The sequence below is a fragment of the Chenopodium quinoa genome, unplaced genomic scaffold (genome assembly GCF_001683475.1).
Source record: "Chenopodium quinoa cultivar QQ74 unplaced genomic scaffold, ASM168347v1, whole genome shotgun sequence".
Classification (NCBI taxonomy): Eukaryota; Viridiplantae; Streptophyta; class Magnoliopsida; order Caryophyllales; family Amaranthaceae; genus Chenopodium; species Chenopodium quinoa.
The window spans coordinates 2,774,840-2,835,787 of NW_018743946.1; the positions used below are offsets into that span (position 1 = coordinate 2,774,840).

The window sequence follows — 60,948 nt, forward strand, 5'->3', positions numbered from 1 at the left end:
TTGTGTACTAACAACTTTATTATTTTGAACAACTCTGAGTTTCAGCGTTCGGAGGTGATTGAATAATAGAATCAAACTCATACAAAAAACTCAAACGCAAATCAATCACTAAAGATGGGCACGGGCCGTGCCAACATGACTCCGGCACGACTCTGGCACGGCCAGCGGCACGGCGGACCACTTGTGGGCCGTGGGCCTTGCCATGAACACAAATGTTGAAAATTGGTACGGCACGACATGGGCACGATCGTCCACACGCCAGCACGTTATTTTTAATATATATATATATATATATGTATATATATATATATATGTATATATATATATATGTATATATATGTATATATATGTATATATATATATACATACATATATATATATATATACATACATATATATATACATACATATATATATATATACATATATATATATATATACATATATATATATATATACATATATATATATATATACATATATATATATATATATATATATATATATATTAAAAAATCGTGGTGGCCCGCAGCCGACACGGCCCACTAGGCAAGTGGGTCGTGTCGTGGGCTGGGGTGTGCCAAAACTTGGCATGGCACGGCACGACCCGCCGCCAAGCTGGCACGGCAAGAGCCCCACCCTGGCACGGCACGGCGTGATGCCCATCTTTATCAATCACATAGTGTACCTGATCGCTGAATAATAAGTCGTGTCTACTATCCTAAATCAAATTAACAATTTATATTCCTAACCTTACTCTATCAAGTTCACAGTAGATAGTGGCAAGCTAGGGTTGAACCACAAGGAAACGGGGAAATGCACACTCAAAATGGAATTAAGAATCTATGCAAGTAACAAGGGGTATTTTGAATTTTTTCTATGTGTTTTCAAAGAGCAAATTAAACTACTACAACTGATAAAAGCAAGTAAATGAAGTAATATCAAACCAAGGGATCTAAAATTAAGAAGATGAAATACTAGATTTCAGAAATAAGATCAAAACACTAGAGAGAGGGGGTTCCAATCATGATCAATAAAGGCAACAATGATGATTAACATGGATTCATGCCAAGGAATACAAATTCTACTCAAATAATTCATTCCCATGCAATTACTCAAGCAAATTGATGAAATAAAGCAAAAGTAAACTAGATCATTCCCATGCATTCAATTTAGTACTCAAGTATGGAAATTAAAGGTGCACATTAATAATTCCAAGCAATCTAAGAACAAAATCATCAACTCAAGGCAATATCCAATCAATCATCAATATAATACTTGCCAATCATGATCTTCACCCCCTTCCTTAGCTAGAAATCTACGCTAGAGAAGGGAAACTAGCCATCAAAACTAAACTAAGCATGAATTCAATCTTAAGAAAGCTAAACATAATTCAAAATCAAGGAAACTTAATCAAAACAAGTAGAATCAAGTCCAATGCTTAGAGGTTAGCTAAGCCCGACCTAATACTTGAGTAATTATATGTGTTTAAAGGTTTTCTTAGTGGAGATGCCTTTTCTAACACCTTACTCAAGTGATTTTTCCCATACCCCAACTTGGGTATTTATAGGGGAAACCATGAGTGAGAATTTCTCTTCCATCAATGTGAAAGAATTGATTATTCCTTTTATTTTTAAATCAAAAATAAAATTAATTATCAAACAACTAATAAATCAACAAGTGGCACATTTGGGAGAGGAGTTAGGTGAGGACCACAAGGAGGGGAGGGGACCAAACTTGATCCCCAAGGAGCTCCAACTAGCCGGCCACCTATACCCTTCAAGCACCAATAGCCGGCTACCACATGGCACCCCAAATAGAGCACCAAGGCAGCTGGTTGGGCTGTTGCCGAGGCTCAGCTGCTGAGGCCATGGCGCGGCTTGCGGTTGCTGCCCTTGGCCGGCTGCCGTGGCTAGCACCATGCTAGCCATGGTGCGCTAGCACGCACCAGCTAGCCCAGGCTCAGCTTGGTGCGTTTGCTAGCCACCTCGGATTTACCAAATGCCCCTAGGCATCGGTTTGCTCGGGGTATTTCGGTAAATTGTTGATTAATTAGTAATTTTACCGTCTCCTCCTTTATTATTTTGACTTGACTTTCGACGCTCCAAGCTCGAATTTCCGACGTCTAAATATTAATTACTCGAGTGACTCATTAATTCCTTTCGAATTAATTCGTTGTGTCGGTTCGTTAGTTGCTTGGGTGTGACCCGAAGGGTTCGGTCAAGATTAAGCTGTAACATTAATTATTCATTAATATTACTGATCGGAAGCGGCCTCCACCTAGGCATTCCGATCACTTGACCTCATTGAATAATAAGCTTTCTAAGAATTCCGAACCCTCTATCGGAATAATACACTTGCTCGAAGGACACCATTCCTATCATTAAGAGCTTGCTCAACCTCTTCAATTTGCTTACCCAAGCCATCAAATTTATCCTTGCTCCACACCAACAACCTACTGCCAGTCACACCAATCTTCCCAAACATGCCCGGCTCATGAGCAGACTGCCACGCCCTCCTCACAACGGCTTCACAATAATCATCGAACAACCAATAAGTTATGAACTTGAAACTCTTGGTTCTTGTGAGCCTCTTCGTAGCTTCCGGGGTTAATCTCAACACACTAGGCACATGATCACTACATAATTTTAATGCTCAACCAAAGCTCTAGGGAATATACACAGCCAAGAAGAAGAGGCTACGAACCGATTTCTCTAACCCTGGTTCTCACCGATCTTCCTCGTTCCCATGTCCACCATTGCCCTTTAAACCTAAGATCTTGTAGATCACAAGCATCCATTACGTACTTAAAAACCCCCAAATTCTCTTCTTTCCCTATTATCACCTCCTTCAATTTCATTATATGATAAGATTTCATAGAAGTCACCCTAAAAACAATAGGTTCACTAGTCTCATCACATAGGTGCTGAATTATTTTCCAAGTTTGGTGCTTGTTCCCCAAATCCGGCCAACTATAAATGCCCATAAACATCCATCTCTCAATGCCCTTAGCTACATCACCACATATGTGGTTTTGAGAAAATGAGATTAGAGTAAAGTCAACATCTCTTCATTCAAAAACAAATATAAACCCCCTTCCTTGCCTTTGCTAGCCACCCCATAAGCATTTGAAAAACCAACTCTCCCTTTAATGCTTTCAATTGCTTGCTTACTAGTTTTAGTCTCTGATAATAAACCTAAATTTGGGCTAACTGCTCTACTCCATTTATGAAGCCTTCAAACTGTCCAAGGGTTGCCCACAACCCGATAGTTCTAGCATAGAAGACTCATTTCAAGAGACGGGGTTGGAACTCGCTAACCTCCGTCAATAAAAAGATGGCACAGGTGTTTGGGAACTACTTTCATTCATTTCCTCACTCCTTCACTTCCCTCCATGGTATTCTTTGAGTCAACACTACTACTTCTCTTCTAAGCCACGGGAATTAAATTCCTACCTCCCTCATCCACCTTCATTGCCCCCTCTCCCCCCCCCCCATACCTCTTTTCCAGCTCTTCCCTCCACCTTTCTTTCCAATCGCACCAAGAAGGAGGCAATATGACCCTTTTCTCAACTCTCACCTCTTCCTCCAGTCCTTCTTTCACAAACCCTAGTTGCCCCTCCTATAGCTCTTTCTTATTAGCGGGCAGAGCAAGCTGCAACTCCATGCCCTATCTCTATTTCACAATCCATCACAGTACATTAATATTTTGCTCTCTTCAATTAGTCCTGTCTTCCACCTAGTCATCAATTGCTCCAAAAGGATAAGTCAAGGTCTGATCAGTAGCATCCAAGTCTTTCTCCTTAGTTATAAAGAGTTGTTTTTTGCTGCTAACAATGTGGTTGAGCTCATCAATATGATTTTTCACACTTTTCGGTGGGGAAGCACGAAGGAAAAGTCCTCACCCAAGTCTTCTAGTCCTCTCCTCTTCCGTCATCGTAGTGCAATCTTTCTCAAAGCGTCCTATGATACCATAAGCGAAGCAAAAATATGACTGTCGTTCATATTTGAACTCAATTCGCACCTCCTCCCCCTTTTATCTTTTACCCATTGATACCTACGCAAAGGTTTTTCAATGTCCAACTGCAATCTAATTTCCCTAAAACAACTAAGTCCTAAGGTGCATGTCCTCCTCCAACTCCATGAATTCACCAAAAATGGATGGTAAGGCTTTGACATAAGCATCAAACCTGCAATTGAATGGGAGGTTCATAACTCGAATCCAGAAAGGGGATCGAGATAATTTGACACGATCAGGCTGTTCATTGCCCTCTATTTCATTCAAAACAAGTAGATTATTCTCCTAAAATCACGGTCTTCCCTTCATAATTTTCTCTTTATCCTTCCAATGAAAAAATTGGTGTAATCCCCCATATTTTCAACTTAACTATAATATATTTATTTGTTATTTATACAAATATTTTAATTTTAATTTTATAGTATGAATTATTTTGATGTAAAAGTACTAAGATTTTCATTATTTGTAAGCTAAAACTATTAAGTTTTTAGTTTAAGTCATAATCCTCTTTTAGTTAGAAGCCCAATGCCTAAGTTTTACTAAAGCCCAACCCACACAATCCTTATTCCTAATAAAATTAGGAAACTATAGTCCAAATAAAACCCCCCAAAAACCCTCTCACCCTTTTCCCCTCTCATGTATGTATGTATGTATATATATATATAACCTCATTCACTTCTCTTCCTCCTCCTTCTCTGTTTCTCACGTACTCACAACACAAAAAAAAAAGTCGAACACTTACCTGCTGCCGCTGCCCAGCTAGTCGTCGACGCACCCACCTCTGGTGCCTCCACCAGATCGTCGCCGCTGCCGCTGCTCCACCGCAACCCACTAGTTCACCCTCTTCTCCTCCTTTCTTTCATTTGCTCTCTTTGGTTAATTTAATTAAAGATTTAATCTTTGTTTAAATTTTGCTCTAAATTATTATTACTATGATTTGATTATGCATATAATTTGCAAAATATTATGAAATTATAAATTTTGATATGTTTAATTTATAATACAAAATTTAAAATTTTATATTATGTATAATTTAGGGTTTAAATGTTGATTTTTCATGTTTTAGGGCTTGAAAACGTGTTAAGCAAGTTAATTATCAATGCTATGATTTCATAATGACAAAACCCACAATTTTATACTTAAAATTATTTTTCATATTTTATATTTTGTGAAATTGGGGTTTTATGTTGTTTATTTGAAGGATTTTAAGGTTTTAATGTGTAATATACAATTACAACAATTGAATTATGAATGTAGATCATTAAAAGTTTGAAATTTACAATTTAATTTATTTTTCAGATTTTATATAATCTGATTTTAATTATTTTTGATCCAAAAATAAAGGTTTAGAATGATTCTATATGTTTTAAACAACTATTTATGCAATATGATAAGTATAGATTATTTGAATTGCAAAACTATTAATAAAACAAATTTTCAGCATATGTTAGTAAGCTAAACTTGCTGGAATTTTATAATTACGCTATATTTTCATGATTTTAGCATATAAACTTATACTTGAAATATTATAATATTAACTTTGACTAATGGGAACAATTTAAAGGCATTATTTTGATGGTTTAAGAGGTTTTAAAATAGTTTGGTATTGCTGTAAATTTAATTGCTTGGGTGTTGATTTAGTTCTTGTTGTTTGGTTTAGGAGAGGACTTTGTAGAAGGCGACTTCTAGTTCCTAAAGTGGCCAAGCGACTCGTTTATACAAGGTACGTACGAGTTACGAAACCTTGCCTTTAGATGCATGTTTAGGGATGTATTGAGAACCTAGTATCATGTATAGAGAAGACTAGACTAAATTGTTTTGTTATACATTGTGATTTTCGTGTGTTGTGTACTATTCAACATTGCAAGTATTATTTATGCATTAACTTTGCGAGATACGCTTAAGTATTATTTATGCATTAATTTTGCGAGATACGCTTAAAGGCAAAAGTATGTGATTTGGTGAAATGATTTATTTATTACTCGTTCATGATTATTGAAATGAAATGTGTAAAGGAAGAATTTAAGTCTTATAAGACGAGGTTAAGATTGTGGGGTGCTTTATGCACTCAAGGTGTTCATACACCGAGCTAGTTAAAGGAATCAATAATAAATATTGCTTGTCACTAATAAATCAAGAATTGAAATTGGATGGAAACTTGCTTTACTTGATTGAATTGATATTAGATTGTTTGTACTGTTTTGTATATGAGTCATCACCAAGTCTAAACTTGTAAATCACGTAAAGTGCAAGATGAATGAGCAATAAATAAAACTCTGGATTTGTGTACATCTGGAGTAATGACAATCAGGGGTTGGGGTACACGGTGTAGGGAACTATAGGTACTACGCAGCGGAAAAACATGAATCATATTCACTCAGTACCTAATCCCAAGATCTAATGCATAACACATAAAGAACATATAATCGTACCTTTGAAGAATGATTCCACATGCGATCGAGCAAGAACAATGGGAGATAAAGAACCCCAAGCGTGATTCCTCTACTTGGTCCACGGGCACAGATTAAGACCTCCACTAATGCTAGTTAGTTGCAATTGAACCCTTCAATTGACCTTCTATGGAGAAGTGCCAGCAACGAACCACCATGAACCACCATGAACCCCCACACGCGCCACCAAGGTGGCCGGCCGTACGGACGAGGGGAGGAGAGAGAAAGTCGTGAGTTAGAGAGAGGAATTAGGGTCTTTTGGGATTGGTTGCCTTGATGTCAAAATTCACTGTGTGTGGATTATGACTCTTAAATGCAACCTTAGGAATGGATCTTATTTATAGATCTCATCTCTAAATAAGAGCCCATGTCAAAAGCCCAAAACTTATTTCCAATCTCACTATGGTAGCCCAATCCATTTCATGATTAGTTAAATGCTCATGAGGCCCATTAATGGGCCTCTAACTTGCTTAACCCAATACCCTTGTGTGTGACCTCATAGGATCCATTCTAGCGGGCTTTGAACTATTTGACTAGTCCAAAGATCATCTCTCATAGTCTAGCAACAGATGATGACGCCCCAAGAGAACGAACTTATTATCTCCATAATAGTGATCCTTGATATATCTAGTAATTGCACTTATCGAAGACACAACTCCTTCAATCTCCCACTTGTCTGAGACAAGTGCGCAATATTTAAATTCCTTAAGTCAATTTGTGTCGATTTGATAATATGATTGCATCTCATGCCGTAATCATATTAGTCTACAAATCTTTTCTTAAAAACTGAGTGAGATTCACAGAACAAATGATTACTATGTAATGCATTTGAGCACGACCATGCATTTTTCTGAATTCTTCCTCTTCAAGGGGCCAAGAAACATTCCTAATTAAATAGGTAGACTCAATCCAATCTTGTGGCAACCAAAGCTCCCACTCAACTTCTGAAATAACCGGGAAACATCCTTTATAATCTCCAGTTACGGGCAGATGTTTGAATGTACCACAGTCAAATCAGCCATTGAATGGAATCGGTGTTCCACTCATGTCAAAGGAATCCACTAATATATCCGGAAGCTCTATACTTGAACTTCAAAGTAGGTCTATAGTTCGATCATGCATCATTCATGCATATCCATGTGATTGACCGAGCTTCACTACGCTCCTATAGCCCATAAAACTGTGCTATCCAATCAATATTACATGCTAGTCCATTAATTGAAATCATTTATGTCCAGTTTAATGATTCCGAACTAGGAACTTAAATAATGTATGAATTTACTTCACCTGTGGGGTTTCATTCACCAGGTCATCAACCTGATGAGCCCATCAATTCATAATTATTTTGGACATTTTATTTAATCTTGAAACCACAATTAAATAAGATTGAAACTTTGTTTCAATTGATAAACATAATTCTGCAAATGAATGTATTACATATGTAACTTGTTTTTCTCCAAAAACAAATACAACTTCTAATTACATTATTTGCCTCAATCCAGTTTCATTAGCATGTTTCTCATGCTTTGGAAATGAAAGGGGTTTACTAGGTAGAGTTCATGAGACATTCTCATAAACATGAATTTTTCAATTTCTAAATTTTATAATCATTTTCATCTCCATACACTAAGAATTTTCCTTCGTCCTTTCACAAGGAACTTAGAAATTTCTAATTTGTATTCCAACGTTACATTGGATTTCGACTGAAATCTATCATCACTTGTTCTTAAAAACATGTGAATCAAATAGACGAGTATAGTCCATGGCATGCATGATGCATCCTTTGCAAACTGCATAAGGATCATCACTCAAGACCTTAATTTCATCAACCTTTCTCAAAGTATTGAAATCATTAAGCAACGTGTCATGTTACATGGGATTGAAACTCCTTTCAATATAATGTTGAACCTTATAAGAATCTTATCAATATAAGCTTCTTAACCAAACTCAAACATCAATCAAAACCTATCTCTATATATTTTGAATCCCAAATGTACTCATCATTCTCTTCAAGGTTTTTCATACAAAATGCATCAGCCATTACTTGACCCTTCAAGCAATGAATAATTTCTTTTTATACTAGACCAAGAAGATTTCATAGCTCCCACTAAACATCTTGTACACACAAGACCTTTTCTTCATTTTGCGAGAACATCAAACAATTTGATTTACTCACAAAATTAAGAACACTAACTCCATGATGCTATGCATCCCTATGATTATTGGATCTTCAAACTTTTGATTGTATCATATACAAATCTTCTTTCATGAACAATTTCAAGAAAGTGCTTTGAAATCCATATACCAAATCTTATAAAGTAGAAATCACTGAAACATCTTTAATAGATCTTTGCAACGTGACTAATGTAAAGTTTTCATCGTAGTCATAGTCATACTATGAATTAGTTGAATCCTTTAATAAGTCTTTGCTTTAGTTAGAAAAAAATTTTATTTCTTGTCTATTTTTATTATAATGGGTCTCACCCAATTAGGCAAATTATTCAAGTGTCATAACTTGCTACAGATTTAGAATCTATTTCAGATTTCCTGGTTTTAAAACCACTTGGAGTCATAACTTGTCAAATCATATTTCTTACTTGCATAATCATCATGTTCCAAAATGAATATTTTAGAACTCTTAATCAATATGAAATCATATTTCTTTGGCTAAGTTTTACATATGCTAGTTATCATTGTGGGTCTTTATGCAACAATTGAAACTCATACAACAACTTTGTTTAGCTTCAATGAGAAACGACAATTGAGGATGTGCACTTGGAATGTACTACCTTCGACACATGGTTACTATTCCCATTACACTTAATGAGACCATGCGTTGTCACTTGTAACATGAGGTGAATCATGCTCATATTGTTGCTTTGATTCGATTACTTCTCAAATTTCTTCAAGATTTTCGAATTCACTTTTCTTGAACTTTTCAAGGCTCTCGAACTTTTCAAGATTCTTATACTCCCACTTGCCTTTTTGAGGAGGCACTTTTTAGCATAGGGTGAACCAACCATGGTTTGAACCATGTTTGTTTGTTGCTTTTCTCGAACTCTGTCAAGATTTACACTACTCCCACTTGACCTTAAGGGCACCTACTTGAGCAACAAACATTTTGTGCTAAGTATGATTTGTGTAGTAATACCCTGTGCTCTGTATATGAATTGATCGTGCATTAAACGATTTAATACAACTTTTATTCCTTTCTTTGTAGAAAAACTTAATAAGAACTTTTCTTATCCATATCACATATGAAGCCTTTGCTACATTTTGATTTAACCTATGTTTCTTTGTTTAGTTTTGTAGCTTATCTTAAAAGTATATCCCTTGAAAAATGGTTGGAAGATAGGTAATTTTCATCCATTATCAAAATATATCTCATATAGATTGATAGCTCCCTCCATAAACACTTCACAAGGTTTTCTTTCGGAGTTTGTCGTGAAACGATTTCACAACTCTTGGATGTTCATCAAGGTCTTGGCTTAAATTCTCATTATTACGATCATATCGCAATACTTTGAATGTGTTTCCAAGTATATGTTTTGACTTAAATTTTCACAATTACAATCATATTGTAATGTAATCATTATCTTGTCAAGTTGATACTGAACTTCATACTGAACATTTTGAACTTTTCAAAATTTTCACTCTTATGCTTCAACTAAGCACATGTGATCATATCACAAATGAAGTTTCATTGTCTGTCTCTAGCCTTTGAACCTTTGGTTTTCTTACATCGATATGTATTCGACCTTGAGTTCTCATCATCATTTCTCTAAATGGTGACTTTGTCAATACTTTCAAATTAGAATGATATTTACATATATCAATGGATTCATAATCCAATGATATTGAAAGACCATCCCTTTGGATCTTTCGCATGCAATGTTCATTTTTCATTCGAATTAATTGACATTTTAGAGACAATTTATATATAAGAAATGGTTTAATTATTTCTATCATATAGAACTTTGAACCTATTTAGCAATCTCAAAACACATTATGACTCAATGAAGTATAGAATAACACACTACATGAAAAAATGAATTTGGCACCGGTTCAAACCCGGCCTAAGGCACCGGTTTGAACCGGTGCCAATGTGGGGGGTGCCAAAAAGGGGTTTTAAAAGGCACCGGTTCAAACCGGTGCCAAAAATCGAAATTTGCACCGGTTAACCGGTGCCAAAAAGGCCCACTAAAAATTATTTCAAAGTATTTGGCACCGGTTAACCGGTGCCAAAAAACCCCCAAAAATCAATTTATTTATTTTTTTGCTTTTTTTTCTTAAAAATTAAATAAACTAAATTAAATAAAAACACAAAATATAAATCAAACATCACAATCAATATAAACGATTCTGTTTAATATATAATCAATATAATTTTACAGCATAGATCAATAAAAAAAAATTACTTATATAAATAAAAAAAAAAATTACAAAATATAAATAAAAAAAAACTACAATATAAATAAAAAAAAATATTAAAACATCACAATATAAAAATCCCCTTTCTTGATTCTTGATTCTTAAAACATCAAAAATAAATTGATTAAAATGAACAAGCTGCGAAAAAAAACCCAGAAAATAAAAAAAATAAAAAAAATCGAATTAAAATCGATTAAATTAAAAACAAAATCGAAAAAACCCAGAAATCAAAAAATCAAAACAAAATAGAAAAAATAAAAACAAAATCCCAGAAAAAAAATGAAAAAAAACCCAGAAATCATAAAAATAAAAACAAAATAGAACAATTAAAAAACCCAGAAATCAATTAAAATAAAAACAAAAACAAAAAAAAAATTGAAATCGAAAAAACCCAGAAAAAACCAAAAATCAAAATCGAAAAACAAAAATCAAAATCAAAATAAGACAACGAAAGTAAAAATCGAAACACAAAAATCAAAATCGAAAAAAAAGAAAAACCAAAAATCAAAATCGAAAAACAAAATCGAAAAAATAAAAACAAAATCCCAGAAAAAAATGAATAAAACCCAGAAATCATAAAAATAAAAACAAAACCGAAAAATTAAAAAACCCATAAATCAATTTAAATAAAAGCAAAAACAAAAAAAATTGAAATCGAAAAAACCCAGAAAACATCAAAAATCAAAATCGAAAATTAAAAATCAAAATCAAAATAAGACAACGAAAGTAACAATCGAAACACAAAAATCAAAATCGAAAAAAAAGAAAAACAAAAATCAAAATCGAAAAACAAGAATCAAAAATCAAAATCAGACAACAAAAGTAAAAATCGAAACACAAAAATCAAAATCGATAAAAAAGAAAAACAAAAATCAAAATTGAAAAACAAAAATAAAAAATTGAAAAGCCCAGAAATCGAAAAAATGAAAACAAATACGAATAAATAAAAAACCCAGAAATCAATTAAAATAAAACAAAAACGAAAAAAAATATTGAAATCGAAAAACCCAGAAAAAATCGAAAATCAAAATCGAAAAACAAAAATCAAAAATCAAAAATCAAAATCAGAAAACAAAAACCCAGAAATTGAGGGAGGAGGAGACGTGTTCGTGGTGGTCTCCGTGGTGGTGTTGCATGTGCTCGCGGTGGTGTTCGTGGTGGTGTTCGTGGTGGTCTTCGTGGTGAGCTTGAAGGAGAAGGAGAACGAAGAAAGGGAAGGAGGAGATGAGAAAGGGAAGGAGGAGATGAGAAAGGGAAGGAGGTTAAGTAGAGCGAAAGAGGAGGAGAGGAGAAGCGGCGAGTGAAGCTAAGAAATAGGGTTTGGGGGTATAAATATGACCGAGTTTTTTTTTTTTTTTTTTTTTTTTTTTTTTTTTTTTTTTTTAAGTTTAACCGGTTTTTTTAAAATTAAGGAGCGGTTCAATTGGCACTGGTTCAAACCGGTGCCCTTTTAGTTTTTGGCACCGGTTTGGTCTGAACCGGTGCCTTTTATATTTGTGTAAAATGGCGCCCAAATTTGGGTCGGTTTGGCCTGAACCGGTGCCTTTATGGGGGTGCCTTATTGTATTTTTCTACTAGTGACATTTATTCCACGTTTTGAATCTTCGATGCTTAGTCATTACTAACATTGAATGGTGCTTTGATAATGGCAAGAGTGAATAACATTTATTTAATTCTAGCCAATAACAAGGTAAGGTGAAATATAGGCTCTACTTGTAAAGTTGCAACTTTTGCTTCCAGACTCGTAGACTCTACTTGTGAAGTAGCAACATTTGCTTCTAAACTTGTAGATTTATTTCTCCTTTAGCCATATTTCTTCATTTAGTTCAACCTCATTCTCAATGAGAGAACTAAACAAGACATCATATGTCCAAGAAGTATCAATGTGCTAAATCAATTTCTATAATATACTTCTTAAATTTTGGAACATTTCCATTCTTTTACCTTCCAACTATATGAGGTAGTCTGTAATTAATTGGAATTGGTCCATTTAATTGGAAACATTTGTTGTTCATAACAACTTTTAGCATGTAGGTAGTTCTAGATTTGAGAAGTAGCAACTTGTTTGCTTTTCTTGGCCTATAACTTCTTAATGCAATCCTCATATATTCCTAAACCTTTCTCATTTGAGCCACTTAGAACACTTCTCTTTGGTTCAAAATGATGCTTTGCTTAACTACTTTAAGCATATTTCATGATTTTGCTAAGTCTATTCAATCATCATTCATATTAGAGTTTAATCAACTAGTTAACTCTTATATAAAGTGGATGAAGAATAGCGTCATTTGATCAACTTTTGATCATAGAGATTTCCAATCACTTTCTTATATTCAATCATATTGAAGATAAGAGATTTTATTGGAATTCTGTACTTGTCTTTTAGAGGGTTTGTACCTTCCATCTCATTATATCCCTTGAAACACTTTTCAAAATGAAGATCTGTTGGCATTTTACTCAAACATTTTGAATAAAACCAAACTTAGACACGTGACATGGATTTCTAAAACTTGCCTTTTAGAACCATCTTAGCAAAGTTGGAATATAGGTTTATGGATTATCTTTTAACCTTTTGAGAACGTTTCTCAACTTTATTTTCAATCGAGGAGATTATATATAATAATAAAATTAGAATGCCATGTTACTTATAAGTAAACGCAAAATTCAATTATGTTTAATAAAAAATTTAAAGTGCCATAAGCGAATTAAATTGGCAACTTTAAAGCATTTATTCAATTTTAATTGATCCCTATTGAATAAAATGATTCCAAGATCCTTTATTTGTGCAATAATTGACCGGACTGAGGCCCTACCATCAAGTATTGCATTTTCAAGGTGAGTAAACTCTTCACTGATTACAACTCTTTGTAACTCTTGGTTGAATAATTAAACATCACATGTTTAATTATTACCCTTAGCTTCAAGGTTCCAAACTCTTTAGGTAACCTTGTTGAGTATAACCAATTAAAATTGTAAAACGTGATTTACCCCCACTCCCCTAAGATATAATATGACACCCAGCTGAGGCATGACCTATCATAAATATCGAAGGTTTCATCGGGTTTTTAATTGGAAAAGCTACCTCAATATTACTGGAACCTAGATTTATTATGTTTGTGATTAAATAGTGAACTCTAGCGCATCATCACAAAACATCAATAAAATCTAACATGCATAAGAAACTGAATGCATAAACAAGACATAGCATGGCCCCTAATCCTAAGAAACTAATAAAGCAAAAAACTCCCACTTGAACCTTCATGGATCTCATCCATCTTGCTCCTTTGGGCCTTCACTCCATGGATTTTTTGGATTAACTGCAACCTGTAATTTTACTCTATTCTATCTACTACTTAAATAAAATGAAATAAAATTACAAAAATACTTTATCGGTACGTAGACCATACTAAAATTACAAAAATACATCACGATGCGCAGATCGTATTTAGCAATCTACTAGGCCATACTAGTCATTATATAGCAGTAAATAATATCATATATTATAAAGTGCCATATAATAAATCACTCATCATGCTTTCCTAAACTACAACATCGAATGTTCACAATTAAGGAAACATGGCACCAAAATATCTCATATTTTTAATTAATGCAATTAGATAATATCATATATTATTCATGACCATAAATAAAATATCATATATTCTAAATTAGTCATGAGATAGAATCAAATCTTATTTTAATCTTAAAAGATAAATCATATTTATACTCAAAGATTATCCTAACAAAGTTAGGAAATTCTATCCTAGTTACTAGCCAATCACAAAATTTTAAATCAATTATATCCAAAATTAATTATGGGATAATCACATTATTTAAATCAATTATTATCCTTTTGGAATATGCTCAGAATATCCTAACAAATCTTATCCAAAATTAACCACTTTAATTATGGATAATTACCAATTTAACAACTTTAAATATGGATAATATCAAATATAAAAACTTTTAAATATTTGATTTTATCCTAAAATAAAAGATTTTATCCAAATAAAACCAATTTTATCTTTTAAAATAAAAGATCATATTTTCAAAATATTTTATCTTATCCAAAATAAAATTGATTTTATCCCAAAATAATTTATAATTATCTTGAAATAATTTTTCAAAACAGTTTTTTTTTTAAAAGCCGCGTCAGCCACCGTGGTGTGGCCAGCCGAAGCCGACCACGGTGGCCGTACACCTTGCGGTGTACACTACCCCTGCAACGACGCAAGGACAACAGTAGCAGCACACACAACGGGGTGGTGCACTGTTGTGCTGCCCCTTGACCGACCCGAGCCCAGCCCACCCTTCCTCCTGGACCACCACCGGTGCGGCAGTCGCCGTGGCTGCGCCACCCAGCCGCGGCTGCCGCACCTCAATCCCCCTTTAATTTTTTTTTGGTTTTGGTGATTTAATTTAAAATAAAACATTTTTATTAAAATTAAAATTAATGTGGTCCATCTAATTTTAAAATTAAATCATATTCAATTTCAAAATTAGGGTTCTTCATGAATTTAATCCCAATTTAATTCTAACTTTTAAAATTAAATTGATCATCATACATAAAACATTTTTATGCATAAATCAATCCGATTAAAATTATGAATCATAAAATAAACCGAATTAAATCAAAATCAAGCACAAAAATCATATTTTAGAGCTAGGATTTTCAAAAAATTCGAAATTTAGGGTTAGGGGGTTCGAAATTTTCGAACATATTAGGGCTAAAACCGGTCATCTTCATGGCTATTTGAGCATAATTAAATCACATTTAATCGATTCTAAAAGTTTAATCACATTAAAATAATAATTGAACCATAACTAAATTAATCTCCCTCTTAATTGAATTAAAATTGTGGACTATCAAAGAATTATAGTCAATATGCGTAAATGCAATAGGCTAATTGATACCACTGTAGGGAATTATAGGTACTACGCAGCGGAAAAAACATGAATCATATTCACACAGTACCTAATCTCAAGATCTAATGCATAACACATAAAGAACATATAATCGTACCTTTGAAGCGTGATTCCACATGCGATCGAGCAAGAACAATGGGAGATAAAGAACCCCAAGCGTGATTCCTCTACTTGGTCCACGGGCACAGATTAAGACCTCCACTAATGCTAGTTAGTTGCAATTGAACCCTTCAATTGACCTTCTATGGAGAAGTGCCAGCAACGAACCACCATGAACCACCACGAACCACCACACGCGCCACCAAGGTGGCCGGCCGTACGGACGAGGGGAGGAGAGAGAAAGTCGTGAGTTAGAGAGAGGAATTAGGGTCTTTTGGGATTGGTTGCCTTGATGTCAAAATTCACTGTGTGTGAATTATGACTCTTACATGCAACCCTAGGCATGGATCTTATTTATAGATCTCATCTATAAATAAGAGCCCATGTTAAAAGCCCAAAACTTATTTCCAATCTCACTATGCTAGCCCAATCCATTTCATGGTTAGTTAAATGCTCATGAGGCCCATTAATGGGCCTCTAACTTGCTTAACCCAATACCCTTGTGTGTGACCTCATAGGATCCATTCTAGCGGGTTTTGAACTATTTGACTAGTCCAAAGATCATCTCTCATAGTCTAGCAACAGATGATGACGCCCCAAGAGAACGAACTTATTATCTCCATAATAGTGATCCTTGATATATCTAGTAATTGCACTTATCGAAGATACAACTCCTTCACATGGGGTATTAGTCGTGCACTTTTCTAGAGGTCTTCTGATCTACGAGTCTCTTATTTCAAATACTTTTCAAAAACTAGGAGTTAGATGAGATCTCATACTAGCTACAGTCACGGAGTTGCGCCCGTGGTCGTTGGATGTTTTATGATGTTTCCGAAAGGAGGCATGTGGTTTTTCTTTTTATTGATGTTCCAAATGGAACATGCGCGGGATGGACAACCTTGTCTATTGCTTAATCGAATGAATAAAAGGAAATGATTTAACTCTATTAACTAGTGAAGTCTTAGTAAACTGACAATTGAGTCGTGTGTTGAGTCTATAATTTAATGACGCGTGATGATTGATTATTAGTAGCATGATAGGGATTTCTTATTATATTTCGCAGCTTGTATGTACTCAGCTTTGCTGATTGCGTGCTTTGTGTGTCTTTCTTTGGTCATGGCCTTCGCCTTTTAATGACCCTGTGACGATCCAATTTTTACACTTGTAATATTGGGGAGCAGATTTACCACAGGTTCTTACACATGCAGCATTCGCATCTAGGTGGTGGGATTTTGAGTGGAGTTTGGTTGCTTTTCACAATTTATTTTGCTACTTACTTTGAATTTATTTAAACTCGGTTACACTTTTATGCTACTTTTATTATTTTGGGCTTTGAATAAGGGTCTTAATGGTTCCAAGTTGTAAGACTTACTTTGGTTTTGTTTGTTGGTACAGGTTTTGAAACTTATTTATAATTGAATTAGTTTTTCCGCTACCAATTTCTGATATAGCCTTAACGTTTGAACACGTGGCAATAGCACATCAGTAATTCTCTTGGATTTTGTTCAGGGTTCTCACAGGTTTAAAGAGAGAATTATTGGGGTGTTACAATTGGTAAGCATATAAATTAGGGCTAATAACCCTTCAATGGATCATTAGTCGAATCCCAAACCTTCATCATAGTTCTGTTAAAGCTTTAACATTATACGGATGAGACGTATAGAGACTCCTGATTAGCAATAGGTCAATGTTTTCAATCAAATCACCATATTCAACCTTTCCTAAATCAATTAAACCTCCTCCATCATCATCCATACGGAGAGTCAAACACTTCTGAATCAATTCATCGGCCATCGTCGAAGCAAACACGGTCGTGACGAAGGAAATCGCTCGCGGAGAAGGGACGTCTTTCTTTCGAGGAACAAGGCCCTTCCTTTCAAGGGAGTTTATTGCTTAATTTAAGATTTGAATCAATCAATAATAATAACTATATACTAAAAGACACACCAACAATAACACGTGTCGTTTTTTGGTGTGTCCTTAGGTTTTTATTTTTTAATTTTTTTTTTTAATTTGAAAGCTTATTTTGGGTAAAAATTTCTAATGAAGTTAAAAAATAGTTAACTAAAATGTAATAGCCATAATGATAGCAAAATAATTATAACAAGAATTTATGTACTCGCAAATCAATCATAGCAAGAGTATTTTTTTTCTTTTCCAACAATATTCTCTACTTTTTATACTGTATTTAGGGCCTGTTCACATTTACTGAACTGAGCTGAACTGAACTGATTGGAGCTGAACTGAACTGATTGGAGCTAAACTGAGCTGAAATGAATATTTTATGAGAGAGGGATATTAAGAGCTGAACTGAACTGGACTGAATTGAACTGATTAGAGCTGAGCTGAACTGATTAGAGCTGAACTGAACTGAAATTAAGTAAATGTGAACAGACCCTTAGGCTAGATCATATTTAATTGTTTCTTAGTTAAAAAATATTAATTGACAAAATAATCAAATACTAAATTTTTTTTTTTAAAATTCAAATAATCATAAAACGTATTCCAGTCTAGTTTAATTGCACTCTAATATTTTAATTTAAGCAAAACAATATGTATATCTTCAATAATTTCTAAGTAAAAATTATAAACACTTTTTTAATGGTAACTTTGATGACTTAAAATATTGAGTATAGTATTCCCTCCGTCCCTTAATACAAAGCTTCTTTTTAGCATTTATTACTTATATAATAAAGAGAAGGAAACTTTCACATTTGCTACCAGGGAAAGCATCCGTGTTCACATTTGCTACCCCTTTAATTTTTTTATTTTATATTACTACCACACAAACACACTAACTGTTAAAATCACTACTACTTAACGGAATCCGTTAGGATTTCCGTTGAGTTTATTAAAAAAAAATTAAAAATTAAAAAAAAAATTAAAAATATAAAAATAAAAACAAGCCACCCAAAAAACCCTAGCCCTCCCCGTCTTCCACCCTCCCATTTCCCACTGCTGGCGGCCAGTGCCCAAAGATGCGGCAGCCGGCGTCAGAATCGAACCCCTCCCCTTCCCCACCCAAAACCGACAACCCTAACCCTTATTTCCCTACCCGAAACCACCCTAAACGTGTTTTAGGGTTTCGCTTAGGGTGGTTTTGGGTGGCAAGGAATTCCTTCGTCGCGGCCAGAAAAGGGAACAGGGGACAAGGAGGGGCTGGGATCGGGTTTTCGAGGGGAAAGGGGCTGGGATCGAGGGGGTTTTTGAGGGGAGAAAGGGGCTAGGAACGTAACGCCGGCGCCGACAGGGTGGGTGGTTGGAGTCGCGAGTCGAAGTCGCGGGTCGGGGCTGCGAGAACGGGGAAAGGGAAGGGGGTTCGTTGTGGTGGCTGGTCGGCAGCAAGAAAGGGGTTCGCTGGTGGTTGGTTTGGTCGGAGTCACAGGCAGGGAGTCACGGACGGTTGGCTGGACGATGAGTGGTGGTTGCGGTGGTTTGATGTTGAACAACGGCGTTGGATTAACAGCTGGTGGGTGAGAATAAGTGGTGGGTGAGAAGGAGTGGTGGTTGGACGGTGGTTGGGTGGTGGTAACGGAAATAGTAACAGTGTCTGTCAAGTGGTAGTGATTTTTAAAAAACTCTGATTTAGGTGGTAACAATTTAAAATAAAAAATTAAAGCGGTAATAAATGTGAAGCAGAGTCTTTTTGCTGGTAGCAAATGTGAAATTTTCCTAGAGAGAAAGAGGCATTGTATTAACACAAACTTTAAAAAAAATTGGGTGTACAATAATTATTGTACATCCATTTTAAATCTCTCTTAAAGTGATCAAAAGTTACCCCTAAAATGAATAAAAGTAACCCAATACAAATAAAAATAATCTACGTTTTATTGGTAAAGAATCACATTTTAAATGACTAAAATTCAATTATTAGTGATTGAAAGTAATTTTATCACCCTTATAAAACTTTTCTTGTTCGATTTATAAAAAAAATCATGTTGTGTTCAAAGTTACCCAAAAAAAGGCAAAAAGTTATCCTAAATTGGCTTAAAGTTACCCCTATACTGCTCGATGTACACTAATATTAGTGTAAACCGGATGTATACAAAAGTTTTTGTTGTATTAAGGGAGGCAGGAAGTATTAAACTAATGATAAATTATGAAGATTACCGTGTATGACATGCGATCTAACCTACTTAGATTATATTTAAATGCTTATCCAACGCCTCGGAAACATTCATTAATAAAATCTTTAATAAAAATTTGTTGATTTATTTAAAAAAATCATTAAAAACATTTTTTTAACGTGATGTTTGTACTATCCCCTAGATTCCATAAACACCCGACAAAAAAGCTAAAATTCGATCATCTCCATCTTTCCTCTGCTTCTCAGCGTTTACTCTCCGCACCTCTATTCCATTCCCACCATTTTCGGGATTCGATTCTCTCTCCTCCATTTTATACTCCCCATTTCATACAAATCCATTTATCCCAATTCCAAAAAAAAACAGGTGAAGGAGGAGAGACAATGGCGGCGTCAGGTGCCGCATCCGCGGTGGTGATAACAGTGGCGATTATTCCACGGTGCAGCAAGCGGTTGATGCTGTCCCACTTGGTAACACGCGTCGCACCATCATTCATCTGTCACCTGGGGTTTACAGACAGCCTGTTTATGTACCCAAGACCAAGAATTTCATCACTTTTGCGGGCTTGTCTCCTCAACAAACTGTTCTTTCTTGGAATAATACTGCCACTAAAATTGAACATCATCAGGTTTTTTTATTTAATATTTTTTTATTTAATTTTAATTTGGGTTTTTTTTTTTTTGAAATTTTTGTGGTTTTTTTTTTTTTTGGTAATTTTTTTGATTAATTTATGAGCAGGCATCAAGGTTGATTGGAACAGGAACATTTGGATGTGGGAGTGTCATTGTTGAAGGGGAGGATTTTATTGCTGAGAATATTACATTTGAGAATTCTGCACCTCAGGTAACAATTTACTGTTTGTTTCTTTTTTTTTAAAAAAAAATAAATAAATTATGAACTTGTATTCTGAGTTTTGTGGAATTAAGCATGTACGAGTATATGATTGAGGGTCAGCTACAATCAAGGATTTAATGACTGAATTAATTCCGTAATTCCAACAGTCAGAAAAGAATAATCCCAACAGACAAAAAGGAATATTTTGTTTAACAAAGAAAGGGAAATAAAATTTCTCCAAAAAGATAACAAGGACCTACGCCCGCGCATCGCATTCCCCGAGGCCCGAGCCCGACCCGAACCGGCCCGGCACGCTCGCGCGCGTGTGTGTGTGGAGTAACACTTAACTCCCACCCACTCAACTAAGTAGTGATAAAGCACTACAATATAAAAACAAGGAAACACCTCACTCCCCAATCAATGTGAGACTTTTTCTCCTCAATTGTTTTTCTCTCTCACTTTGTTTTTCCCCAACACTCTTGTTTTTATATCAAGAACTTCCAACAATCCCCCACAGGTTCGAAAATATGAAAAAGAGAGAAAGGAAAAATGAATTCTGGGCAAAACAAAACAATTGCATAAGTGTCAATGTCTCGCGACTTGAATTAACACATAGTGGACATCAAGCTATGATCCCTTACCTACCAAGTGACCTTCGTCTTGAACTCAATAGGGAGTTAGGGACCCGTCACTTTGAGCCACACAATTGAACATGTATAATATTCTGAAATTTCGCGAATAAAGGTGACGCATTATAGTGGCCATACGTCCACCCTGGATGCTCATAGGTGCTCTAGAGTATAAGCTCACGAAATACTCATAGGAAGCGGCCACACTTCCACACCTAAGTAGGTGAACTCCATCAAGTGTGAGCTACAACACACCTCCAAAAATATGGATATGGGTTCATTAAGAGCCGTATGCTCAACCTCCTTCTCATATGTAGCTAAGCACAAAACAAACATCTAGAGATGGACAAATAAAATAAAAATGTGCTTCCGAATGATACATAATGTTCCCCTTTGAACTCATAGTAAGTAGGAGTTCATTATTTCACTATTCATACAACGGGCTTTAGCCCCATCTCTTCCGATGTTTCCAAAACTAGTTTTTTACATAGGCCTTTAGTTAACGGATCCGCAATGTTCTTTTCGGACTTAACATAGTCCAGTGATATCACCCCTTCAGACAACAAATTTCTGACGGCTTTATGCCTCATACAGATGTGTCTCTTCTTCCCATTATAGGCATGGTTGTGTGCAACAGCAATAGCAGCTTGCGAATCACTATGAAGTGCAACTGAAGGAGCTGGCTTCTCCCATAGTGGAATATCTGCAAGCATGTTCCTCAACCATTCTGCCTCATGACCTGCCAATTCAAGAGCAATAAACTCAGATTCCATAGTAGACATAGCAGTACAAGATTGCTTACAAGATTTCCAGGATACGGCTCCACCCCCAAGGGTGAAGACATAACCACTAGTGGAGTTAACTTCATCATTATCGGATACCCAGTTGGCATCACAAAAACCCTCTAAAACTCCAGGAAATTTGGAGTAGTGCAAACCCCAATCCATAGTACCCTTAAGGTACCTGAGCAACCTCCTTAGAGCAATCCAATGATCACTGCTTTTGGATTATGAGTGTACCTGCTCAACCTACTAACAGAATAAGCAATGTCAGGTCTAGTGTAGTTCATAAGAAACATAACACTACCAATAATTCTAGCATATTCAGACTGATTAACTGGATTACCATTATTTTTCTTTAGGTGGAAACTTGGGTCATAGGGAGTCTTAACTGGATCGACATTAAATGAGTCAAACTTTTTAAGAAGTTTTTCAACAGTGTGACTGATTAAGACAGATGCCATTTGGAGTCCTTTTGATTTTAACTCCCAAAATCACATCTGCCTCACCCATATCTTTCATTTTAAAATTCGAACTCAAAAACTGTTTTGTCTCATTTACACGATCCAAGTTAGTCCCAAAAATCAACATATCATCCACATAAAGACAAATAATTACACAACCATGACTATCATGCTTAAAATAAACACAAGAGTCACCTTCATTAACATGAAAACCATTACCAGTCATAGTTTTATCGAATTTGTCATGCCATTGCTTTGGAGCTTGTTTAAGCCCATACAATGACTTGACTAACTTACAAACCTTTTCCTCTTGTCCTGGAACAACGAACCCTTCAGGTTGGACCATGTAAATCTCCTCATCCAAGTCACCATTCAAAAATGCAGTTTTGACATCCATTTGATGAACAACAAAATAAAAAATGCAAGCAAGAGCAATTAAAGTCCTAATGGTTGCAATTTTAGTAACAGGGGAGTAAGTATCAAAATAATCAATGCCAAACTTTTGAGTAAAACCCCTTACCACTATCCTTGCCTTATACTTGTCTATGGATCCATCGGCCTTTAACTTTTTCCGAAAGATCCATTTACAAGCAATGGGCTTACAACCTCTAGGAAGTTCAACCAATTCCCAAGTGTTATTATTGAGAATTGATTGTAACTCACTATCAATTGCTTCTTTCTAAAAAAAACAGCATCAACTGACCTCATTGCCTCATCATAGGTTCTTGGATCATCTTCCAAAACAAAAATATGCACAAAATCATCATCAATTAAGGAAGATTAAGATAAATAGGAAGTAATAAAATCAGGACCAAAACTGTTTTCCTTTCTTGCCCTTTTGCTTCTCCTTGGCTCCAAAACAGAATCATCGTTAGTAATAGGAGCATTAGCAATAGGTAAACTAACAGAACTACTAGCATGCAATTCACTATCATTAGAAGGAGACATTTTCAAAGGAAAAATGTTCTCAAAGAACTCAGCATCTCTTGCTTCAATGATATGACCACCTGCATAAGAGTTAGCACCTTTAACAAAGAAACGATAAGCTGCACTTTGATAAGCATAGCCAATAAAAATAGCATCAACAGTTTTGGGACCAATTTTATCCCTCTTGAAACTAGGTATGCCTACTTTTGCTAGGCACCCCCACACTTTCAAGTATTTCAGGTTTGGCACTCGACCCTTCCATATTTCGTATGGAGTCTTGTCAAGCTTCTTGTGAGGAACCCTGTTCAAAACATGACAAGCAGAAAGAATAGCCTCCCCCCACATGTTATTAGGAAGCCCAGAACTAATAAGCATAGAATTCATCATATTCTTTAAAGTTCTATTTTTCCTTTCAGCTATACCGTTTTGTTCGGGTGAATAGGGAGCCGTCGTCTCATGAACAATGCCAAGTTGCTCACAAAATGCCTTAAGAGTGTCAGGGCTGTACTCACCACCCCTGTCACTCCTAACCCTCTTGATCTTTTTGTCCAACTGGTTTTCTACCTCAGCTTTATATTTGAGGAACATTTCCTAGAAGATAAACCATGCAAAAACGTGAACAATCATCAACAAAAGTAATATAATACTTTTTACCCCCTCTACTTTCGTGATTATTAAAATCACCTAAGTCACTATGAACAAGTTCTAGTACTTCAGTCTGTCTATCTACTGATTTAAATGGCTTCTTAGTAAATTTGGCTTCAAACACAAACTTGACATTTCGAAAAATCAGTGTTAGAAAAACTTGGAATCAAATTTAAGTGTTTAAGCCTTTTAACAGAATCAATATTAACGTGACCTAATCTAGCATGCCATAAATCAATAGACTCTGCAATATAAGCAGAAGAAGTACTAGCATTCTTATTCATAGTGACAACTTTAACATCAAGAGTAAAAAACCCCCCATTACAAAAGCCCTTCCCCACAAATTCCCCATTGCGAGTAAGAACTAATCTATCAGAATCAAAGGAGAGGTTCAGTCCACCTTTCATGAGCAAACTGCCAGAAATTAAATTCCTGCGCATTTCTGGAATATGCAAAACATAAGTGAGAGTAAGCAATTTTCCAGAAGTGAGAGTGAGAACAATCTTCCCTTTGCCTTGGATAGAAGCAGAAACTGAGTTGTCCATGAAGACATTTTCACCTTTAACCCCTGTCATAGGTAGTGAACATGTCCTTGTTGGCGCAGATGTGCCTGGTAGCTCCAGTGTCAACAATCCACTCAGCAGCATTACCTGTAAAGTTAGCTTCTAAAACAACAGCAACAATAACGTCAGAATCCTCAATAAGATTTGCTTGACTTTGCCCATTCTTCTTCTTGACCCTGCAATCTTTAGCCCTGTGACCAGTCAAACCACACTCATAACAGATTCCCTTAAACTTGTACTTCTGAATTTTCCCATTAGGCTTAAGGTTACTGTTTTTGGCTTTGGACTGGTTGTTTGATTTGGGTTCAACAAGGTTGGCTTTGGCAGAAGAAGAGGAAGGAAAAATAGAAGGGGTTTTGTCTTTGATACGGTTTTCCTCCTCGATTTTGAGGTGGGCAGCAAGTTCCTCTAAGGTTAGGTCTTTCTTTTTGTGCATGAGTTGGTTACGAAAATCCTTCCAAGAGGGAGGGAGTTTCTCAATCAGAACAATAGCAAGGGTAGTATCACAAATAGACAGACCTTCAGCAGCCATATTAATACAAACACTCTCATAAGTATGAATCTGATCAATAATAGGCTTATCATCAACAACTTGAAAACTTAACCACTTACTAACACAATAACGTTTAGTACCAGCATCATCAGTTCCATATTTTTTCTCTAAAGCATCCCAAATATCCTTAGCATGATAAAAACCCATATAAATATCCAACAGACTATTCGACATATAATGCAACAACATGCCCTTACAGGTTCTATCATCCTTAGCAAACTTAACATCACTTTCAGACAAATTATCCTTATCATCAGGTTCAACAATATCATCAAAAACATATGCAACATCAATTTGCTCCAAATAAAAACGCATCCTAACAGCCCAACGTTTATAATTCTTTCCATCAAGAGGTTCTAACTTAGACATATCAGGAATCAGAAACTTGGAAGCCATATTCGTCTTTTAGATTGTTATACTAATAAGCAACACAACACAATCAGTCTTCTCTCTTCTCTAAAATTATCTAAACACATGTTCTCCTCGTTCTGTTTTCTGGGCAAGTATTCTGAGTTCCAGTCGGGTTTGTGAGTGCACATAAACTCCGGCGCCGTGCTTATCCTGGAGGGCGACCGCAACTGTCTACTGCACCGGGAGGTAGCGCGGAATCGTCTTTTAGGTCAGTGGTTCTCCACGACGCGGCTATTGTCAGTTTGGTTCACGCATCAAGAGATAAGTTAATTATGTTTTATTGCTTATTAGTATAACAGGATGTGTTTATATTTTGTCAAAGTTGAGCTTGCTGAATTGTACATGTATTTGGTTATAAAATGTGAACTTGGAAGAAAAAGAGGAATGAATGTGTTTGAGGTAGAGGTACATGAAATTTATTCAAGGTGAAATACTTTGTGTGTTTTTTTGGATGTTTGTTGTAGGGATCAGGACAAGCGGTGGCGCTTAGGGTGACTGCGGATCGTTGTGCATTTTACAATTGCAGGTTCCTAGGGTGGCAGGTATAGAACACTCTTATTGTTAGAACTGATAAATGTATCTGTAACAATCACTGTTAGTTGATCAAGATGTTATGTCCTTCTCAGAATCTGAAGCTGCAATTATGGTATCGATGGTTCTGTGTTTGTTAGCAACTTAGCATTGTACTACAATGCATTCTAACTATTTAGTGTGATAGCGAATTAAAGAAATGTTGCTCTGCCTATGCTAGCATGTGCTTGAATGCTGTCCTAGTATAAAAAAGTAATCAATTTGATAGCCAAAATTAATAAAGGTCGCTTATCAAATGTGTGCATATTGGTTGCTGTACTGTAGGAATAATCTCAGGAATTCATTCAATTCTACCTCTACTATGTTTATGCTTTTGTAATCAAGGGTCTGTAGAGTTAATACATATTCCATAGGGTTGCAAGACTGAGACTTTTGATAAAAAAAAAAAATAAAGAAAAAAAAAAAAAAAGAAGAGAGCTTTGCATGAAGTTTAGCCAATTGGTAGATTACTGGTCAAGGATACTAAAGATTGTTTCCCCTTTATATAATGGAGTTTTGTTAGAGGCACCAGGTCTGTGCCTTGTAATGGATGCTAGGGTGTGCTTCCTAATACTGATGTAGGGTTAGGGTCACATGAGGCATAGCTGATGAAGTTACTAATTACTTTCTCGGTTCATTGATGATGCCAACTCACTTTATATGATATTTGAAGAATTTATGATGAGACTAGCCAAGTTATTTTTCTTTAAATCTATGCATTCAAAGTTAGTATATGACTAATTGACTAGTGCAATGTCCAATTTCTGTGATGATGAAAGAATGGAACATATTTTTCTTTGGTTAATCATATGTACTTAAGCCCTTAAGGATGTTCAAGGTGGACTATGGATTGAAGATCATTCTAATTAGTATTTTTGCTTCTGAAAATTAGTTTACGTTATCCTTAATTTTGGTTACTTGAAAATACCCATGAAAAATTTATTGCCCTTTTGTGCTTTGTTATCAGGATACTTTGTATTTGCATCATGGGAAGCAGTATTTAAGAGACTGTTATGTTGAAGGAAGTGTAGACTTTATCTTTGGGAATAGTACTGCCTTATTGGAGCATTGCCATATTCACTGCAAGTCAGAAGGTTTTATAACTGCACAAAGCAGGAAGTCATCTCAAGAGACCACTGGTTATGTTTTTCTAAGGTAAACGAGAGGCTTCTTTTAAGTTCATCTGCTTTTCAAATCTGTGTTACACATTGAGATATTAAATAAACATTAATCAAACATTCTTGTCTTGGGTTGAGGTGCATATATCTTCATTTTGTGGCTAGAGCTGATTTATTTTGGCATCTATTTCTTTCAGATTTTTGCATCTCTTTGAAACCCAATTTTAAACCATTGATTAGTCAGATTTATTATTTGGACTTTTGTAAGTCTTGTTGAAAATTAGAATTGTAGTGCGAGGAGAGATTTACTTGTCACTGGGTGATGTAGGATTTACTTTTATTGCTGATACATGTTTGCCTTTTGCTTTTAATGGTAACTATTTTTCTCCCTTGTTCTTTGCTACTTCCTCCGTTTCTTTTAGTTGACTCGTTTCTTTAGTCACGTTTGCCAACACTCAACTTCAACCATTCATATCTTTAATTACCGATAAGCAAAAATTATGAAAATTTGATATTTTGAAAAAATAATCATGACGAATCTAACAAGATCCCACTTGACTATATTTTTCATTATGTATAAACCATAAAAGCTCCATGAAAATGAAAATTGTACTCCATGTGGATAAAAGCTCCATGATTTCAATCCAAAATGAAGTGTCAAGGATTTTCTATGTATGCATGAGTTTCCAAAATCTGAGTAAAATGAAGGGTCTAACTATCTGAGTAACATACTATATAACAATGAAACGTTGCTACTTTAGGCACATGAAATAGTTTGTGAAACGTTTTAGGCAATGTTTCTCTCATTCATTGGAGAAATAGTTTCATAAACATTAGACAATATACATTCCAACATATATCCATGAACTGAACCCATATTTCAGTTTCCAGTTTCCAGTTTCCAGTTTCCCTGGTTCGAAGAAAAATGTTGTAGTCCAGTTGTTAAAAGTAGAAATGAAATTTAATGACAACATATTTTGAATGGGCTACTCACCCTGAACAATATATTGGAGCTGAGGCTTGAAATTTCAATCCAGTTGCTTCAGTTCCCTGCTTAAAATATAATATCAATGATGGTTCTAATTATTGCAACATACTGGTTTATCTCTTATAAGTTTTGCACCATCAAGCTTAACATCACCATCCTGTATATTTTTATAAAAGCGACAGTTTGCAACTTTCTTTTTTTCAGATGTGTGATCACTGGCAATGGGAAGGCATCATACGCATATCTTGGACGGCCATGGGGACCTTTTGGAAGGGTGGTTTATGCCTACACTTACATGGACCAGTGTGTTAGGCATGAGGGTTGGCATAATTGGGGAAAGTGTGAGAATGAAAGAAGTGCTTGCTTTTATGAGTACAGGTATGTCTACTTGCTACATTTATGAGCCTCTGTTTTATACAGATGATAATCTCTTCATATACTTTTATATGGACATTTAGTGAAGTTCATGGGCAAGCTAAGATAGATTTTTACCTTAGTCTAGTTTGTTCAGATACTTAATTCCACTTTTCATTTGACAAGTATGGCTGGAGCTCTTTTATTGTAGTTCTAGCAAAATTTACAAGCTGTGATTATGAATCAAAATTCTGGTTCTGCTACCATAAATTCCCAAACTGTGATGAATGGCATAAGAACCGACAATTTCTTACATAAACTTAGCATTAACAAGATGATATCATTAGTGGCACCATAAAACTCCCTCTTGTCTTCAAATTTTTTCTAGGCGACTCAATTAGTAGGGGGATCATTTATAAGAACTCAACACCTTAACTTATGATCTTCGTGGATATTATTAAGTTTAATACGGGACAAAGTTTGTTTTGCTAAATTAAGAAAGTAGACTGTTTAATTTGAGACATTTTACCATAGAAATGTGGCCTATTATTCAGGGATAGTGGAAGTAAGGGTCTGTTCTGATTTACTGAACTGAATTGTTTATGAGAGAAGGAAATTAGGAACTAAACTGAATTGAAATTAAGCTGAAGAGAACAGGTACTAAGTCTAAGTTTTTTGCTTAAAAAAAAAAACCTTTAATATTCAAATTGGACTAGTGCTTGACCTTTGAAGTTGTAGCCATAGAAGAAGAAACAGTTCCTGATCAAGAATGTGAATTTGCTTGGAATTTACAACTTGTAGGGTTTGCACCTTCTATTATTGGTGGTTTAATTTATACCAAAATACAAATGTCCAAGAGAGAAACTTTTCATTAGTACTTTCAAATAGAACTAATTTTTGGGTGGAAATTTACTAGAGACTAGGAAACCTTTTGTTTGAAATTTGATGCTCCCTCTGATATATGTTGATACTAACGAACAATTTGACATGTTTGTGCATGACAAAGATGTTTCGGACCGGGATGTTGTCAATCAAAGCGGATTGGGTGGGCAAGAGAATTGATGGATGATGAAGCAATGCAATTTCTTGTCCATTCTTACGTGGATCCTGATCCACAAAGGTCGTGGTTAGCCCAGAGAATGGGCATAAGGATACCTTACTCTGCTTAAAGGCGCCTTATTCGCAGTATATATATATTTGGATTGGTGTTATCAGATGAATATATTGGAGGCCCTTGTGAATGAAGTTACTGGATTACTGGGTGGGGAATTTTCAGGAAATAGCTTCTGTAAAGCAGCTGTAGAAGTTGCCCTGTAATATAATGATGATCTGCAGTAGTAGTCATCTGGAATGCAAATAATGTGAACTGAAGTTGTGCCCCTATGAGAAATAGCAAATATATAAAATAAAATATAAAAGCTAATCCCTCTATTTTTATAAGTGTTTTATTTTGATTGGCATATATACCCAAAGCAAAACTTTGACAAATAAATAATCTATCTTACGATACCTTAGTTTCTCAAGTCTTACTCATTTTTCGTTTTATCTGTTTTCTAAAGGCCGTGTTTGGTAATTGTTTTTTCAATGGCTTTTTGGTTAGCTTTTGGTTTTTTTTAGGTGGTCAAACAGCCAAAAAATGTGTTTGGTAATTGGCTTTTTAGTTAGCGAAAAAGCTGGTTTTTAGGCCAAAATGAAAAAGCTGCTTTGAGTAGCTTTTTTGTTGGCTTTTGGCTTGTTGGCCCACAAATTATCTAATAAACAGCCAACAACCAACAATTAATTTACCAAACACTTTGGCCTTGTTTGGCAAATGGCTGTTGGCGGTTGGCTGTTGGTTAGTTCACTTGGCTTGTTTGACCAGCTGGAATGTTTGGCTGTTTATAATGGCTTTTGAAATTGGCTGTTTAAGCTGACTGTTTATAAAAGTGTTTGGTAAATTAATTATTGGTTGTTGGCTGTCTATTAGGTAATTTGTGGGCCAACAAGCCAAAAGCCAACAAAAAAAAGCTACTCAAAGCAGCTTTTTCATTTTGGCTTAAAAGGCAGCTTTTTCGCTAACTAAAAAACCAATTACCAAACACATTTTTTGGCTGTTTGACCACCTAAAAAAACTAAAAGCCAAAAGCTAACCAAAAAGCCATTAAAAAGCCAATTACCAAACATGGCCTTAATAAACAGCCAGGTTAAACAGCCATTATAAACAGCCAAACATTCTAACTGGTCAAACAAGCCAAGTTAACCAGCCAACCGCCAACAACCATTTGCCAAACAAGGCCAAAATCTACTCGCTTTTAGTGTATTCCTTTTATGATAGCGTTTTATTCATTTTTATCGTCCACAAACCTACTTTGTGGTGTCTAAATTTATTTAATAGATTTCTTAATCTCTATCTCTCTTCTTTGATACGAAGTACAAAAATACTCACATGTATGGTCTTCATTTTCACTTAACTTTGATTTGCGTAGCTATAGTCCTACATTAACTAAAACTAAGGGCCTGTTCCGATTGACTGAACTCAGCTGAACTGAACTGAGCTGAACTGAACTGAACTGAACTTATTAATTAGTGATTTTTAACTACAGATTAGTGATCTTTGATTATTTATTGATTATTTATTACTATACATATGTGTATATACAAATGTACATATTAATAATAATAATAATAATAATAATAATAATTATAATAATAATATTATTATTATTATTATTATTATTATTATTGATGATTATTATTATTATTATTTATTGATTATTATTATTATTATTATTATTATTATTATCATTATTATTATTATTATCATTATTATTATTATTATTATTATTATTATTATTGTTGTTGTTGTTGTTGTTATTATTATTATTATTGATGATTATTATTATTATTATTTATTACTTATTGATTATTATTATTATTATTATTGTTGTTGTTGTTGTTGTTGTTGTTGAATAACATTAGACATAAATTAAGAGCAGAACTGAACTGAATTGAACTGAACTGAGCTGAGCTGAACTGAACTGAACTGAATTTCAACGGAAGAGAACAGGCCCTAATACTCAACAAAATGGAGGTAGTATTAATTATGAGTATAAAATTTGATACTAGAAAACTATATGGATCTTGCTAACGAACACCCTCGGGGTGTTAGATTAACATTTAAAATCTTAAAGTGGTATTAATTTGGGAAAGTATGACGAAATCACGCGTCGATCAGTGTTATTAATGTTAATTTTAATTAATTTTTCTACTTTTAACTATCTTATCCAACGCCCCCGGAGCATTCGTTAGTATTTTCTAAATTATATATTGCAATGATAGCATTTATTACATGACTGTGTTTACTGTGTATGAATATGAAACACCACAGAAACCGGTAAAAAAATGAGTTTGTGAATAGTGTTACAATCAAATTTAAATTTTACTAACCTCATAACATTTGTAAAAAATGATTTTGTAAAATAGTGTTACACAAAGTTTTAGGAGAATTAAGGTGGGGACCAAATGGGAAATTTTATATATAAAGTGTATTTTTTTAGGAAAATGCTATACATAGTCTTATAAGCATTAAATTTACGCTTCAAAATCGTAAAAAGTTAAGAAATCATAAAAATATAAACGCTAATAACACTGATTTACGTGTGTTTTTGTCATGAATTCGTAACTTTATACAATTTTCAAAAATGTATTTATGCTTATATATAGCCCTTAGGGCTACATATAGCATTACTCATTTTTTTATAGGAATAATATAAAGTGTATTTAGTGTTGATATATTTAATTGTAAATTGGAGAGAGAAATAATAATAATAATAATAATAATAATAATAATAATAATAATAATAATAATAATAATAATAATAATAATAATAATAATAATAATAATAAAAGTGTTAGTGGGGTTAGTAAGAAGAGATGGTTATATACACCCGAGTGCACCGTACACCTATGAGTATTTTATTCTCATTTTGATGATTATTGTCCATTAATCATCAATAAAGAGCAAGCACTAACCTTGGGTTAGTTTTGTACACGGTACACTCGGGTGTATATAACAAATTCTAATTAATAGAAGGAAGAAATAATAAATATTAGTAAGCCCTTATCAAATTCCAAAAGTTTAAGCTGATGGTTAAGGACCAGAAATATGTTTTATACTCTAGGATGGACATTCACTTCGTTCGTGAGAAAATTCAACGGGGCGAAGTTTGTGTTCTACATGTACCTTCCCCATACCAGATTGCATACATTTTCACGAAGGGTTTGCCTAAGGTTTTATTGATGATTTTCGGGACAGTCTCAACGTTTGCGGTCCTCCCGTTTCGACTGCGGGGGTGTGTTAAATTATGTAAATAGTCTAGTATATAATTAGTTTGTAATTACTAATGTAGCTTTAACCCTAACCCTAGTGTACGCTTGCATTATATATTGATGTTTAATCAATGAGAAAAATACAACAAATATTCTCTCAGACACACAGTTTAGGAAAATTATAAGTGGATGTGGATCCATTTAAAATATTTGTTTATAGTATAAATAATTCTCTTCTGTATTTTTATATTGCAAGAAAACAAGTGAGGGGGTGTAGGGGACTTGGGGGTAGTGAGGGGAGAGAAAATGTGGGATTTAATTGGATTTTGAGTAAGGGTAGTGTTATTTTATTGTTTTACAAAAACTTGTGGGTCGAAAGTGAGTATTGTAAAATATTTTTTATTAGTACTCTCACTTCATATTACCTTTGTTTTTTTTAGTTGACAATTTTTTACTTTAGTATTATTCACTCACTCCCTTTTGATCGTGTTCTGTGCTTTATACGTAATAAAAATATAGTCACGTGGGATCTTGTTAGATTTATCGCGACATATATTTGCAGAATATCAACTTTTTATAATTTTTTTTATCGGTAATTTAAGATATTAATGGTTGAAATTGTGCTTGGCAAACATGACTATAATGTGTCAGTTAAAAAGAAACGGAAGAAGTATTTAGTAACGTATCAAGTATTTTGGGACGGACGAAAATGAGAACTGTATCAATTATTTTGTGACGGAGGGAGTAGGAAAGTGTTGCCATTATTTTGAAACGGATGAAAAAAAAATTGTTGTGATTATTATGAAATGGTGGGAGTGTGTAATTGTCATAAATTTTTTCAATAATGAAATTAAAGATATTAAGCAATTAAAAAAAACCTTTATATAATATGATAAAGGATGTTAGAACTTATTTATTCTAATCGGATATGATAAGTAAAAATAGGGTGAACTAGGTTTGTTTTGTTCAGCTTAATTTCAATTCTGTTCAGTTTAGTTCAGATCCAATCAATTCAGATAAGTTCAATTTTAAATTTCCTTCTCTCATAAACAATTCATTTCAGCTCTATTCAGTTTAGTTTAGTTCAGTTCATTTTAGCCCTAATCAGTTCAGTTGTATGTGATAAATCGTAACAAACCCTAAAAATAACCAAAGTATTTGGGTGATATATAAAAGGAAAAATTGCCCGGAATAATCCCACCTTTGGGCCGTCCGCCCAAAATAATCTCACCTTTGGATTATTTTTTAATAATCCGACCTTTAATAACAATCTTCTTTAAATGGTCCCAGGTGACTTGTAACCGGTTGAGTAGGTATTTTTTTTTAAAGTTTAATTTACACTTGTCGTCACTTGATTGGTTTAAAATAAAAAATAAAAAGAGAAAATTTAATTAAAAAAATAAAACACCACCACCACCTACCTTAGCCACGCCACATCAGCCACCACCACCAACCAAACCCAAAACCTGGAACTACCATCTCAGACAAACCTAAAACCACTGCCACCTGACCGCACCGACCAGAATCCCACCACAGCCAACCCAACCTCAAACCACCTTCGAAAAATCGATTCCCCGTAAACCAAGACCATTCGAAAACCACCAAACCAAATCTCAGGAAACGGTTGGTGTTTTGGGTAATTTTACCCCGCCACGTGGTCCAATCAGAGGATGACACGTGTCAGCCTCAGGATGGCCCAAAGTGGACCAATCCCTACTTGACACGTGTCACTCCAGAAATTAAGGGAAAAAGGCGGCCTTCGGGCCCAAATCCCGAGAAAGCCGCAAAGCGGCGCAGCCCACCAATGATTAGGTTTCAGTGACCTAATCAGGGGCACAAATCCAAAAGACCCTATAAATAGGGAGATGTCCCTCTTTTTGAGGGCACGTTTTACCATTTATTACACACTTGACTCTTTGATAGAGACATCCTGAGATTGGAATCCGAGCAGATACCCACCTAAATTTTCGCACCTTTTTTCTCCCTTCAAGTTTCTAACTTGTGCGTCGGAGGCGGAGCACCACCCAACTGGTGTCTCCGTTTGTTTTTCAAGTACAGCTCACTCCGGATCAGTCTTCGTGTTGTAACTCTCCCGAGGGACAAAAACACCCAAAACATTTGGCACCGTCTGTGGGGAGAGTACCTCGAAGATGGTTCAAGAGTCTGTACCACCCCCTAACCGTCTGGGCGAAGACCCAGAAGTCTTTACAAACCATGAGGATGAAGATCCTCAAGTCGAAACCTTTACAGCCGAAGACGGCTCCCTCAGAATCAAGCGCATCCGGCCCAGAGAGACTCTGGAGCGGGGTGCCTCCCAGGCAGGTCCAAGCCGACCCTCTGGACAGCCGGAAGGGAAAACCCAAACGGCCACTAGATCAGCCCCTGTCACTCGAGACGAACTCATGAGATTCATGACAAGTTTCAAGGGTGAAATTAAAGAGCTGATCACCCAAAGCCGGGCTGGCCCTAGTAAAGGTCAGTCGGCGAAGAAGACTCCTCCAGAGAAGGGGAAGTCAGTCAGAAACCGACAGCCCACTCCTCATCCAAAGGAGAAGGTAGCTGGGACCATTGATTGGTCAAAAATTCTCCTTCCTAAAAGGAACAACAACAACACCCGTCGGACTCAGCAGCCGGTGGGAAGCAAAAAATCAACTCTTGATGCCCGGGAGATCATAAACCGGAAGAGAAACCAATCGCTGTCTGAGTCGGCTTCAACGTCGAACTTTCCAGACAGCTTCAACAACATTTCCGCAGGGAGCGCACCCTCCTTGCATGAAAGCCAGACAGGCGGTAATACCGTCCATTCTGGCCCTCACATGATTGGAGTTGTACCGTATGTGCCTACTCAGGCTTACGGACAGTATCCCCCTCACTTCATGCAGCCGACCCTCTTTGGAGGTCAGGCGGCATATCCAAATGTCCAGCCATTGGACTGGCAGCTTCGTTTGCTGCGCCTGGGTGAACAGCCTTCTGCGTTCACCCGGGAGATAACCGAGGCGGCTCAGCCGGCCAAGGTAAAGAATGTATTGGTTGGTACCTATGACGGTACCACCAATCCGGAAGACCACCTCATGGCTTACACCAACCTCATGTATCTGCAGGGGTTGGATGATGCCACTTGGTGTCGGTGCTTCCCGGCTACATTGAAGGGCATTGCCCAACAATGGTTTGGCAACTTGCCGGTCGGGTCCATCGACAGTTTCAGGAAGCTCGCCTTCCTGTTTGCTTCCAACTTCTCAATGAACATTCCTGCTAAGAAAACAAGCCTTGATTTTGAGCACTGTTAAGCAGGGAGAGAGAGAAGGGCTGCGCTCATATGTCAGGCGATTCAATATGATTAGAATTCGAATTCAGGGACTGTCTGATGAGGTAGCTTTTACAGACTTTTTCAAGGGTCTGAGAGACGAGTCGGCCTTTAAGTTCGACTTAGTCAGAAAAGGGGCTTTCACCTTACAGGCGGCCCTGAGGGAGGCGGGAAGTTACATTCAAGCTACCGACCTCTGCTCGCCTGGTAACCAGTCGGACTCCAAGAAGTCCGACAAACCGAAAGACAGCCGGTCTGCTCAGCCAGCCAAAAATAAAGAAGAGAGCAAGAAAAGAAAAGAAATCTGGGCGATTAATGATTATGATCAGCCGTCTCAGAAGAAAAAGAAAGAATTTAAACCGTACGTCCCCAAGTACGAGTTTAATAAAGACTGCAACTCCATCCTCATGGAGGTAAAGGACCGACTGTCCTTTGAGAAGCCGAATCCTATGAAGAGTTATGTCCAGTCAAGGAACAAAAATAAATTCTGTCAGTTCCATGAGGAGGTCGGCCATGATACCAACGACTGCTTCAGTCTTCAGCGGGCGTTGGACCGTCTGGCTGACAAAGGGTTGTTGAAGTCCTACATTTCCAAGTCCCCAGATGGGGTAAAAAAGAAAAACAAGGGTCAGTCCTCCAAGACTACCCCCCAGCCTGCTAGTAGCTCGGATACCGACAGGGAGTCGGTCTACACAATAGCAGGCGGGTTCTCTTGTGGTGGCCCTACCATCCGGGGCACCAAGAGCCATCTTCGAAAGATGGACAAGGATGATGATGAGCAGGCGTCTGCAAGCACCTCCTTCCCAGACGTCTTGATCACTGAGAAGGACAGGGGCAGCGTCCGCCGTCCGCATGGTGACCCGGTTGTCATTGGATGTAAGGTTGCCAACCAGCTGGTTGGACGGATCCTTATTGACACCGGCTGCTCATCAGACATCATCAGCCTCCGGTGCCTGCAAAAGCTGAAATACAATGTCAGCAACATGCATCTGGTCACCCACCCCTTGGTTGGTTTTGGGGGTGGGATGGTCTACCCAGCCGGAAGAATTGACTTACCCATCCGGCTGGGGGAGAAAGGTCAGGGACGACATATTGTTGTCAGATTCTTGGTCGTTGAGGAGTTGACCGCCTACAACATTATCCTTGGCCGGCCAACCCTCAACATAGCCAAGGCAGTAATCATCCCGTCTCTGATGCTCATCAAATATGAGAGGGATGACGGCTCTGTTGGTTCTCGGAATGGGGATCAGAAGACGGCCCGGGAGTGCTATCTCTCAGCCGTCAGGGACACTGTGGCCCCCGGCGGTCAGGAACCAATTGACCTTGACAATGTCAAGGATGCCGATCCAGCACTTGCCCCACCAGCAGCCGGAAAGAAAAGAAAGGCACCTCTGCTGGTGGAGATGAAGAAGAAGAAAAAATAGCAATCACTGACCGGTGAACGGTCAGATGAGCTCCGTCCCCAACCGGCTGGTGAAAGCATTGATCTCGTTCTGGATGGCAGCCGTCCGGAACGTACTGTAAAGGTTGGGACGGTCGCTCATGCTACTTTGGGTGCAGACTTGCACCTTCTGCTGAAGGAATTCAAAGACATTTTTGCCTTTGAAGTGCAAGAGATGCCAGGCGTCATCCCGGATCTTGTTGTCCACAAGCTCGCCGTGGATCCTAAAAAGAAGCCCATCCGGCAAAAGAAAAGAAACCACGGTTAGGAAAGAAGTCAGGCGGCAGCTGCCGAAGTCAAAAAGCTGCTAGACGCCAAGTTCATCCGGCCTTGTAATTTTCCCGACTGGGTGGCCAATGTGGTCCTTGTTAAGAAACCGAATGGGACCTGGCGCATGTGTGTTGATTACACAGACCTCAACAAGGCGTGTCCAAAGGACAGTTACCCGCTTCCAAAGATCGACAGTCTGGTCGATTCTACAGCCGGTCACGCCTTGATTAGCTTCATTGATGCCTACTCCAGCTTCCATCAGATACCCCTGTGGAAGAAAGATCAAGAGAAGACGACCTTCGTCACTGATCAGGGGTTATTCTGTTATACTGTGATGCCGTTTGGCTTGAAAAATGCGCCTGCCACTTTCCAACGGATGATTAATACGGTCTTCATTAATCAGATTTGGAGGAATGTGGAGGCGTACATTGATGATATGATAGTCAAATCCAAGCTCCAGACGGATCACCTTGCTGATCTCCGAGAAACATTCACCACCCTCAGGCGACATAAGGTTATGTTAAATCCTAAGAAATGCGTCTTTGGTGTTGAGTCTGGGAAGTTTCTCGGATTCCTGATTGATCAAAGGGGGATAGAGGCTAACCCTGAAAAGATACAGGCGGTGATAGACATGAAGCCACCCCGTTCTGTCAGGGAAGTGCAGAGACTCACCGGCTGTCTGGCCGCCTTGGGGAGGTTCCTCAGCCGGTCAGGCGACAAGTGCCTCTACTTCTTCCAAGCAATCAGGAAGAAGACCAGATTTGAATGGGGGGATGATGCTGAGGCGGCATTCCAGAGGTTGAAAGAGCATTTATATTCTCTACCTAGGTTGGTCAGTCCTTTACCTAGGGAGATGTTGTACATGTATTTAGCCGTCTCAGATCATGCCCTCAGTGTCGTTCTCCTTGCTGAGCGAGACGGCGTGCAGCTCCCGGTTTACTTCATTAGCCATGTTCTTAAAAATGCTGAACTCCGGTACCCCATGGTTGAAAAATTTGGCCTTTCTTTGTATATGGCTTTCAAAAAACTGAAGCCCTACTTTTTGGCACATCCGGTGGTGATTTACACCGACCAGCCACTCAAGCGGCCAATGTCTACCTTGGACTCATCCGGGAGAATGTTGAAATGGGCTATTGAAATGCAAAGTCTTGAAATCACTTACGAACCAAGAAAGGCAGTGAAAGGTCAGGCGTTTACCGACTTCATTGTTGAAATGACCCGTCCGGTGGCTCCGGATAATCTTGATCAGGTTTGGAAAGTGTATGTAGACGGGAGCTCTACAAAGAATGGTTGTGGTGCAGGCGTAATCTACGAGTCTCCTGAAGGGAACAGATTTGAGTATGCGCTACGCTTCAAATTTCAAGCCTCTAACAATGAGGCGGAATATGATGCCCTGCTAGCCGGCATTCGCATGTGTAAGGCGGCAGGGGCCATGAAAATTGACGCCTACTCTGATTCTCAATTGGTTGTTAGCCAGTATGAGGGAAGCTACAAGGATACTCATCCGGCTATGATTAAATATCTTCAGGCAGTCAAAGAAGAGACCAAGGCACTTGAGAAATTCCGGCTGAGTCAAGTGCCTAGGCCGGAAAACAATCAGGCGGATGCACTGTCAAAACTGGCGTCTTCCGCCTGCCATGATACGCCTCGGTCAGTCTTTTGGGAAGTTCTTGAAAAGAGAAGCATCTATGAGGATCCCATTGGAATTCTGGACCGAAGCTCTACCTAGATGGATGGCATCCGGGCCTACCTCTCAGACGGTACACTTCCTGATTCGCCACAGGAAGCAGCCGTCCTGAAAAAGCGAGTTGCAAGCTTCGAGTTGAAAAATGGAGAACTCTTCAAGGCAGGGTTTCTAAAGCCTTTGTTGAAGTGTGTCACCCCAGAAAAGGGGAAAGAAGTTCTCGAAGACTTGCATTCGAGATTCTGCGCCTCCCACATAGACGGCAAGTCCCTAGCCTTCAGAGTCAGGCGGCATTATTTTTGGCCTACTCTTGAGGCAGACGCCAAGGAGTTGGTAAAGAAATGTGACAAGTGCCAAAAATTTGGCAAACTCATTCACCGTCCGGCTACTAATCTGACGGCCATCCACAGCCTAATCTCGTTTGCAAAATGGGGCATGGACATTCTAGGTCCTTACACGCCTGCTCCAGGCGGAAAGCGTTACATCTTGGTGGCTGTGGATTATTTCACCAAGTGGGTAGAAGTTGAGGCGGTTAAAAATATCAAAACCTCAGACGTGATTTCCTTCATCTGGAAAAACATTATCACCCGGTATGGGGTACCTATGTCTATGGTGTTTGATAATGGTCCTCAATTTGAGACGCCTCAGCTAAAAACTTGGTTGGGAGATCAGGGGATCTCAAGCTATTTTGCATCTGTTGGCCGGCCCCAAGCAAACGGCCAAGTTGAAGCCTTCAACATACTCATCTCAGACGGCATTAAGAAGAAAATAGAAAGAGCCGGTGGCTTATGGGCAGAAGAGTTAATCCATGTCCTATGGGCCATCCGGACAACAGCAAGGGGGGCAACCGGTGAAACCCCATTTCTCATGTTTTACGGTGCTGAAGCCGTCTTGCCCATTGAACATTACGAGCCGACTCTCATAGTCATGCTATATGATGAAGAGGCAAACTGGGAAGCAATGCGCCTGGCATTAGACTCACTCCCGGAGCGCAGGGGCAATGCCGCCTTGCGTCATGAGATTTACCGTCTAAGAATGACGAAAGCCTACAACAAAAAAGTACACAAGCGTCCTTTGAAAGTTAACGACTTAGTGTTACGAAAAATGGAGGCAACCGGTAGGGCCAATGAGCTGGGGAAGCTAACCCCAAATTGGAAAGACCCCTACCGGATCTATGAAGAAGTAAGGGATGGCACCTACCGCCTGGAAACTCCAGACGGCAGGCGTCTGCCTAGAACTTGGAATGTAGACAATCTAAAAAAGTACTACTTCTGAGAATGTAAATTTTTTGTAAACAGTGAGTCAATTAATGAAGATTAAGACTTTGTTTGCAAAAATTGAGTTATTATTTGATTATCCATCCGGGTAATATCCAGACAGATTCTTCATTTACCTAACTAAGTTCGATACTTAGTAAAGGTTACATTTGTTTGACCGCCTGGGTAATACTCGGATCTCTTGTTTATTTAAGTTTGATACTTTGTTTATTTAACTAAGTTTGATTATCCGCCTGGGTAATACTCAAAAACGGATTTTTCATTTACCTAACTAAGTTTGATACTTGGTAAGATTAAATAATTGCCTATCCGTCTGGGTAATACCCAGACAGACTCGTTTGTTTAAACAACTAAGTTTGATACTTAGTGTAAATTCAATACTCCGACTAAAAACTAAGCACAAAAACGCTTAGTGGCTATACAACCGGTCCTAATTAAGACCAGAGGCTGAAATGGCCGGATGCTTGCTCATTTTATAAAATCGCCTGTCCCAGCATGGACAAAGGCGTCCGGCGACACCCCTCCGGGTGCAATCGTCGCAGAGAACGGACTATTTGTCGGTTCTACGTACCCATGCAGACGGCAAAAATTGAACGACCAAATTGGTCAACTCATAGCCGTCTGACCAGAATGATCTATGATGAACAATCAATTTACCGGATACCGGATGCCCTGGGGCATCAGTTGGTCACCGGCTGAAGTTCTCACTTAGGTTATTTATTCCAAAGAGTTGTTCAATGGCTATAAAATCTCTAATAAGACGGGCAAACGCCGTCTGAGTAGCGACCGGAACGCCTGTTGATGTACGGCTGTGCACTTGGTTTGGGGAAATCACTATTGTGATTGATTGACTTACAAACGCATCATGATCTTTGCAGCATCAGACGTTACCAAGTCAATCAACCAACTCCACTTGAAACCAATCACACAGCCGTCCAGGGGCAAGGACAGCCGGACTATTGATTAGTTAGGCAAAAAATCGTCGCATGCTTTTGATAAGTTGGGCAAAAATGAAAAATTAAAACTCGCAAAAATTGAAATTCAAGCGCAAACGCAAAATGATCAAAACCGACTCAGTCGGTGCATTCATTAAAGTCCACCCAACCAAACGCTTGTAGTGGATTAAATGTTAACCGGACCCCGTCCGGGAGAAAGAGAAATTGTTAATTAACTCGGCTCCTTAGCCGGTAAATACAAATGTACTCGGCACGCAGGCCGGAAAAACAAGTTTTGGCATACTGTCGCTGAATAAAAGAAAAGATAAAAAACAGAGATTGGCTTACTGCCGCTGAATGGTCACTCCTTGCCTGCAGACAGTGCCTCCTGGTCCTCCTCATCATCTGAGGGTATCTCTTGTGCTTCACCCGGACCAGGTAGCTAAGGCGCGTGGGGCTCATTGTTGGCATTAACCCAGGCGTCGAAGGACTCAGGCTCTGGATCACCCTTCTCTCTCAGGTACACCACGTCCTCGGCATACCTATGAGCCAGTGCCCAGATGATGTAATCCGCGTCTGGGTACGAGGCAGCCCAGGCGATCTTCATTCGAGCATCATTGTCAGCGTCACTTTCAGCAACTAGACGGTTTTGCTCCGCCTCCAGGGTTGCTGTAAAGTTCTTCTGAGCCTGAGCAGCCTCCTTCTCTAGCCTCTCAACCTTGGTCTTCAGTTTGATGTTCTCTTCAGAAACACCCTGAAGTTGGCCAAGGTCCGTCTCGGCCTTCTTGAGCGCCTCATCAGCCTTTTTGGCGCTCTCATCCACCTTCTTCCGGCCCTCCTCTGCCTTCTTCTAGGCCGTCTCAGCATCACCCGCCCGCTGTTTGTCCATCTCCAGATCCGCCTCCAACTGCTGGATTCTAGACGCTTGTGTCATAATGATTGCTTTAGTTTCAAGTTCATTTACGATAGTCGAGTGTAAAGCAATATTGTCAGCGTCTAAGGCGGACTTCTTGGCCCTTTTTACCTCTTCCCGTTTGCGGGAATAAGGACGTTTGAGCCCTTCCACCCGCAGCATGGCCTGCAAAAAAGCAGGCGGTATCAGTATTGCAGGCGGGATAAAACACGGAAAAAATAAATTGACAAGTTTCTTACCTCAGACAGAAGGGATAGGATGCGTTCCAGATTGAACGTCTCTATCCCAGGGATGTTGTCTTTATCCCTCTTCCGGACGGCGTCAAGCATGGTCTTGGTATGTTTCTGGACGTCTGCCCAGTGGGGAGATTGATCTGCACCACAATCAATACGCGATGAGTGCGAAACTAAGGCAACACCTATTTGTTGCCGACCGTCTGAAGATGACGTCTGTTGAGAGTGGGATTTCACCCGCAAAGGCCACCCCAGCTCAAGCGGGGATTCAAAAGGGTTCTTACCTTCAGAGACGGCCAAGCGGGAACCGCTTGTAGCCATGGTGAATCCCGCGGCTGCTGATAAGGGATTAACGAGATCAAGGCACAGGGTGCCGCCTATCTTCTCGTTTCGTCCCGCTATCCGCATCTGCTGATGCCCGGCTGAGGTGCCAGGAGTTGACGCGGAGGTGGATTTTTTAATTTTGTTGAGAACGGCGGGGGCCTCTTCTCTAGCCCGTTTGAGTTGTTTCTCAAACGTTTTTCCAACCTCTCCTCCCTGCGGAAATAACCAATCCAAAGTTAGCATCCGAGAGAAATAATTTTTAAGATTGATTTGCGAAAGGGTCAGGCATTTATTACCTTGGCCTTGACCTCAGCCGCAACTTTTTCCGCAAGTTGCTTGCGGATGAGTGCAGAGGATCGCTTGGGAGTCTTCTCCGTCTGCAACATATTTAATGCTTCTTCTGCAAAAAAGAGAAATTGATCAATATCATAAATTAACTCTGATAGAAAGATACTACAGACGGATATAAACTCAGGCGCATACGTTTGGTAAACATGTGCCCTAGCCCGCAGGCGGCTAGGAAGCACTCGTCCCTGAACCAGGCGCTCTTGGGGATCCAGTCCTTGGGGACTTTAATTGTCTCCCCGGTTGACAAGGTCGCGTCTGTGAGGCCAAAAAAGTCTGCCTCAATGATTTTGTCAAAATCTTCCTCTGGGATCCGGAGAAGAGCGCACTTCCGGCCCATCAAGTCGGGCTTCTTATTGTACAGACGGAATTCATAATTCTCCCGTCTGGTTGGAGCTGACATCAGGTAGAACCTATGTTTCCAGCCGTCGAATTTTGAGACCTTGTCCAAGGTCATCATGTATTGCGGATGTGTGGTTAGAGTATACCACGCCCTCTAGCCGCCTGGGCTTCTGCTAAGATAATGCATGCTAGCAAAAGCCTCCCAGCCGGGGTTAAGCCCCTGGAACTCGCAGGCGGCAACATATTCCAGAATGTTTGTCCAAGAGTTGGGGGTAAGTTGCCAGACTCCGAGGCCGTAGCCTCTTAAAATTGCCTTCACCGCCTGGTGAAGGGGGAAGCGAAGGCCAGCCTTGAACACCGCCTCATAACAGCCGAAATAGTTGTTAGCGTTCTCTTGATCGTCCTCCCAGGCGACAGTGCCATTCTCAGGCAGCACCCGGATCCTATACCCGTCTCCTAGCGGGTGCATTTGAGTAAAATTCTTTAAGTTTTCCTCCATTTGGATCCGGTCCTTGGAGGAGACGTGGATATTGAAGGGATCATCCTTCTCCTTCCATTTTTTCCTTTCCTCCTCCTCGCTATCCTGAAGCGGGGGTAAATCATCACTACTCTCAGAGGTAGAAGCGGAGCTGTCGCTCTCCGTCTCTTCCTCATTTTAGGTCAAGGGGGCAAAGACGGCCTCGTCGCCGCCTTGGTCGCACTCTTCCAAAAAAGAGTCAGCGGGGGTTGAAGGGACGCGCGGAGGGGACCTCTCCAGAGCCGTCTGGTCTCTGGAAGACGAGCTTTCTTGCTTGCGCCTGACTCAAACGGATGACTTCTGCTCTCTCAAAGTTCTCTCTAGAAAATTTTTTGTAAACGTACAAGATTATGAGGGTAAAACGGCTATATATAGAGGGTAAATACAAGGGCATTTCCGTAATTTACCCGGAAGGTGAACGGTTACTCTTTAATGGTAAAATTACCGCCAATTGGAGCGTGACATATGTCACAGATGCCACGTGGCGTGCCACGTCACATCTGTGAGGGGCAAATGTTTTGGGTAATTTTACCCCGCCACGTGGTCCAATCAGAGGATGACACGTGTCAGCCTCAGGATGGCCCAAAGTGGACCAATCCCTGCTTGACACGTGTCACTCCAGAAATTAAGGGAAAAAGGCGGCCTTCAGGCCCAAATCCCGAGAAAGCCGCAAAGCGGCGCAGCCCACCAATGATTAGGGTTCAGTGACCTAATCAGGGGCACAAATCCCAAAGACCCTATAAATAGGGAGATGTCCCTCTTTTTGAGGGCACGTTTTACCATTTATTACACACTTGACTCTTTGATAGAGACATCCTGAGCTTGGAATCCGAGCAGATACCCACCTAAATTTCCGCACCTTTTTTCTCCCTTCAAGTTTCTAACTTGTGCGTCGGAGGCGGAGCACCACCCAACTGGTGTCTCCGTTTGTTTTTCAGGTACAGCTCATTCCGGATCAGTCTTCGTGCTGTAACTCTCTCGAGGGACAAAAACACCCAAAACAGTTGGGGAGTTCATTGCAGACAGAATCGGGGGCAGAGGAGGTTAGAGAAGCCGGAATCAAAGGATGAGAGAGGTTGGCGCAGCTGGAATTGGGGGATGGGGGAGGTCGGCGAGGCCAAAATCGGGGAACAAGGATGGAGGAGATCCGCGAGTCTGGAAACGGGGGTAGGGGTGATCATCGAGACCGGCATTGGGGGACAAAGGAGGTCGACGCGACCAGATTCGAGGGACAGGGGAGGTCGGCACAGCCGCCGGTGCGATGGCAGGGGTGGTCGCCGCAGCAGGGTTTGTGGTTTGGCTGGTGGATGGGGTTGGGGTTTGTTTGGGGCTGGAGTCACGTCGGGGTTGGAGTCATGGTGGATGTGGGGTTGTTAGACCCCGATGTCGGCGCTGGGGTGGGTTCTGGTGGCCGGAGCCGCGGAGGTGGGGACTCAGGGGCGGTGCTGGGGTAGGTTTTTTTTTTCTTTAAAAAATATTAATTTTAATATTAATTTTTTGTTAAAAATTTATTTTATTTTATTTTTATTTTTAGACCAATCACAGGCCGCTACGTGTCAAGTAACTTGTTATAACAAGTTACATGACCGGTTGGGACCATTGGTGGCGAATCGGCTATAAAGGTCGGATTATTTAAAAATAATCCAAAGGTGGGATTATTTTGGGCGGACGGCCAAAATGTGGGATTATTCCGGACAATTTTTCCTAAATAAAAATCTAACAATATTGCAAAACTAAAGTAACTAAAATGAATGGTTTCCAAAAAAAAAAAAAAAGTAACTAAAATGAAAATATCAAAACTTGAGACATGCAAAGTTAGATAATGCCAGCCAATATAAATATTCCATACAATTAAATTAAGATTAGAATCCAATAATTAAATTCACGCCAATTTACTAAATGTACAATTTTACATGGTGAATTGACTTACTATGTTGACATCTACTTCGCAGTTCGCACAATAATCATCACTAGTCATTATAAAGATGCCAATTTGAGTTATCATTTAGATTTTGATCAAGTCTAATTAGATCGAGACATTTCGGGTCAGGCGACGATTTTAAATCTACTTAACTTTACTAAAATATGTTTAAGTCATGCTAAATTATATGCTTTCTATGTTAAGCCGTTTCAAATTATGTTGAGTTATTTGAATTTGGTTAGTTTTTAACACCTCTACGTAAATTTGTCAATTTTCGACCGATCGAACCCGACCCGCTTTTTTGGGTCTTGAACATAGTTTTTTTTTTACCTGTAACCCGATATAACCCGAACTCATTTAATCAATAAATTTGTGGGTCAAACTCGACCCGAACCCAAACCCAACCCGACAACCCGATTTTATGGTTTTTTTTTTAAAATAAATAAATACAGTTATTTGAAATTAATATTAGTTTATTGATTATGTTTGATTGTATGTCATCGGACATTCATTTTATCTCTTTCTCATTTATCTAACTCATAATTCCTCCGTTTTTTTTAGGAAAAATTAGAAATAATAATCCCAACTTTCATCAATTTTGATAGAATAATCTCAACTTTGTATTATTCTGGAATAATCCGAACTTTGGGGGTAGTTTTTTTTCTTCAATCCCAAACCGGTCAACAAAAGTCAATGACCTATTATATCAGGTCACTTAACACGTGTCGAGTCCTGATTGGTCCAAAAATTAAAAAAAAATAAAAATAGAAAACTACCCAGCTTCCCTTCCTCCACCGATCCACCCTAACCTCCACCACAGCCCAGCCGCCACCCCACCGATCCACCATAACCTCCACCACCACATCCCAGCCCACCGCTTCTCCACCACCACATCCAAGCCCAGTCACCGTTTTCCCGCCCACACAACCATCGCAGCCACGAAATCGCAGCAACGAAATCTCAGCCACGAAATCCCAGCCACGAAACAGCAGCCACTAAATCGCAGCCACCGAAATCGTAGTCATTGAAATCGCAGCCAATTTTCGGGAGTAGGCAATATGGTTTTGAAGGACTTTCGCTGGTGGTCTTTGGGGGTTTTCGATTGAGAAGGGTAGCCGAAAAATTGGAGAAGGAGATTCGATGGCAAGGGGAGGGGGAAAACCGGCGCAGGTGCCGAATATTGTGACTGTCGGAGTGGGTGTTTGGGGGCAATTGAGAGGAGAGAGAAAATGAAAAGCCTTTTCGTGGCTGGGGGTAATTGGCCGGCGGGAGGTCGGGAAAGGGCTGGCGACGATGGCGAGGGGAGAGGGAAACCAACCCTGTTTTCCTATCGGCCAACGTCATGTGGTGGCTGGCCGGATTTCGTGGTTGGTGGCTGGCCGGATTTCGTTTGGCTTTTTTTTTTTATTTAAATTATTTTTTTTTAGAAGAAGAAAAATATATATATTTAAATTATTTTTTGACCAATTAACTTGTGACACGTGTCACTTAAAAAAAAATAAAAAAAAATTAACCCATTTAACCGGTCACCGGTTTTTGGGATTGAAGAAAAAGAACTACCCCTAAAGTTCGGATTATTCCAAAATAATTCAAAGTTGGGATTATTCTACCAAAATTGATGAATGTTGGGATTATTATTTCTAATTTTTACTTATTTTTATAGTTGCAACCGTTTGACTTTTACACTATTCAATTGTTTTACTTTGACTAGTTTAACGATTTATGCTTAAGTAAAATATAGTCATGTGGGATCTTGTTAGATTCATATCGATTTATATGATATTAATATCAAATGTTTATAATTTTTACATATTGCTCATTAAATATATAAACGATCGAAAGCGTGCATTGGCAAGCGTGAAAGTGAAGTGTTGCAATTATAAAAAAACTGAGAGTTAAGTATAAGAGTGGGTACTAAACTTTGGCAAAAGTTGCTAATAGGGGACTCAACTTTCAGAAGTAGCAAATTGGGTACTAAACTATGAGATAGTACTTGCAGGAGAGAATATTCCGGCCACTTAACCTATACCAACAGGTTGTAACAGGTTTATCCAAAATAAAAAAAACCAATACCCTTTTATCATTCAACTTCCTCCACACAAGTCATCACTAAACCTTTATCAAAATTCTCCAAAATCTCACTTAAATCACCTCGCAATTACCAAAGATACCCAACAAAATTACTCCTAATAGTCGTAATTACAGTATGAGCATTTCGCCCGAGGCGAAAACTGTGTGGTTTCGACGAAAATCTAGACTCAAATACAAGTTCAAGAATCAACAACAAAGCCTCCATAACAACACGGTCTTGAAACGGTAGGTAATTAACTAGAACTCAGCTTCATCAACATTGGTTTAGAGGTAATTTCAATAATGGGTTTTCAATTAGACCATACGAGTATAGTACAATTTAGTTTTCCTATTTCATTGAAATTGACCTTTAACAAAGCATTACGATGCGATAGAAGATGATGCAATGTCTACGAGTGAGTAGCGCTGGAGTTAGGAAATGAATAGTAAATGCTTAACAGAACACTGGTATGCTAAAACTCGGGTATCAAATTTGTAAAGAAAGCATGTAAGATTAGATAAAGGCTGGAGTTGAAAAGGATTTTACCCAGATTTATGAGCAAATTTGGTAAATTTGGCAAAAAAAAAAAACCACAATTAATTTGAACTAATTGAATACAACATAACTTGTTTTTTTTTTTTTTTTTTTTTTTGTGAATAAATGTGGTTAATTTTGCATTCAAGAATTAGTTATTTTGTAAAGCTGAAAAAAAAAATAATGAACTAATCCTTATCATTTTAATCTGAACTAATTCTTGACATTGTAATTTCTCATTCTTGATAGTATATGGATTATTTTGGATCATATAAGTCAACTTTCCATTAAAATCCTTTGTATAAAATAAATCTGATCTACCAGACTACCACAACTTCATCTTAGACTTTAAGGTATTTGAAAAAAAAAAGAATTAGTTTTTTTTACAGCTAATAAAAATTAGTTATTAAATTTCTTGTATAACCTGCTACAACAGGTAAAACAAGTCGAGTACAAAGTTTAGCACTCAATTTGCAACAAGTGAAAGATGAGTGCTCAATCTGCAATAAATAGCAAAGTTTAGTACTTAGTTTTATACTTTACTTAAAAAACAAAGGAAGTATAAGTCTTGCTCTAATCCGCACCAATCACCTCATGCAGTAATTATCGACCCACATTAATTGCATCCGTATAAGCCACATCACCGTCATACCACCGATCGACTGGTCTATCGTTATGTCATCAAAAGATATTATACTCCACATATATAATTATGTTGGTCGTTTCCTTGAATTTTGGGATGTTTAAAAGTTTTATTTTTAAGTTTATTATCACTTTTATTATTTAGGAATTGATGAGCTTTAGTGAAATGGTGACGATTTAAATTATGTAGTATGTAATGGCTAAAAATAATATGGTGAAAATGTTGGATTAAATTTTTTTAAAAAATAGCAAAGTAAACTTGAAAATTCAAAATTTTTAAACACAAGCCAAAAAAAATTATTCTAAACTCGTTGAGTTGATCCAAACTCGAAACTTTTAGTTAAGATTGAGCATTTCTCAACCCGTAACCCGACCCAAAATAACCCGTGATCTGAAGCGACCCGACCCGACTGACAAGTTTACCTCTTGTCCTCTTCGTAATCAAACATAAACATCAATCCACGTGGCTCCCTGCTGCAATGTTGTCCAATCAACTTATAACGTATGATTACACTCATATTTCCACTTATCGTCCTTGAACAGAAAAAACTCATGATTTCTTTTTCCTTCCTTTCCTAAAATAAAAACAAAAACCCCCAAAATTGCCCAGAAATTCAACAATGGCTGAAATTGCAGTAATCCCTAATCACAAATTTCCAGGTATAATTCACATTAATGCTCAATTTAGTGAAAAACAAGGAAGCAGGGCATTTCTACCGTGCCATGCAGTCAGCATATTCAAGTCACAGCAGCCAATCAGATTCAAGTGCCAGGCTGTGAATCAACGCCCTTCAACTTACACTTCCCGGAATTCCACAGATATTCCCTTTTACGAAACTCCTGGGGTAAATTTTTTTTTATTTTTTATTTTCCTTTAATTTATTACGAAATTAATAATAATTTTCTGGGTTTTTGGGTATTTTTGCAGGCTACATTTGATCAGTATTTAGAGGATAAACCCAGAGTTTTTAGAGCAATTTTTCCGGATAAAAAAAGATGCCAACAAATTAGTGAGGTATTCCTTTTATTTTATTAATAATGCTATCTATTTTGTGAAGATTTTCCACAGTTTTTAGTGTTCGAGGTAAAATGAATAGTTCTGAGTAACATAGATAAGTGTAATTCCAAATCTCTCTTATTCATAGACGAAAGATGTTTTTCAAATGACAATCTTGTTATTAAATAGACTAAAATTAGTAGAACCGCTAAGCCCTAACACTGTAGTAATTTTACTTTAAAAGTTGCACTGTTCATGATAGAACAACTAACATAAGTAGTGGTTCAGCTTGTTCTATCATGAACAATGCAAATTTTAGATTATTTATTTAGGGCTGTTCTCTTCGGCTTAATTTCAGTTCAGTTCAGTTCAGATCATAATTTCCCTCTCTCATAAACAATTCAGTTGAGCCAGTTCAGTTCAATAAACCCTTGCAAGTTTGCCATTTGAGAAGCATCTTTCATTCATAAACTAGAAAAACCAGGCTCGCTCCATAGATGATGTGCCAATTGTACAATATTGTCTATAATACTGTAATGTCCATGTAATGTGAGTAATAATTGCATTGTCTTGGATCATTAAATTGTTTTGTTCGTTTGACATGATGGATGGCACGTCGGTCCTTAAGAATCTAGATGTGGTAATAAATGGAGTGTATGGGTTTTGTGGAAATTGGAATTGGTATATTCAATATTGTCAAGGAGATAGTAGTTGGTTGAAATATTACTACGAGTAGTTGAGTATGTAATACTTAATTTTTGTCTTGGCAACAGTGAATATTGTCTTAGAGTTCAGTTTGGGTTATGTGTAGAATTAAATATTTTAATATGGGCAATTTTTAAATTACCACCCAAAAATGTAACTATTTTCGAACTAACCACCAGATTAATTTTTTATTTTAAATTACCACCCTTAAATTAAATAAATGCTCAGATTACCACCCATTTTAAAAATCTGGTGGATTTTCCGTCTGAAGGCCCCACCTAACACTTATTTTGACCATTTTGACTGTTTTTTTCCCCGATTTTTCTCTTTAAAACGCTTTCTAAACTTTTATTCACATTTCCTTCACCAAATTGTACCAAATTTTAAAGAGAAAAATGTGAATTGAAATTAGGAGAGCGTTTTTAAAGAGAAAAATCGGGGAAAAATCAGTCAAAAGGGTCAAAATAAGCGTTAGGTGGAGCATCCATCGGATTTTTGAAATGGGTGGTAATCTGAGCATTAATTTAATTTAAAGGGTGGTAATTTAAAATAAAAAATTAAACGGGTGGTTAGTTCGAAAATGGTTACATTTTTGGGTGGTAATTTAAAAATTTTCCTTTTAATATTTGTAAATTGGCTTATGATGTTATTACATGTTCAACAACCTTTGAAAATCTTGACCTTGGTGTCATTTGCATATCATAGATAAAGAAAATGCTTCCTAATAGTGTTGTATGAATTGGATGGATGTTCGAATCTTTTCAAATTCTGTCGTGACATGCATATTGGAGATTATACCCTTGAACCGCAATCCTAACAACTTTGGGTGTGAATTCTAATCATTGAAAAGACCACGACGTATGATTGTGTGCTTGTGTAGCCTTGTGAGAAAATTATAATCATGGTAAAAGATTAAAAGGTTTCTAATTCTCTGCTGCTTCTGTTATATCTGTTAGCTTAAGCTTCTGTTCCCTGAGAGCATGATGATTAGCTATCTTATGTAGACTTTTTTGTAGTTCCCAGCATATTGTTGATAGCATAAAGCTTAATTAATCAGCGCCAACCCTTGAACCTTTATATAATAGATCATTGAACATTGTCTAGATGGAATGATGGATGCCTCTTACAATAAACGCCTTTCTGGAAATTTTGAATGTCAGTCTCAATCTGCAGATATGTATGGGCCTTCATAGCTCCATTTTAAACTGATAGTCTTGTATGCAATGGTTAGAGAATAAGATTTACTCCATAGTTTAGTTGGTTCTGAGGTTGAATGACATCCTTATTTTTCAACCAAATCAGCTTTTGAAAATTTGTAGTATTAAGGTCTTACATATTATAGGAGATGTAGTTCAGGATTTTATCTGTGCTTGTTGCCTAAACTACTATGGTCCAACTTTAGGTTTTCTTTCTTCTGACCTCATTGTTTTTCTTTGCTTTTTGTAGGGAGAATGGAGAGTACACATGCTACCCATACAGTTTTTCTTCTTTACTGTATCACCTGTTGTAGATATGAGGTTAAGGTGTAAAACAAACGGCAAAGATTATCCATCAGGGATTCCACCTGTCATCTCTAAAGTTCTTGAGCTTGACATTGTTCGTCATAAACACTTTATGAATAGAAGGACTTGATCCTTTATGTTTTGTTTTGTCTCTTTAGAGCTGCTGATTTTGTTTGCTTCAAACTAAGGGAGTATCACTAGTTATTAACTCTTATGCAGGTGAGATGGGAGCTTCAAGGGCTAGATAATGTGGTGGAACCAGATCAGTTTAGTCTCAGTGTAAATGGAATTTTATATTCAGATAGACGAGGGGTAAGAAGCAGATTGAAGGGTCAATTGGAGATGAAAATAAGTCTTATTCTCCCACCAGTTCTCGCCGTGGTCCCTGAAGATGTCCTCCGAGGTGTCTCAGAAGCAGTTAGTTTCCTAAACTTATTTTATCTTATTGAAAAATGTAAGGTTTGATTGTTACAATGATACAACTATGATGTTTTGACTCAAACATGATTGCTGGACATAACTTATAAAGGGACACTGGGATATGCTTTATGTTTCCAAGGCTAATAACTTACTATACGGACACAAAATACGAAGCTACTTCCTATGTACCAACTCAATGCTGAAACAACAAGGAATATCCATCAAGATTAGTTTAGCCGAGGCGACTAGTTCAAGCATCATAGAATAACAGCTTTACACATACTTCCTCCGATTTTTTTTGCTTGCATCATTTCTGTTTAATATGCATTTGTAAAATTAATCAAATATTATATATTAATAATGTAGGCATTGAGACGAATCTAACAAGATCTCATATGACTATGTTTTCTTTAACTGTAAATCGTGAAAATGTAACTGAAGTTGAGTATGTAAAATAGTGTACGCTATTGAAATGTTACTAAGAAAATTAAACCTGTTGTTTATAGGTGCTCAGGGGACTTGTTGAGAACATGAAAGACAAGGTCAACAGCAATTTGATAACTGATTACAGTAAATTCCGCAGAGAGCAACAATTGAACCGAGTCTAGCTTGTAGAACTGAGAAAAGATATCACTGTGTGAAGTGGACAATCTGGGAAAGTACCAGCTTTGTGAATTGTAGATTAACCCCTCCCCTTGTTTTCTTTTTTTAATTTCGAGTTTTGTAAAGCAGAATGAGTTCCAGTATGTGTAAGAGTTGAATATCAAATTCATTTAAGCACGGATGATATCTTTTATATTGGCAATTATCCTCCCCAATAGTATCTGGTGTTTAAACATGTTCAAGGCTTCCTGTATTATAATTTCACTAATCATGCTACAATGTGATGCAGACAATTTTGGTGACAGTGGTTACATATTTGTTCTTTTCAGCAAATTTATAAGATTATTGAATATTTTATCATCATAGAAAACAATGTCATTGGTTATTAAAACTTGCTCAGAGCTTGTTCAACCAAGAGGCTGCATACCTCAAAGTTTTCTTTGAGATGAAGTGTATTGGGCATTTCAACTCGTGTGGAAGACAGTATGAACCATGTTACAGAGAGATGAACCCTATGGAAGGGTTGCACCATTCACGTTCTACATACAACAGGTCTCACACAATGTGCTGTGCCACTTGCAGAGTCTATTTGCTAAGACTCCCAAAAAGTAGCGCGCCAGTTCTACTCAAAGGGCATGACTCGTGATTGATCGTGTCACTGCAGCAGGCCAGCACGACAGGTCAGTTGTGGAAATCGGAAATTATTCTCATTTGAACCCTATAAATTCTCACTTGGATGCATACATGGATCAACAGCCAACTCCAAGAGCGAAAATGGGTGCACAGAAATCCCAGTTAAGTGATAGGGATATAAATAATGTGACCCGTAGAAATGAACGAGTTCATCATCTTGATCCTGACTATTCTTTACAACAACCATAGACAGGTTCGCGGTACGCTTGATTATCTTCTCTTCTTTGAGGCTTCTTGATCATATTGACAGGGTAATCAAATTGGTCAATGATAAGACCAAAAATATATATGGAGATGCGGGGGATCGAACCCCGTGCCTCTCGCATGCAAAGCGAGCGCTCTACCATTTGAGCTACATCCCCATTTGATACAGATTACTAGGAAGTCATTGATGCCTCAAAAATCGCATTAAATCTCATGCCCATACTTGCATAAACAACGTATTTTATTTTATTTTATTTTATTTATTATTTTTTTGTATATAAATTAGGAGTTCATTCATTTCACTGAACAGCTTAGGCCCCGTTCTTTAGAGCTGCTTTGCTCTGCTGAAATCTGTTCTGCCCTGCTCTGCTTAAAAATAGTACTTAAAAATAGCTGCTTCAATCTGCCCTGCTCTGCTCTGCTTTAATCTGCTCTGCTCTGCCCAGAAGCTCAAAAGAACAGGACCTTAGATTTATGAGGGATGATGGATATTTTAATACTATGTAAATACGTACTCCCTTCGTCCCTAAATTACATTCTTCCTTTTTATTTTGGGTAATCTAAAATTACATTCCACCTTTTTTATTTTTAGTAAGTTTTTTTTCTTCTAAATATCCCAAATACACTCTCTTTTCAGTTGTACTTTTAATGTATAATTAATGTATTTACATTTCACTTTTAATGTTTGGTTGGCTAATGTACTTTTTCAGCCTTTAATTTATCAGAATCCTTGTGCCAAATTACAATGAATATGATTGGTTAAAAAATTTCAATTAGGAGCATGTGATTGGTCCTTTTTTTTGTAAAGGATTGATGACATGTCATGAGTAATCACTAATCTATCTTTGTTAATGTTTTGTACTTCCCATTGCATGATCTAATTATTGTTATTTGTCTTATTCTTTCATCTTCCCGTGTAAATTTCTAAAGAGGAATGTAAGTTAGGGACGGAGAGAGTAATAGTTATTGCATACATTGAGGTTTAAACTTCTCTTAAGCGGCACCAAACTGCTTACCATTTGAACATCGTAAACAACATGCAATGATTTAAAATTGAGTCATTGGTTGAATTAAATTGAGTCTATCTATTTGAATCGAGTTTTATCAGTTTTGAGCCATGTTAAATTATGAGTATAGCCATATAGATCATATTCTAGATTAGATTAATCATGATTCATGAATCAAGTTAATTTTTAACACCTCTATTGTTACAATATCATATCGAGGTGTAACACTGTAACCAATTAATTATATTCTCTTCGGCGATGCTTTGTAATGTCTGCAACAACTTATAAAAGCTTGCTTGAATTTAGTGAAGTTTAATTTGTCTACTTTATTCATATAAGCACCACGATAAATCATAGATGGTCAACGATTGAAGTGTCAAGCCTATATAATACTCGTACAGTTGTACGTAGTATAAGACAAAAATAACTACTACGGAGTACCTCCGTTAAATGTTATGTACAATTTTGGGGTATTATTTGTGAGATATAAAATATTTCAAAGTTGCACATAATATTTAAGGGAGGTAGTATAAAACTCTTTACCTTGATAACAAAAGATAAAAATCCCCTTTTTCCTTTTCTCTCTTCTCTCTCCTCTCTTTTCTGGGTTTTAGTTTTCTTGGCCGTTTAGGCCGAAAATAGTCTAATTTCTTCGGAAATTAGACTATTTCCAACCCTTTTTCTTTAATTCAATTTAGTTTTTTTATTTTGCTTTACGTTTTGTTGTGTTTTGTTCTCTCCATCTGTGAGAGTCTTTCCCAATTTTCTAGGTTTTTTTTCCAATTTTCTGGGTTTTTTCCAATTTTCTGGGATTTTGATTCTCATCTATGGATGAGAATTTTATTTTTAGGGTTCTTATAATAATTGGGAAGGTGATTTGGATTCCTATGGGTATGGGATTTGTCATCAACTGGTCGATCAAAACATCAGTGCGGATTGCGGAGGTCTCAACTTGGAAACATGCAAAAACATCGAAAATCATTGCTCGCGTCAAGCTTGAAGCGTTGGAGTACGAGCTATGCCAAATATGCAAATTAGTTATGATTTTGATTGTAAAAGTTATGATATTTTCTCTAAATCTGTGGTTTACAGATCTTTATCACTGTAGATCCTATATGGCTATTATTTAATGATATTATTACTTCCCGTTAAAAAAAAAAAAAAAAAAAAAAAAAAAAAAAAAAAAAAAAAAAAAAAAAAAAAAACTCTTTACCTTGATGCAATAAAGTGTTACGTGAATGACATTAAATGATGCTAAACATTAAAACATATACTTCGTACTATTCGCCATCAATTATATCAATAATTCAATAATGTACTCGTATTATTTTAGCCCAAACAGTTGATGACATTTAACAATCATAAATTCATAATATTGAATAAAGTGCTTCATCAATATATATGTGTATCATAACAATTTTATGCTGCTTTCTTTTGACTCCTAAATCTGGAGTATTTGTCATTGATTCATAGATACAGGTTACAATGATGACGTCTATGAGTCCTAATATATCATACAGAATAATGAATATAAATCTTATACAAAATTGTCCATGTTTCTGTTCAGATCCGATTGCCCTTATTTGAGATCCGTGAATACCCTATGGTTTGGCTAAGCACCTACACAAGAAGAGAGGATTAGCTACCCCCGGAGTGAATTCGGGGATAATTACTCCGATGATAAAGTTAGAAATTGTTTGAGAGAAAAGAAGAGACAATATGAAGAGAGAGAAAGAGAGAGAGTAATAAATGCTACCTTTTGATTTAAAGAGTTCTAACTATTTATAATGATTTCAACGAACCACTTTATGCCAAGTGTTGATTAACTAACGCCATGTGCTCAGTTTAAGAGGTGTTGATATCCATGTCGTTATGTCACTACTAGAAAATAGCTCATTTTCGACGGAAAAATTTCGTCGGAAACACCCCAAAATCCGTCGAAAAACCCATTTATGACGGAATTCTTTCATACCTGGTTGTCGAAAAGGCTTTTGTAGGAAAAATGACTTCTTCCAACGGAAATTCTGTCGGAAACACTTTTCCGATGGAATTTTCCGTCGAAATAGGGTTTCCAGCACCGGAAAAGTCCGTTGGAAATTTTCAACAGAATTTACAATTCCGTCGGAAATTCTGTCGAAAAATGCTTTAAGGAAATTAAAAAAAAAAACGTCGCGCCACCACCGGCACGGCGTATCACCACCTCCAACCACCAAAAAAACCCTAACCCCAACATCAGACCACCGCCACTACCACCCATATCAAACCACCGCCACTATACCAGCCCCTAACTAACCCCCCACCACCAGCCCTCTAACCCGTAACAACAGTCCCGAACCCGTTCCACCATCCACAACCACCAGAACCCATACCCACCTAACAATAACCCACACAAACGAGCCTAGATCTACCACCCCACCAAGGCAAACCACCCCACCACCTACCTAAACCACCACCGCCACCGCCACCGCCAAAACAGACCATCACAATCCAAAAATTAACAAAAAAAAAGAAAAAAAAATAAAATCCCAACACCCAAAACCCAAACTCCAACAACCACCACAACCACATATATTCAATCTAGTAAACTTGAAACCCGAAAAAAAATGAATACAGAACAAAAAAAAGTTGAAATTCGGAACAAAAACTTACCACAAATATTCGATAATGGTTAGTCTTGAAATTGTCTTGAAATTGGTTATATAAGGCCAAATTCGACCATGAAAACGCTAGATCGAGCGTTTCCATGGTCGAACTTGACCTTAAAACCATAATACCCCGGGAACTTGGTCGGGAAATAAATCGGGGATGCTTCGTGGGCAAGCTTCGAAAATCAACAACGAAGGAGAGATATAAAGAGAAGAGAGGGAGTAGCAAAGGAGATTAAGAAGAGATGGAGTAGATAGAGAGGAGAAATAAAGAAAGAAGATAGATGAAGAATGAAGAGAGAGAGGGAGAAAAGATGGTCTGGAATTATGACTGGATATTCAGGGATTAAGGTACAAATCCAATCTAAAAGATGTTGAACCTGCCCTAATAATAGGTCTCTACTTTATTCTTCTCGTATTCACGTGCACTTTCTGACTAACATACAATCAATAGATTAACCCTAAACCTGTTTAATCTATGTTGGTTGAATATTAATGTAGAAACAAAACTATTATTGGCGATCACTTGAATTATAATTATGGCAAATTTGTCAAAAAAACCTTTTAAATGCACCATTTTGCGAAAAAAAACCTTTTAAAAGCTTTTTGGCAAAAGAAAACCCGAATTTTAACATTTTAGCAAAAGGAAACCCGATTATTAAATTTTTTTGTTGAAGACAACTTAGTGCCACTAATTCACTTAATTAAGTTCTTATTTCTTCTAATTATCCAATAACTCTCACTTAACTATTTATTAATTAACTTAATTAATAAATAAATAAATAAAACCCAAAAACCACCACTCCCACCACCAACTAGCCACTCCCTCCTTTTTTCCCCCTCTTATGGCAGCAGCCCCCACCCCCCAACTGTACCGCCGCCTTAAACACCCAACTTCCGGCGATCCACCTCGACCACTAGCCGACCCTCCTAATTATCCCCTTCCCTAAACCCTAACTTCAAGCAGGTTCCCTCACGCTTCTTCCCCGTCTTTCTTGTTCTCCTTTACTCACTCTCTCTCTCTTTCCCTCTTTCTCGCCCTTGCCGCCACATCGCCGACCTCTCTAAGGATCCTCCGCCACTTGATGTTGATGCTCTCATTGCTGTCTCAATTGATTCTCTAATTGAAGAAGAAATCGTTGGTGTTAGGTGGATGGTTGGGGTTAGGGTTTAGGGAAGGGGGAGGGTTGCAGCGGGGGTATATGGTAAGGGGGAAAGGGAAAGGGAGAGGTTGGCCGACGGTTCAGGGCGGCTTAGTTGGGGGGAGGGGGGCTGCCGCCATGGGAGGGAGAAAAGAAGAGGGTGCTGGCTGGTGGAGTGGTGGTAAGGATGGTGGGTTGAGTTTTTTTTTTGTTTATAAATTAATTTAATTATTAAATGGCTAATACAGAGTTAAAGGGTAATCAGGAAAATATTAGAGCTTAATTAAGTGAATTAGAGGCACGAGTTGTCTTAAAAAAAAATATCTTTGGGTTTTCTTTTGCCAAAAAGCTTTTAAAAGGTTTTTTTTTTCGCAATATGGTGCATTTAAAAGGTTTTTTTTTTGACAAATTTTCCTTATAATCATATTAGTCTAAACAATATTATTAATTATCTTATTAAGCGTGATTACAAGTACAAATTTCCTTTAAACATGCATAAAAGGTCTGATCAAGCAATAACAATAATAATATCAAGCAACATAACAATAATAATAACAATGATGATCATATCAATTATCATAACAACCATGTTAACAATAAAGCATAATATTAATAGCAAGATCCTAGGCATGATACTAACAAGATTAATAACAAACCCTAGCATATCACTAAACATTAAAGATCAAAGCTTTAACCCTAACATGATACTAACATGATATACGGAAAGAAATAGGAAGCATCCTAAACATGATACTAGAAAGCAATACGTGATATTAGAAATATTAGTTAATACCCTAAACATGATATTAGGAATCATAAAGACGTCCTAACATGATACTAGGAATTAAAATAATTAAAGCATGATTTCTATATCTAAAGAATAACAATTAAATTAATTACTTGGATGCCTCGTATTTCTTTCGAATAACAAAATACATGCATTAGTAACTTCAAGGAAAATATTAAATCAAACAATTAAATTAAATAATTGAAATAGGGGTTTAGGACCAAACCCTCATAAAACATCAACCTTTCACGTCTAGGGCGAAGGCAACTTCGAACTTGGCTATGTGTGTCTAGGACTTATGATTGAGGAATTTTGTAAGAGGGAAGGTTTAGAAAGAGGGAG

The 60,948-nt window shown here is 37.5% G+C and overlaps 2 protein-coding genes and 1 non-coding gene across 4 annotated transcripts; 2 read left to right on the forward strand and 1 right to left on the reverse strand.

Annotated features, from left to right (window-relative positions):
* Positions 1-20,375: 20,375 nt before the first annotated feature.
* Positions 20,376-30,288, forward strand: LOC110688994 (pectinesterase 31-like; the record flags this gene model as incomplete). Its single annotated transcript, XM_021865739.1, has 6 exons — positions 20,376-20,633; positions 20,744-20,848; positions 26,275-26,352; positions 27,348-27,535; positions 28,691-28,864; positions 29,847-30,288. Coding segments are annotated over 6 exons (966 nt in total), but the record flags the coding sequence as incomplete, so codon positions are not given.
* An 18,285-nt stretch (positions 30,289-48,573) lies between these two features.
* On the forward strand, positions 48,574-54,428 carry LOC110688995. Of its 2 annotated transcripts, XM_021865740.1 has the most exons (5): positions 48,578-50,746; positions 50,830-50,916; positions 53,050-53,199; positions 53,325-53,522; positions 54,032-54,428. In XM_021865740.1, the coding sequence occupies exons 1-5, from the start codon at positions 50,522-50,524 to the stop codon at positions 54,131-54,133; spliced, it is 762 nt and encodes a 253-aa protein (XP_021721432.1). In that variant the 5' UTR covers positions 48,578-50,521; the 3' UTR covers positions 54,134-54,428. The 2 variants fall into 2 exon arrangements, with proteins under 2 accessions (XP_021721433.1, XP_021721432.1); XM_021865741.1 differs by lacking the exon at positions 53,050-53,199 and having other exon boundaries at positions 48,574-50,746.
* Positions 54,429-55,110: 682 nt separating this feature from the next.
* On the reverse strand, positions 55,111-55,183 carry TRNAA-UGC. The gene has a single exon. It is a non-coding gene; the product is annotated as a tRNA-Ala (tRNA).
* Positions 55,184-60,948: the final 5,765 nt, after the last annotated feature.

Bases quoted from the DNA above. Each gene is read 5' to 3' on its own strand.
- LOC110688995 (XM_021865740.1), top strand. From the start codon at position 50,522: ATGGCTGAAATTGCAGTAATCCCTAATCACAAATTTCCAGGTATAATT. The intron at 53,200-53,324 runs GTTCGTCATAAA...ACTCTTATGCAG, and splicing joins AAGTTCTTGAGCTTGACATT to GTGAGATGGGAGCTTCAAGG. The intron at 53,523-54,031 runs GTTAGTTTCCTA...TGTTGTTTATAG, and splicing joins TCCGAGGTGTCTCAGAAGCA to GTGCTCAGGGGACTTGTTGA.